Genomic DNA, 72,089 nt, shown 5'->3' with positions numbered 1-72,089 from the left:
TATGTAAAATAATTTCTTCTCAGCACACTTACGACCTTTAGTGCATTTTCTATCACAATTGTAACAAAGCCCTTTTTCTCTTTTTTCTTCCAATTGTTGTGGTGTAACCCTTGTAGGTTGTGGAAGGCTAGGAGAAACAACACGTCCATTTTTAAAGTTGTGAGGGGTAGACTTCCTTGTTGCCATAATTTTACTTTCAAATATGTCACAAAGCCCTTTTACTCTTTCCAATTGTTGTGGTGTTGCTCTAAAGAAGGTGTTGCTCTTTGTATCCTCATAATGTGCTATCATTTCCTCCGTGAGAATTGACCACGTAACAAGTTTTTTACGAGAACAAAGCCCTTTATATCATAAAAATTGATCCGTTTCTAAATATGAAGATGCAATACATACCTTTTGTAATAGTGGTACACCATGTAGATCAAAATATTGCTCCATCTGAAGTATCCAATTTACCGGATCCTTGCCATCAAACTTCCTCATCTTGCTTTTTCTTATTTTAGGACCTTGATCTTGAAACGACTGTATCTCTGTACTTGCTGATATTTATGTTCTGAAATTGCTACTTGTAGTAGCCCTCTGTGTCCTCTTTCCAATGCCACCAGTCTGATCCAAATTGGATTCTCCAAAAAGAAGTTATGCACAATCTCCCAAGATGACCTGATTATAGACCTTTCCAGAAGAGCGAACTTGTATGAAGTGCCACGTGTCAATTTTTTCGACCTTTGGCTCTGAAAAAGATATAAAAGAAACTAAAGTCCGTCCTCTTTCTATAACTTCTGATGAAATTTCAATCCAATGCTCAGATAGAAAGTTATGACTATTTTCCCCAGGCCACCTGTTTGGAATGTAATTCAAGAGTCTGCAAAAAGACCAACTTCCTCAGATCATATCTCCTCAAATATAACGCGAAAAGCTCTAAAATTCGGACCCGAGGGTCAGCACGATTTCTTCTCAAATGGGTTTTTTTTGAAACTTCTGAAATGTCGCAGAAAAAAAGTTATAGCGAAAATGCCACAATGACCTGTTTGGAGCAGCGAAACCCTAGAATCCAAAGCTCTGATAACAAATGTTATGAAACCAGCTCAAGAAAAGATAGAAAAGATAGATCAACGCCTTAGAATTCAGCCTCTTCGAGGGGGCAACCTCCTTTACATTAGATAAATGAACAATTCTTGGATGATACAAATGAAAAGACCTCATTTCTATATATAGGAGTCTAAGGGGTCATAACATAATCAGAGCCGACATAACAATAATAATGTAAGGGCACAATAATAACAATAGTGGGCTTCTATGGGGCACATTAATAACAATATGGGCACTACATGGGTACATCAATATAATAATTGGGTTTTACTAATAACAATAAGGGGTTACACTAGTAGTATAGGGGCCTAACATAATCCCACAAGTGGAGCGATGGTTGGAAGTCCACCATGAGACCCACAACCTGATGGAATGGAAACACAAACAATTTCTCATTCTGAAAAGAGCCTATTAGCATCTAAATTGCTACAAGTTCAACGCTACTTAACCACCCTACCGCAGACGCCATGAATTTCCAAGATTTTTCAACTCCCTTTCGCATAAAAGAGTGATGATGTTTCACATGCTTTGAGGTAGTGTCATTAATAAAAGAATAATGGGAGGGAAGATTACCTACCTTCGCCCACCCATGCAAAATGTCATATGTCATTCTTCACAAGGTGGTGAATTCCAGCTTTCTACCACCCCCATTGGGAAATTATATCTACCATTTTTTTGTTTAGGAAATATTTCATTTTTATTTTTAAAAACCATCCGTCAAGTTAAAGAAATTAGGTCCATAAAATATGCTTCTCACTTTTCCTTTATATATATCAAATTCATATAATTTCTTTTTTGTTTAAAATGAACCATGAAATAATTTATATAAATCAATATATATATATATATATATATATATATATATATATATATATATATATGTTGATATTCTTAGGCACATACATGGTAGCAAGAGAAGATGAAAGGTAAGCATGAGAGGGTGTTTGTTATTGGCAATGATATACATTTATAGTACATTTACATGACCTTTGGTTTCATATTCCAAGGTCTCTTGGACTTCCTTAGACTATTCAGCTTCCACACCAACCTTAGAGGATTAGGTATCCAACATTCCCCCCCTTAATCCAAAGGGTTATGTATAAGTCTAAGAAGAGAGTTGTAATAAAAAATGTGCAAAAATGCATGGCAACACTAGGCTGAATGTGCTCTCTGAAATGTTGGTAGAAAGGGAAGTGGTTTAAAGATGACCACCAACACTGGAATGCTTAGTGTAGTTCCCAGAACTCTTCTAATTTTGGCATGAAGCTGAGGTCTTCTGGGAGAGGAGGTTCTCCTAATGTTTTGCAGAGGGAAACCTTCAACAATGAAAGGGAGGTCTCACCCCGCATAAAAGGGAGAACCTAAACCTTAAAAGGGAGGTCTCGATCTGTGATGGTTTAAGGATGACCAAAAACTCTGGAATGCTTAATGCAATTCCTAGAACTCTTCCAAAACTGACAAGACACTCAAATCTTCTTCTAGAGGAAGTTTCCCCAATTCTTTGAAGAGGTATCACTGAATGAAGGCATGCTCAGGCGCATATTTGTCTCTGGTTACAACTCTGAATCTGGTGCGGCAGGTTGTGGCTTAGCCTCACTTGATGTGGCTTTGAAGCTTGTAGATGATCATCATTTCCCCCCCTGTCAGATACAAGGTGAGAAGATGAAGAGATCTCAACTACAAGACTTTTCAATGTTCAAGAACAAATCATGTTGTATGAGTAAAATATCTTCTTGACTGTTGAAGCCCATTGCCAAGAAGCGGTCCATCCAAGATGAATCTTTGTTCTTGCAGGATGTTTGTTTCTAAAGAATCTGTTTGAAGAATGACTAGTTTTATGATATTGCTTACATGGATGAAGATCAAAATAATGGTCTTTCATGTGGCCAACTCAGTCACAGTGTTGGCATTTCATAATCTATTGTTGTTGCTGTGCAAGAGGGGCAGAATTTGGAACAGCTGAAGGTGAATTGTCATGAAGTAATCCAGCACTCTCAAACTGGATGGGCTTTGAGTAATCAGGAATATGAAAGGACACATCCTTGTCATATCCAAGACAAGTTCTATTCTTGTTGTGGACAAGCTCTTCCCAAGGTCCGCTGATCGACTTGGGAAGTGCAAATTGAATTTCTTCATCTACATTTACAACTGCTGCTTCATTGGGTACTAAATCTAAATGAACTTCAACAATATGGGAGTTTATCTAAATTTTCTGAATAGAATGACGCTTACCATGTTGTAGCTCTTCTTGTTGTAGCTTTGTCTCAAGCTGCAAAAACTCAATATTCTCTTGTGCATTTTGGAGACAAATTTCAATATTGGAAATAGAGGTTTTGTTGATCTTAACCATCTTATCAACTATGGAATGTATTAAACTATTCATTAGTTTCAATACATCATCCATTCGATCCATTTCAAACCAATATAATGATGTTATCTTCAACTATAAATTGTCCTATAAAATGATAAATAGCTACAATGATTAGATGAGTAGCAGGATACTAATATCACCAAATCATTGTAGCAAATAGCGCAGTATCAATTTCAACGCAGCAAATGACTTGCTGCTGCAATGTACTTACTTCTCAAATTATTCAAACTACTCACAGTATGAAAAAGAGAGTCAATCTTTGACTTTCTTTGCAAATGAAATTTGTCAACCGTTCTAGTAGATCCTAGTTTGTATCATCAAGATACCAAAGACAATCAATTCCAAGGAAGCTACATCGAACCCTGCGAACTAATTTCTCATCACCAAATTAAAGCTTCAAAAGAATCCAGTACCTTCACCCAGTGCTAGAATTAGGAAAATTCTGAAACGATCAACGAAGTATCTTTAACGAAGTGATTTGTCAAGCCCCATTTTGGAAGGTCAAAATTCAATAACTCTTCAAATTTAACATTTTTTTACAAAGTAATGGCATCATAATGTAGTGCGTTGCCCAAATTTTAGCGCATCCAACAATGCCCAATCGTTAGCAGCATTGAATGAAAATCTCGATGGGAGCTCTTATTGGTTGCGACCAACCATACGCCAGAGGATAATGCAAATGTCCTCGCACTTTTCCTCTGACAGCTACAAATGTCCAACTTTGAGCTGTAGGGATATGGCGCAGCCTGTACAGCTGCGTATTATAGTGGAAAATTCAAAAGAGAAACCAATTAGGATGCAATATTACATCCGAAAGCCTCAGTGATGCATCTAGAGGTCTGCGAGGTTGAACGGAAAAATACCAAAGACAATGCCTGTCGAGGAGAACATGGGGCATAGGATGTAGTGAGTTTATGGACTCAGCATAGGGACACGTGTGTACGAAATGGAAATTATGATGAGGCTCTTAACTTAGAAGCTTTTGTCCTGAAGTTACCAATCGTGCATTCGAAATTTCCTTCGTCGTTTAGGAGTTTTTAGTGAGCATGAAATGCACTTATAGTTCTTGAAATGTAGAGAAGCATGGCTTGCAACTATCATTGATGATTTGGACCAAGGGAATGTATATGACTTCTTAAAACGAATGGCAGATTGCCAGAGAGTCCTCAAAGAGACGTTGAATTTCTCTGCCTCTTCTTCAAATTCCACTACCGTGGCCCTGCCAGTTGTGGTATCGAGGGAGGGGAAGTGTCGACTCTTTGTTGGAAAAGATTGATGAAGGATCTGAAGTGGATGAATGAAGATCCCCCTGAAGGTGTTAACGCAGCTCCGTGGGAGGACAATCTTATGCTCTGGGATGCTACTATTACTGGCCTCCGAATACTCCATGGGAAGGTGGCCAATCCAAGCTAACCCTGCGATACAAAGAGGATTACCCTAACTCCCCTCCAATGGTTAAATTTGTATCCAAGATATTTCCCCCCATGGTAGCAGTAATGATGGTATTTGTTTGGACATTTTCAGAGAACAGTGGAGCCCAAGCTATGGTGTAGCTAAATTTCTCCTCTCAATTCGGTCATTACTTTGTGATCCAAATCCATACTCTTGTATTAATAGAGAGGCTTCTCAATTATACATCAATGATCGCAAAGAATATGAAAGAAGGGTCTGCCACGTTATTGAAGAGAGCAAGTCAAATATATAGCAAAAATTTTACTCCCTTGAAATGATCAAAAATCCTGTTATTATGATTATTGTTTCAAATACGACTTTTTGGATTCAGATATATCCTTTTCCATCCGGATTTCCTGTTACGCACTTTTTTGCTTAAAACTGCCATCCAAAAAGCAATCTTAGCAGTGGATGTGAATAATATCTGTTTCAAAACCGGATTTCTACGCTTTTCTATTTTTTAGAAAGAGGCAGGAAGTCAGTCTCACTCCTTGGCCTGTTTCTTCTCAACTACCAGGTTAAACAACTGCTGTTGTATCGGATTCAAACAACAAGCGGCCTGTCAATTCTCTGCTTAACACTGCCATCCAAAAAGCAATCTTAGCAGTGGATGTGAATAATATCTATTTCAAAACCGGATTTCTGCACTTTTCAATTTTTTAGAAAGAGGCAGGGAGTCAGTCTCACTCCCCGGCCTGTTTCTTCTCAACTACCAAGTTAAACAAATGCTATTGCATTGGATTCAAACAACAAGTGGCCTGTCTATCGACCAAGCAATTAATCAAAATACAATAACAACTAAGCCTGCATTGTCAGAATGCACAGCACTGTTAGGTACAACCTATTTCATGATGAGAGAGCATTAGTGTAGCAAAGTCTTAGAACAATCGGAGAAGGCGTTAAATGTGAGGAAAATATGGTAGTGGCGTTTTTGCTATTTGAGATCCTGCATAGAGAACCCAAGACGAATCTTGTTGAGAGGTTAGCCTGACAGTGCGCAACATGAAATAGTCATGCATACAATTTTTTCATGTGCAAACTTATTTATAATGTAGAATACAATTTGTTATTTTTCATTAGTTAAATTATATTTTTGAATATAAAGTAGAGTATATACAGTATCAAATAAAAGTTTTAACAATAAAAACTTAATTCTTTAGTTACATATACAATATTTTTTAAAAATAATATAATTTACATTAAAATATTTTACAACACATGTAGATTGAGACATTTATCATGCAAATTAAAATAATTTATTATTATTAATATATATTGAAGCATATTTCAATATTAATTCTTAATAAAATATGTTATTGATAACTTACCTTCATTACTTTTTTATAAACAACATTAAAATGTTTTATATTAAAAATTTGTTCCTTAAATATATAAAGTTGATATCGTTAACATAGTTCTTTAAATAGTTTATTTAAATCTTTTTAAAATATTTTTGAAAAGTATAAAAATTAAACATCTTACTCATAAATTTTTTTAATTCTATTCATTATATTTTTATTATAATAGACCAGTATTTTTTTATTTAGAATATAATTTTTCTTTTTTTTCACTTTATTTTAAAACATAAAAGCTAAATGACAAACTTACACATCCTTAGAATAAATCTGTAAACTTAATAAACTAAATAAATATAATAAATACACCATCTAACTAAAAAATAAGCTCCAAACAAATTCAGAACTAATAACATATATAAATTATAGTACACTAATCCAAGGGTAGCTGGTATATAGAGATGGCGAACATACATAAATTAAAGTACACTAATTTATCCAATTTTATATACTTTACCCAAAAAAATCGAAATGAAAATATGATCACGTTGATATGTGAAAACAACTAATGGACACTGCATATTTTTATCAATCTTGAAGAATTTTAAATTATAAATAATCAAAATATAATATTAAAAACAAAATACTGTATATAAAGAAAATATGTGCAATTTTAAATTATATGTATCAAAATTAAAGTAGTGGCACACGGTTTATTTTGATGCCCGCGTAAATAATTAATAATATTACGGTCGAGTGTAATTACGCCATAGACGTGGTTTGTACTGAATATTCTAGTTAATTAAGCCATAGAGGTGGTTTATATTTGAATATGCTTTTTGTTCTTATAGGAGTGGTGGTTTATATTGAAAAGGTTTTGAAGATTTTTTTATTTTTTTAAATATGTGAAATTATGCATTAAAATATATAAAATTATGAATTAAGATTTAATAGTTTGAGAATATTATTAATTTTATACCTAATTCAATAGATACTGGTTCATACATTGAGATAACATGTGCCAAATTCCATAGCATTCTTCCACCATCACTTGGTCGTCCGCATTACTCATTCTCCATTTGGTTAGTAATTCTCCATCTTCTCAACCTTGAATAATTTCACTTGCCAGCTAAAATCATTTGGAATTTTGGCAGTTGTAATAGTAATAATATGGGTTTCAATTGGGAAAATCTAATAAAAACATTAAAAAAAATCCAACTCCCAATTATTCCATCTGTTCTACATCATGGCAAATAATTATGAAAAAATATGCTCATCTAAGTGGCAAACAACCACACTAGCAAAGTGAGCGGTGCAGGCTGCTTCAAATAAACACCATCCACCAGCTCTTTTGTAATCTATTGGTCCCCCAATATTTCTAAGTCTATAAATATTTGTCAATTTTATTGTGGTTGACATATCATTTGACTCCATACATCTTAAATTCAAGTTCCTTATCGATTATATATAATTTTCATTAAAAATTTGAGTACCTTTCTTTTTGTTTGCACGTGACCATGCTTGTTTAGGTGGGTTTCAATTTCTCACGTTCACGCGGAGCGCGCTTTGGTGCTGCTTTCCCATCAGTATATTTGTGTAAACCATACATTATCGAAGTGATTGTGGACCTATAGAGCGATATCGTATATGTACAAAGCACTCCATAATTTAAATGTATAATGTGTTATGTATAATTTAAATGTATATCATTTGATTCTATACATCATACTTGTAAATTCAAATTGCTTCTTCAGGGTAATTGGATGGTGCGTTATCCAAAACTTCCCTGCTGTCCATAAATTTTTTATATCTGCTTACGATTTCAATTTACAAGTTAATATAGGATTTACAAAATCATCTCATTTTTAGAAAATGACCCCATGTTAGCTGCTCACACTATGATGGTGCGTTATACCTGCTCATTATCTCAATGCTGCAGTTAGATTTTAGGTAGCTAAGTATTATGTTTTAATAGGATTATTATAATTTATTATGTTTTAGGTTTATCTAGTAGGTTTTAGGTTAAGCCAGATAAGCTAGTTTATGATTTCCTTTTAAGTTTAAAACAAAGCTTTATTTTAGGTTATATTAGTATAGTATTTAGGTTTATTATTTTTAATAAATAGCTTTTAAAGTTTATTATTTAAGTTAGTTTAGGATAAATTTTATTACATTAACATTATAATTATATTTAATTTTATGTTTTTATATTAGATTTTATAATAATAATAATAATAATATATTATAGTAAATGTAGTTTATAAAATATCTCAAATAATTTTTATGAGACTATATCGACCACGTTACTGAATCTGGTTATGCTATTCACACAACGGTGAAACAAGTCAGAATATACAACATTGAACTTTGACGACTGCAAAATCCATTCGCATAACGTTCATGTAAATTCTAAGGCCGAGTAGGATCGAGGATTGAAGCAGAATCATACAAAGATCTACCGCTGGACCACAGCGTAACTGCCATTCCATACTTCATATGTCACTAATTCCCACTTATCAGCACCGGTAACCAAACAGGAGGACTACCAATGAATCTTCGATTCCCTAGATTGTACGACAGTACGATGTATATTCATTAAATATACAGCTGATAGATAGAAAGGTTGTGGTCGTCTTCTTCAGATTGTCCAGATTTCAAGTGATCCGTCGTTGATTACAGTACTAAACGTCAAGGAATGATGTTGGTAAGGGCGGTCGTTGACAAGGCCAGATTGTACACATATCAACTGTCGCCTCGACCTTTCTCCATTCCACTGAAAAAACAGAACAGCGAAGACAAACAACATTACTGGTGATTGAAAAAGAAGGGGTTCACATTTTTTTCGCTAATTGTGTTTTATCATTATGCTGAGAGAACCATTTTACAACTCAGGACTCTGGAGAAGTGCAATTCTCTCCAATTTCTTTACATTGAAGAAAACAACAATAATGATTATATATATATATATAATTAAAAAATTAAAAAATAAGAGTTATGTAATTATAATAATTTCTTCAATATTATATTCAATTATAAATAAAATCTCATTTATGTAATACATATATAATCTTAAATAAAATAGGAAAAAAAATTAGGAAAAAAATTAATTAAAAATGTGTAATTATTCAATTTTTAATATAAATTTAATAAGTAACATTTCAAAATATTGATAACACAAATAATCTCAAAGTAAAATAATATTTGTAGTCATATTTTTAAACACCTATTAATAACAAAAAAAATATTTTAATGTGGATGGTCCATAAATAAACTATATAAACATTATATAAAATTATTGAAAATAAAAATATTTTAATGTTATCTAATCAAATTCTTATTTTTTTAGAGAGTAGCATCCTACATTCTAATTAGAGAGAGGTGTAAAACCTTCCATGGTAAATTTTGACTTACAAGTGTTTTTTTCAAAATAAAATTGAAATATTTTACAATATTAATTGTAATTTAAGACAAAAATGAATATACATATTTTTTTAGTTTTCATTAAAACATTTAGATATAAAACCTAAATAAATAATTTAATTATTATAATAAAATATTTTAATACTAAAAATAATCAAATATTTTCATATAAAAAATAAGAAGTAATTAAAAATAAACTTTTATAAGAAAAATATATATAATTCATTCTATTGTAAATATAAAATTAATATGTGATATTTAAAAGCTTCTAACAATAATAAATTAATTTAATATAGTGAATAATATATATTTAAAAATATATTAATAAAAAAAATAGTGTAGAAAATGTCATCTATAAATAAAATATTTCAATATACATTTAACATAAAAGTATTACAATGTTAACTATATATATATTATAAAACATGTGAAAAAAATAAATTATTATGGTTAAACATTTTAAGTAGCCTTACTTTTCTACATTTTAACCTTTTCTTTAATAGTAAAATTTGTCCAAAAACTTTAAACATTTATTAAAATTGTAAATTTAAATTGTATAATTTACATAATTTAAATGTTCAAGAGAAATTTGAAGGAGTTGAATCCATTTTCTCATTCAAAAATGTAATTTAAATCATGGAAATTATATAGGGCAGAAAAAAAAAACCATTATAAATACATTTTAACATAGATCTACCAAACTTTTAAAATATCAAATTTCCCTATATTCAAATATAATTATAAGTTTTACACTTTAAAAATATTTGTACTCCTCTCTCTATGTATATTAAATTTACATAAAAAAAAATTGATTAAATTTTAAAAAAATATAAATCTTTTTCCGAATTTTAAACTACAAAATAAATTTACACATTAAAATAGATGAACCCTACTTAATAAATCTATAATTAAAATTAGAAAAAGTAATATACATATATGAGCTTATCTCTTAACAAGCTTTCTAAATGCATCTAAATCGAGCAATATGATCCCACTTTAATCCATTAATAAAAAGATAAAATGTTTTTGAAAGCCAAATTTTCATTAAAGTGAATTGTAAGACGCTCAACCATGTTGTAATAGAGCTTGTAACGTGCAAATGCAAACATCGAAAATATCTCGTATTATTTCTAAAACAATTATTTCCTTGGAAAAAAAATTGAATCCCAAAGATTGCATATTATGGAACGAAAGGTCATGTAGTGTCTTATTCGCATATACTTTCAAAATCGAGTTTAGTAAATGTTTTGTTCGGTAAATTTTGTGAGGTAGCTAATGGCTTGCGCCTTTCGATAAATTCTTAGTCATTATAATTTTGGTTTTTTTTTTTTCAACTTTTTATTTAAATTATAATAATTTTAATTTTGGAAATTTTTAAATTTGTCTATTTCCTTTTTTTACACACCAAAGTTTGGTCTCAATACCCTTAACTATTTTCAATTATTGATTGAGAACTTAGTCTTTATAAATATAATTGGTTTTTAGACTATTTTTTAATGATAAAGGTATGAATAATTATTCTAAGGGTTGAAATTTATTTGTATAAAAAATCATTTATATTATTTTAAGTATTTTTAAATTATTAAATAGATAGAAGTGGTTTATATTCTATTGCAAAATTTTGAATTTTTAAAATATTATAAATTATGGACAATTTTAATCTAGCGATGTAAAAATACATAATTCAATCGATAAGATTAAGTATTTGTAAACAATTTTTCAGTTCCAAACCTCCCCTCATATCTTCACTTTAGAATTCTTAGCCTCTCCCCATCTTTCTATTCCACCCATTAGATATATGGTCTTAGATACTAATATTTATAATGTAAATAACCATATTGAAGTGTGTTACAATAATTTTTATTTGGTGACATTTCTTCTTCTTCTATCGTTTCATGCGTCCTTCTTTCCACCAGTGACACTCCTCCAATTCATTTCAATCATAGTTTTTCCTATTCAGGCACCATAGATTATTTTTAAGCACAATAACTTTTATCTGTCCCATTCAAGCACCGTATTCGATTACACAAGGTGTTGTTATCAGAACTGAAAAACAGATTGGGTAACCCCGTTGGAGCAGCATTCTTGCAGTGTTAATACCCAAGAAACTCCAGTTTCCTATAACACGCATTAATTTCTTAGAATTTGAAATGTACTATCCTTTTTCAATTTCAATGTAGTTATTCATTTTAAACATGAGCATGTTTACAGGTCTGTATGTTTCCACATGTCTTGTTTACCTTGTATATGAATATTCAAAGTAATTTATTTGACAAGTTTCATTTTAAGTTTTTAAAATATTTGGAATTCTGCAGGTAAAGCCAAATTATGTGAGATTTGATATACGGTTGGGAGGAAATGTGAATGTGTTTAATCTGTGATCAGTTTTTGGAAATAAGGTTTCTTTAGCAAATAGGTAGAATTAGAATTAGTTTGTTGTGTAAATGTATTAGAAAACCCGCACAGATGAATCTAGCTAGTAAAGGTTGAACACACAGCTTTGCAGAGTAAAAACACTAAAAGAAATCGAAAGAACAAAAAGAATTATTGATTTCGAAAATAGGTTACAATGCTCATGATATAGCATCACTGGGTGAAGATCCCAAGGTAATGCGCCATAGTGGTGATCAATGAAAAGACTTGACACCTACAGCAAGTTCCAGAGAGAACTAGCCAGTTGTGGAGTAAAAGGAGGAGCAAATTAGGGAGTAAATCATGCAGAAAGGATCTTGCATGTAGTGATCAATGAGAAGAATCGACACCTACAACAAGTTCCGAAGAGAACTAGCCAGTTGCAAAGTGAAAGGAGGAGCAAACCAGGGAGTAAATTATGTAGAAAGGATCTTGCATGTAGTCCCATGCATGCATGGATAGTCAGAGGCACCAATCTGGTGAGGATTCCAATGTTGAAGTCTTGCATGTCAGTGAATGCTTTAACTAAGTGTCTGCATGTGCCATTAATGAAGGTCCTAGGTGTGTAGTACCTCCAACACCTCCTCTGAACACCACTATGGGGAAAAATAGAAAATGGGCCCTAGCAAGTAAGGCCAAAGGTCACCAAAAATATAGTGCAACTTGTACTAAAATTGAGGAAAGAGGGAAAACCTCATCGGAAAAACCCCTCCTCAAAATACAATATAATCAAAAGAAAAGAGGAAGAAATGACAGTTGCTAAGCAACTGTGTCCTTCACTCCAAGACGATTGCGCAAAGAGTGAAACTTCTCCTTACTGAATGTCTTGGTGAAGATATTTACAGTCTGTTCTCCTGAAGGACAAAACTGGAAATCAATGACCCAATCATGTACTAAGTCTCTAATGTAGTGCATATGGATCTCTATGTGCTTCATCCGCTGCCGCTGTAATAGATCCCTGCAAAATTTGAGAGTGCTCTTGTTGTCACAGCAGATGACAGTGGGCTAGTGGAACTGGACACCCAACTCAGTGAGGAAGTTTTGTAGCCACAAAGTCTGAATGGTTATGTTGACTACTCCTCTGTACTCGGCCTGAGGTGAAGAGAGAGCAATAGCAGCCTGCTTCTTGCTCGATCAACAGATAGGGCTAGACCATAGACTCAGTGAATATCCGGAGGTGGGCTTGTGATCAATGCTGTCACCTGCCCATTTAGAATTTTTGAAGCTAAGGATATTCAATGTAGTGCATGCTGCATAGTAAATCCCAAAGGTGATGGTGCCCTACACATATCGGAGGATGTGCTTGGCATCTTTCTAGTGTAGCTCATGTGGATTTTGCATGTATCTGGAAACTCCCCCTACTGCATATGATAGATCTAGTCTGGAGTGGTTGAGGTACAGTAAGCTCCCCACTAGCTGTCGGTAGAGAATATTGTCAACTAATGGAGTGTCAGCTCCATCCGCAAGGCGAACCCCAAACAAAAAAGGAGTCAGTGTTGGCTTGTAGTTAATCACGCGAAATGTCTAAAGGAGATCCTGTGCATACTTAGCTTGAGAGAGTTTGATGCCTGTGGCATCCTGGTTGATCTCAAGACCAAGAAAGAAGTGTAATGGACCCATGTCCATCATCAAGAACCTATCATGCAAGGTCCTCTTGACTACAGCAATTGCTGAAGCCAAGCTGCGAGTGATGAGGAGATCATCAACATACAAAACTAAGATAAGAAGAGAGTCATGTGTCCTGAGCATGTAAACATCCGAATCAGACTTACATCGTTCAATGTTTTGTGATAAGAGAAAAGAATCCATCTTCGCATACCATGCTCCCGGGGCCTACTTAAGGCCATAGAGAGACTTCTTCAATTTGCAGACCAAAGATGAATTCTGAATGAAACCATATGGCTGCTACATGTAGATATCCTCAGATAGGTCCCTATGAAGAAAAGCATTCTTCACATCCATCCGATGTACTTCCCACCCCTGGGTAGCCGCAATGGCAAGTGCAAGGTGTATGGAATCCATCTTTGCTACTGGAGCAAAGGTCTCATCATAATCAATGCCATGCACTTGCTGGAAACCTTTGGCTACTAGCCTAGCTTTCTGTCTGGTGATTTTCCCATCTGTAGCACTCTTGGTCCTATAGACCCATTTGCATCGGACAAGTTTCCTTCCTAAAGGAAGGGGGACCAAATCCTAGGTTTGGTTCTCGAGGAGGGAGTTGTACTCCTCCATGGAGGACTCCCAAGAGGGATGCCTGGTAGCCTCAGCATAAGACTGTGGATCAGAAGATTGAGCTAAATGACAATGTCGGGATGGCATTGGTTCAGTTGCAGTGAGGGCAAGAGGAGGCTCAATAAACTCTGAGATAGTCCTTTGCGGATCAGAATTATCCCCCACAAGACCATTTCTAGCAGCTGGGTGGTCTTTTGCATATATCTCACTTAAGCTCCTTGTTCTCTGATTTATAATAGCGGAAGTTGATTCACTATTGGAAGCCTGATTTGGGCTTGGATGTGGATCATCATATGCATGCATTGGATTTGTATCTGAAGACTCTGTGTTTGCATTTGCAAGCTCTACCTCAGCATCTGTATGCTTTGTATCTACATCTGAGTGTACTGAGTCATCATCTTGGTCATGAGGTAGATAAAAGGTGCAATTGAGGTGCATGCGAGAGAATTTCCTCAAATTGGACACTTCGCTCAATGATGAGCTTGTTCGTAGAGGAAATCAAGAGTCGGTATCCCTTCACACCATCAGGGTATCCAACAAAGATGCACTCAATTATCTGTGGACCAAGAACTTTCCTCTTTTCACATGGGATCCTGGCCCATGGTCGGGAGCCGAAAACAAAGAAGTGGGTGACCTTCGGTTTAGTGCCACTCCAAGCCTCAAAGGGGGTCTGATCCTCGAGAGATCTATGAGGAGATATGTTCTAGATGTAGTTAGCACAATTAAGTGCTTTAGTCCATAGCTTATGAGGTAGTGACTTAGCATGCAACATGCAGGAAGCCATCTCTTTGAGAGATCAATTCTTTCTCTCAGCAACTCTGTTCTGCAGCGGAGTGTATGGAACTGTGTGTTGCAACTATATGCCAAGCTCAAGGAAAAGGTTTCGAAGTGCTGTGTTAATGTATTCACTCTCATTGTCTGTATAGATGGCTTTGATCTTTCTCTCTAACTGTGTTTCAACTAGTGCTTTGAAATCTTCAATGTGCACAAAAACTTCAGATTTGGCCCTGAGAAGATACACCCAAGTATACAGTGAGAAATCATCAATAAATGTAAGCACATACCTTTCTTTGTTGATGGAAGGATGAGGAAAAGGCCCCATGAGATCACTATGGATCAGATCTAGAGGAGAGGATGCTCTGTGAGTCTTTTCGGTGTCAAACTTTTCTCTAGGATGTTTTTCAATGACACATTCTTCACAAACTCCTTTGGAGAAACTGATATTTGGCAAGCCTTCCACCATCTCATGGTTGCTTAGCTGCTACATATACTTGTAATTTAAGTGACCAAACCTCTCGTGCCAAAGCCTACCACTATCATCAGCATGTGTAAGAAATAAGGAGGATTTAGATTCATAAATTCAGAAAATGTATACAATCTAGCTCCATTGTTTATCTCACTGGTTGCGATTTTGGAGTTGCTATGTAGGTCATATATGTTCACTACATCTCGAGTGAATTCCACTCTCTTTCCGGTGCCAGAATAAGTGATCTGATAAAATGAAAGTTGGTTTACTGAAAGTTTTGAAACATGAAGCACATCTTTAAAGCTTCCGTGTAAAAGTTCCACTCTACCTTTTCCAGTGACCTCAATAGGTGAGTCATCTCCCATGAAGATGGGAGGTCCTTTGCATGCATCCAAAGAGGAATAAACTTCCTTTGCAGCAACCATATGATGTGATGCACCAGAATCTATAATCCATGCATTAGGGGAAGAGTTAATTGCAACTAAAGCATGAAAATTGTTACCTTTCCCGTGTGGCGGATCCTCAGTTTTTTTCTTGGCGCCTTGAGGGATGTGGTCCCCAAGGTTGTGCTTCTTAAGGATTTCTGCCATTTTGTCAATTTGTTTCTTCATTCAAGAGGATTTTGGATGGAATCCTCAGTGAAAGTAGGTGCATTTATCTCCTTTTTTCTCGTTCTCATTTCTGGAGCCAGAGGAGTCTTTGAAGGGCTTGGTGTATCCTTCCTTCTTTGAATGAGAATGCACTTTTCCCTTGTCTTTTTGCTGCTGATTTTTTTGATTTGAATCAGATCTATGATTTTTATTGTGGCTGCCATCATGCACAACAAGTATATGTGCTTTTGGAGGTTTGATTTTCCCCATGCCAATGAGTTTATCTTGCTCAAAAGTGATGGATTCAATGAACTCTTTGAGAGAAGCCATAGTGTAGGATTTACCTTTGTGAGCCTTAATGAATGAAATGTGGACACAAAGATGGAGTATTCTGGTCCGAGCTTTGACATAATAGAAAGAAATTGGCGACTCTCCTCCTTGGATTTGTCAATTCCACAACCCTTGAGTTGCAGCAATAGAACATTATATTTGGTGAAGAAGTCTTGAATTCTGTATTAGTTCTGTGGATCCAATGAGAGCAGCTCCACGTCGAGCAGATGTCCTTTCATCTCATCCAGTTTCCCATAGAGTTCTTCAATCTTTTTCCAAATCTCATTGGGAGTAGTGCAGGCAGATAGATGAAACTACAACTCTGGGGAGATGCACATGCATATGGATCCGTGGGCCTCATCCATGCAGTTGAGGTACTTGGATATCTCTATGGCTGAATTGGGTTCCACTTCTATAGCCATGGTAATCTTGTACAATGCTTTCTGACGAAGGTATCAAGCCATTTGGTCATTCCATTCATGATAGTCGTACGGTGTTAGGATCGATGCTTTGGGAAACACCATTTTTCTGTCCATCTTCGATCTCCAAGTTGTAATACGTGCAAAATCAAGTACTGGTGTGCCTTTTATCTATCAACTTGTGGGCTCTGATACCATGTAAATGTGTTAGAAAACCTGCACAGATGAATCTAGCTAGTAAAGGTTGAACACACAGCTTTGCAGAGAAAAGACATTAAAAGAAATCGAAAGAAAAAAAAGAATTATTAATTCAGAAAATAGGTTACAATGGTCATGATATAGCATCATTGGGTGAAGATCCCAAGGTAATGAGCCATAGTGGTGATCAATGAGAGGACTTGACACCTACAACAAGTTCCTGAGAGAACTAGCTAGTTGCGGAGTGAAAGGAGGAGCAAATCAAGGAGTAAATCATGCAGAAAGGATCTTGCATGTAGTCATAAATGATGAGACTCAACACCTATAGCGAGTTCCGGAGAGAACTCGCCAGTTGCGGAGTGAAAGGAGGAGCAAATCAGGGAGTAAATCATGCAGAAAGGATCTTGCATGTAGTCTCATGCATGCATGGATAGTCAAAGGCACCAATCTAGTGAAGATTCCAATGTTGAAGCCTTGCATGTCAGTGAATGCTCTAACTAAGTGTCTGCATGTGCATTAATGAAGTCATAGGTGTGTAGTACCTCCAACATGTTGAGTTGTTTGGTTGTTAAGATATTTTCTCAATAACCAATCTCTCAATTTAAAAATTGTTACATATGCTAAGGAAATCTCTCAATTTAGAAGTTGTTAGATATGATAAGCACTAGAAACTGTTAGATATGCTAAGCACTATATATGTTTACTATAATAGTTATGCTAAGCACTATATATGTTTACTATAATTTTGTGATTAAGATGTAATAAAAAATTATACTATATATGTTTGCTATAATTTTGTAATTAAGATGTAATAAAAACCATATTTTTTTTGTGTTCGCATTTCAAATTTCTTTCTCTATATCAAAGCGGGTAACTCTGGATTTACTCCTCAAAGCTGGTAACTCTGGATTTACTCCTCACAGGATGGACCAGGAAAATGGGAGAAGAATGAAAAACTTGGATAGATCTCGGAGCCTCCTCTCTCGCTTTGGATGGACCGTAAATAATAAATCTAATTTTTATGATCAACCTATGGAAGCTGCCTGCCATCGAAAATTTTAAAGCACGTACGGCGCTAGCCTACCTGGATCCAGGCGATAGAAGGAGCCGAGGGCCAAGCCTTGTCAAGAGAGTTGGGGCATTGGCGTACTTTGAATATGACTGCTGCGGAGACATAAAACTCTCGAAGTGAACCAAATCCAGGTCATGTTTGCACTCCGAGGAGTCCGCTGGGCTTAGAGCGTGTCTTCCCGAGCTTGATCGCAAAAAAACCGTGCAATGCTGTGGGCTTCCTACAATTCGTAAAGAGATCGTGTTAGCCGAAATGTTATTTTCAATTTATTTTCAATTAGTTGACATGCATACCGAAATTTGGATAATACGTCTGTGACAGTCTACATCAAATTCATGCATGTACCTGTCCTTTCTTGATTCGAAACATGTACGAGTGGCCCTCTTATTTACAAGAAACAAGAATTAACGTTGCGAAGGCAGAATTATGAGAAAACCAGTTTACGAGGTAAAAATACAATTACATAGTAGCGAACAGTCGCTGAAAAATTTAATGGGTTAATCTTGTATACTAGATCAGTTAAGTTTAGTCAAGTCCATTATAGGGTTAGTGGTTTATTTTCAACATGGAGCAAATAGTCGCTGAAAAATTTAATGGGTTAATCTTGAATACTAGATCAGTTAAGTTTAATTAAGTCTATTATAGGGTTAGCTGTTTATTTTTAACATTGAGCAAATAGTAGCTGAAAAATTTAATGGGTTAATCTGGTGTACTAAATCAGTTATCCTTGTTAGATTCATAACTTCACTTTATAAACTCAGTTAGATTTATAACTTCATTTCATTTTATGGACTTAGAAAAGTATAGGGTTATTTTTGTTAGATTTATAACTTCACTTTATAGATTTGGGAAAGTTTTTTTTCACAAATATGGGAACATTTAAGCAAAATATAAATTGAAGTTATTCAAACTCAAAATGCATAATGGGGTATCATTTTCTACACATATAAATGTTCTAAAATTAGTGAGAAGGTTGCTAGAGGGAATTGAGGTAAAAATAGAAGAAAAAGATGTTAAAGGATATTTTGTTTAATAAATTATCTTCAAATTGTGATCATGCTATTTTCACTTTAAGTCATTTTACCTATCAATCATTAGATGAAATGATTTCCTATCGATCATTAGATGAAATGATTGGAACACTCTTAGCATAATAGAAGAGGATGAAATACTTCTTGGAGTTTTCCCGAGGATTCGTTGAGTTAACTCCCCATATCTAATTTTAGCTAGTTGCAATGTCTAAATTAAATGATAGGAAAACATAGAGAGAAAAACAGAGGCAAAGATCTGATATCTAATTTTGGCTAGTCATAGTGTAAAAGTTTAACTCACCACATTATGTGCACTAGCTAGTTGCAATGTCTAAATTAAATGATACGAAAACATAGAGAGAAAAACAGAGGCAAAGATCTGATATCTAATTTTGGCTAGTTATAGTGTAAAAGTTTAACTCACCACATTATGTGCAATTGTGTCTGTGAATTGAATGTAATATAATCATATTTTATCTCCAAATTTTAGTTTTATAAAATTAAATCTCTATTGAATATAATTAATCACATTGGGCATTTTCATACAAATTGTTTAAAGTTGCTGGGCTATACTACATTGTGAGCTAGCAAAGCAAAATCCCTACAAATTGTTTGAAGTTGCTGGGCATATACTACATTGTGAGCTACCAAAGCAAAAATTTTGTAGGGTCTTTGAAGAAGCAATCGGCAAAGATTAAACCTGTGAGCTAGGCAATCCAACTAGTTGTTTCAACCGGGAGCCTGGTGCCTATTGTTGTCAAGATGGAGAAGAATGGATGGTTGATTCTATCGATGATTCCAGCCATATGAAGGCATCATGATGCTTAGTTACACCGCATGATTGCTCCACCACTAGTTCAGGTTCACGTTCTGGTTAACGGTTAAGCAACTAGGAAGGAGCCTTTTCGGTAACCCTGTCCCTTCGATGCACACTATGGTCACAATCCATTAGCATGCATGCCTATCCTTCAAGACGATTTCTTTAGATAGAACCTGTCAGTGGGATCATCAATCTCTCTGCAATATTTTTTTAGGCTTACTGCAGAAGAAATTCAATGGATAAACATATATATAGCTATTTCTGTATGATCTCACAAAAACCCTCAAAGATAAATCATTTTTAATATACAACTTGCGTGTGTATTCATGTTTACCAATGGACACATCCTTATCTGCGTGGCTTCCATGCCTATTCGTGAAAAGCAATCAACACATCATCATTTGCGTGGCTTCTATGCGTCTAAGCACTCATAAATTTTTTTATATGAATATCTTGAGGTAAAAGTGAAATTTAGAGATTTCAGAATATTTTACTTTAATATACAGGTGCATATGAATGCATATTTTGGATTTCTATTTCTCTCGAGCACAATCACGCTGGATAGACCCTGTACGGTTATTTTTTTGGAAGTACATTATCTTATCTTCAAGAATTATTTGTTTAATATCTTTACATTTCCTTTTTTTGGACAATAAATGTTGAATTCATGGTTTCTCTACACATTCTATCAGATAGCCATCGTATTACTATGAACATGAATTTCTTCAAATATATATCTATATGTGTAGGCATCTTTGGTTTTTACCAGTGCGGTAGTACTGAGCTTCTTTATTTTCGTTTGGCTTTGACATTCTTATGAAATTACTGGCATTTTAGTTGTATTTTTGAATAATGTTCGTCCTCTATGGAGCCTTGCATATGGCGGTTATGTAAATTACTTTCAATAAAATAGTCTTTACCAGTTGGCTAACTAGCATCAGTGGTTGCAAAGGAAACCCCATAAGTTGATAGCATAGTATGGAACTTGTATTAAGAATAAAAATGTGTTTTACATTCAAGATAGAGTTTCACTCATCATTAATAAAATGTGGATTAAAAAAAATAACACCTCAATCATTATTATTAATCCCTCAATGATTATTATTAATGCCCTTTACATTCTCTAATAAATATTATTAATGTCTAGCATGAATGCCATGTTAATTATGGTGTTCCCATACCTATGCCTACATTATTAAATTAATTTTGTCTCTTAACTTTTATAGTCACAATAAGATTATCTGAAGCAAGCAAATGGGACTAAACAATCACAAGGAGCTCCTTGTTTGTGGTAGACTTGAAATTATGTTGAAACCCTCCAACTAAAGAAAGTACTATATGCATATGTCCATCTTTTAAATTTCTTCATAATAATATTTTCATGGATATTAATGAACTATTATACAAATTTTTGAAACCTAAAATTTTTTAAATCTAAAAAATGAAAGCTTCCATTCTTCTCAAATTCAATTATAAGACAGGTCATGGCATTAATAAAGTGTATGACAACCATTGATCCAAGACAAAAGGGACAGTCATGGATAATCTACAACATAAGAAGCTACATTCATGTCTAGAATAAAGAGGATAAATTATGGAAAGACTTTGTGATTTTTTTCAGTTATAGAGTAAGATATTTAATTGAAATGCTGAGAAAATCCCTAAAAATCAAATTTTATTCAAAATTTTGAAGGACTTAAAGCATGCAATATGATTCCCACATCTCACTCTATACTAATGAATTAATCAACTTAAAATCAACTTAGAACAAGTCCATTTGTGGGAGTTTATGATACATGAATTGATTGGTTTCAGAATTGGAATTTTTCAATTGCATAAGCTTAAGGAATTTTTCATTGATGAGGATGAAGAAAAGGTTATGAATTTCCTTACCTCTGAGCTACCTGGTGAGATACAGATAATGAGTGTTTTGATATTTATTAGAGAAAATATAAAATTATTCAACTCTTTAAGCACATAAAAACATACACAAAATTTTGAGAAAATATGTGCATAGTCATACCACATTCTGAACAGAACTGGTATCTCCACTAGTGTCAAGTCTTGGGCTACTAGATGATGACTAAGCTGCATCAAGTATTTTTGGTCCATAGAACCACTCACCAATAAGAATTTGGTGTTTATAAAAGAACTAGAGAAATATTGCCATGCACCCAATTTGCTTCTCCATTTATATCTCCATCTAGGGATCATCTGTTATCCCATGAAGAAACTTTGCAGACATTTTTTCTAATCAAATGTCAGTCGTAGATATCTTGCTTCAAACAATTACTATGAAAGATATTATAACATAGGCAGAGTGCTCAATTATAATGGTATGGATCTGTTTCTGCCATCAATGGTACTTCTAAGCACTACACTTATCCCCATGAATATTTTGCATATACTACTATCCAAATGTTAATGTTTGAAGTTATCCAACGGAAGACCGAGTTTCTATATTTTCATAAATAGTTGGAATCTTTAATCTATGACCATGAAATCTCATGCAATTAGTTTATATGGTTTGGGGAATGAAGCATTGGATTATGCATTAGAGAATGTAATGGAGACTACAAGATTGATAACTAACACGAGGCACTATGTTGGAGAAGAAAATGGTGCATTGCTACACACCACCATGAGAATTTAAGTGAAAACATAATAGCCTACAACCTTTTTTGACTTCAAAATTACTAAAATTAGTCTTTACTCCCAAGTCCCAATGTTGGATGGGTTTGGTTTCTTAACTATACAAAGCCCAAAATTTTAATCCAGTGGATCATGATCTCATGCTAGCGAGACCATCTTCATTGAGAGATCTATTACAGGGTCAATTCTCTTCCCTCTACAAACTAGAAAATATGATTTGAGGCTTTTTGGTGTATTCACATAAAATATTTGATAATCAATATCAGTGCCTTGATAGAGAAAATTATAACAGTAAAAAAATGGTTGGTACTATATCTTTTGTGCTAAGGGTGGAATGTCATTAATCTCTAGGTGATGAAGACTTTAGAAGGCCTAAGTTTTCTCTTCATGTGGTTACAAATATTTTATTGTCTCTTGCACCTCGATTGGAAGTACTTTTTGTCCTCAGAGAAGGCTCTATGGAAATTTCATCATACCATTTAGAGAGGCAAAGCTAAAGCATAAACAAAAAGACCTTATTAGCATGCTTCCTAATGAATGTCTTCTTGAAATATTCAAGTGTCTACCATGAGCTCGCGAACGCAGTGTATATGCATATGTCTCTAAGCATTGGCTTATGGTCCAGAGCACCATGCAAAGAAGTGGAATCAAGATATCCAATCCAAGCCCCAAAACTTATGGAGAAACATTAATAGAGACCAGTCAGAACAATGTAAACTATGTCAAGAGAATGCAAGTTTATATGTTTATGCCATGTATACTCCTTTTGCATATATAGCTTGTAAATGGGTTTTAGGTCAACCCCAGACTAGTGCAAAAGATTATAATCCACATATTTTCATCAGATCAAAACTCTATTTCTTTGTAAAGTTTAATCAACTTCTTTGCATGAGTTAGATTATATGTTAAAGATGTGGTTGCCTTAATTTTTTAGGAATATGTATCTGAAAGTGTTTACGATGCTACCATTACTAAATTTCATCTTCATCAAGAGTCCTCCTTGAACCAAGATTGAATCAGAAGTGCAATGCATGAGATACTAATCCAGATCGAATTTTGTTTAGTCTTAACATACATTTTTTGTAATGCATCTTATAAACAATAGAAAAACATCAAGAATGATACATCATGAAGCCAAAGGAAGGTTATAAAAAGGAATCCATTTGTTTATGGACAAACTTAATCTTTTTAATGGGTGTGTTGTTTTTCTTAGTGATTCATTGTTTGAATTAATTCGCACTTTATTTTCAAAATTTTAAAGTGAAGGGCCAAAACCCCTTTTTTTAAATATTAAAGTGAGGAGCCAGAACCCCTGCATAGGGGTTTCATGGTCAAAAATCCATTTGACATAGATGGAATTACGAATGTAAATACAAATATACATTGTCCACTCTAATCTAATGGTTTATACCATATATACTTTTAATTTATTCCATCATATTAAAAAGAATTATATAATTATAAAAGAAGTTAGTTAAAAGGTATATAAAAAAACATACAAAATCTATATATATATATATATATATATATATATATATATATAACATAAAAATTCTTTTGTATACTATTGGTTTGTTTAATTATTTGATTATCATATACATTAAATAATTGTATTTCAAATTATTTTTACAATAATTATAATATTATTCTAAATATCATTAAAGTCAATGTGAATGGCATCGCATCACAACAATTGTCATAGACATTAACATTATTGAACTTTATGGAAAAGAAAAGAATGAGCATTTGAGCCTATATAAAATGTCCAAATTCATTAATTTAGAATAAATCAATTAAATAATTTATAAAAAAATAAATAAAATATCTATTTAATGAGTAACAATAATAAATAAATATTTTTTTCTATTAATTTATAATAAAGAAGTAAAAATAGCATGTCTATTTTTTTTATAGTAACTAACAAATAAATAACATATTTATTAAATGTATAATTGGTAAATAAAATAAAGAAATAAAAATAAAAACACTTAATAAAAACATAGGAAGGAATGAGTTATTTTTAGTGTGACTTTTTGGAATGGTGTTGAATCCATATATATATACGTTAATATTTTAATATCAAATTTATTATAAATATGTATGGAGTATTAAAATATATAAATGTATTAAAATCAACAGTACGATAATTAAAAAAAAAAACAGAGACAATATAAAAAGATTAAATGTTAAAATAGTTTTAAGAATTAACTTCTCTTTCTTATCAAGCAAAATTGGTAAATGAGTAAAAACAAATTATTACTTTAATATAAATTTATTTTTTATAAATATAAATGATATAAAATCAATTTAGAAGGGTTATAACTTGAATATACAAAGATTAAATGTTAAAATAGCTTTAAGACTTAACTTCTCTTTCCTATGAAGCAAAATTGGTAAATGAGTAAAAACAAATAATTACTTTAATATAACTTTATTTATTATAAATATAAATGATATAAAATCAATTTAGAAAGATTATAACTTGAATTTAGTTTTAGATTTTAACTTTAATATAATAATCAAGTCAAATTTTATCTCTACAAAATTTTCTTTACAAATTCTATAATATAAAACACTTTTTAAATGTATTGAAATCCCATAATGAATTTAAAAAAAAAAGCATCTCAAAATAAATATGAATATAAGTTGTAGGATTGAAACTTTTGTAATCCATATCAAGTTATAACTCTTTTAACCGAACTTTGTATAAATTTGTTTGATAATAAAAAAAAAAATTTAACCAAAATCCAAAGTGGGATATAATGCATGCACCATTAAATTCAAGTTCAGTATCTATGCCTAATTTAAATCAATTATGTCTTCCATTTAAATTAAAATACAGTACAGAGAAGGAGAATGAGTTGGTGAAGAGTGGAATTGAATAAGCGGCGAAAGGAGCCCTTACGGGAGTAAGCGGCGGAGTAGGGCGGACTACCAAAGGAAGGTATGTTGCTGCAATTATTCCTTGGACGACGAGAGAGGGGGACAAAACAGGGATGCCAAATTCTGCACTCTTCTTGGGGAAGGTATGTTGCTGTAATTATTCTTTGGACGACGAGAGAGGGGCACAAAACAGGCAGTTCCTATTTCCAACTCTATTGAAACATAAATGCAGTCTGACATGCTAGAGATATAGCAGTTACCTTGCATTTATATTTCCCTCAAAGTTGACTTTGGCATTTTAACAACAAAGCAACTGTTATTCCCCTTGCATGTCAGAGGCATTTATGTTTCAATAGAGTTGGAAATAGGAACTGCCCACAAAACAGGGATACCAAATTCTGCACTTTTCTTGGATGAAGATATATCAACTTCTATGCCGTAAAATATGTAGGGCCCTTCTGAATATCATTAAAGTCAATGTGAATGGCATCAAATTTTGAACTCTTCTTGGATGAAGATATATCAGTTTTCTGAATATCATTAAAGTCAATGTGAACGGCATCACATCACAACAATTCTCATAGATATTAACATTAACAAAGAAAAGAATGAGCATTTGGGGCTATAAAAAATGTCTAAATTCATTAATTTAGAATAAATCAATTAATAATTTATAAAAAAAATTAAAGAAAAAATAAATAAAATACTTATTTAGTGAGTAATAATGATAAATAAATAAATAATTTATTAATTTATAATAAATAAGTAGCAATAGCATGTCTATTCTTTTACAATAAGTAACAAATAAATAACATATTTATTAAACTTATAATTGGTAATAAAAATAAAAAAACACTTAATAGAAACATATGAAGAAATGAGTTGTCTTTAGTGCAACTTTTTGGAATGGTGTTGAATCCATATATATAGTGGTTAATATTTTAATATCAAATTTATTATAAAAATCTATGGAGTATTAAAATATATAAATGTATTAAAATCAACGGTACTTAATTACAAAAAAACAAAGACAATATAAAAAGAGTAAATGTTAAAATAGTTTTAAGAATCAACTTCTCTTTTTTATAAAGCAAAATTGGTAAATGAGTAAAGCCAAATTATTACTTTCATATAAATTTATTTTTTATAAATATAAATAATATAAAATCAATTTAGAAGGGTTGTAACTTGAATATACAAAGATTAAATGTTAAAATAACTTTAAGACTTAACTTCTCTTTCCTATGAAGCAAAATTTGTAAATGAGTAAAAACAAATAATTACTTTAATATAACTTTATTTATTATCAATATAAATGATATAAAATCAATTTAGAAAGGTTATAACTTGAATTTAGTTTTAGATTTTAACTTTAATATAATAATCAAGTCAAATTTTATCTCTACAGAATTTTCTTTACAAATTCTATAATATAAAACCCTTTTTAAATGTATTGAAATCCAATAATGAAATTTAAGAAAAAAAACATCCAAAAATAAATATGAATATAAGTTATTCAAGTTATAACGCTTTTAACCGAGCTTTGTGTGATAGTGTTTGGTAATAAAAAAGAAATTTTAACCAAAATCCAAACTGGGATATAATGCATGTACGATTAAATTCAAGTTCAGTATCTATGCCTAATTTAGATCAACTATGTCTTCCATTTAAATTAAAATACAGTACAAAGAAAGAGAATGAGCGGGTGAAGAGTGGAATTGAATAAGTAGCCAAAGGAGTCTTGATGGGAGTAAGCGGTGGAGTTAAGGGCGGCCTACCAGAGGAAGACATTCGCAATTATTCCAGACGATGAGAGGGGGACGAAACAGGGGTGCCAAATTCTGCACTCTTCTTGGATGAAGATATATCAGCTTCGACGTCGTAAAATATGCAGGGCCCTTCTGAATCATTTGACATAAGCTTTGTGTGATAGCTTTTCTTAATAAAAAATGCATGCACGATTAAGTTCAAGTTCAGTATCTACGCCTAATTTAGATCAACTATTTCTTCCATTTAAATTAAAATACAGTATAGAGAAGGAGAATGAGTGGGTGAAGAGTGGAATTGAATAAGTGGCCAAGGAATGAGCGGGTGAGGAATGGAATTGAATAAGCGGCCAAAGGAGCCCTGATAGGAGTAAGCGATGGAGTTAAGGGCGGCCTACCAGAGGAAGACATGTTGCTGCAATTATTCCTAGAAGAAAAGAGGGGCATGAAACAGGGGTACCAAATTCTGTACTCTTCTTGGATGAAGATATATCAGCTTCGACGTCGTAAAATATGCAGGGCCCTTCTGAATCATTTGACATACTGCGCAAGTCTTCATATTCATTTCTTGAATGTGAATCTACAAGATCACACCTTCACCATGGCGAGGCCGAGCACGAAGAAAGAAACGATGAAGAAACCTAAACCATTTTTCATAGCAAGTATATACCATGCTTGCTAATTAACTGTGAGATGGTTATGGCTTCGCTAGGGCAAAGCGGTGAGACAATCACCATGGTGAGGCCAAGCACGAAGAAAGAAACGATGAAGAAACCTAAACCATGTTTCATAGCAAGTATATGCCATTCCCGTTAATTAACTGTGAGACGGTTATGGCTTTAGTCAGGGTAAAGCGGTGAGACAGTTATGACAGCATCAGACCGGTGAGACGGTTATGACAGCATCCATCAAGTCAGACTTGGGAGATGGTTATGACATCATCTGATGGCTAAGAATGGTTTAATGGTCTAACAACAGATCTTACGATGCAGAATGGTGCAAGGTGGCATTTAGGAATGTCTTTCTCATAGAGAGCACCTTAACGCATAAATATTGGTGGTGATATATTGACGAAAATTAGAAGGCCTAACAAATGGAGGAAGATATTGAGAAATATATTGAGAGGAGATGAGGATGAAAAGTGTATGACACATAGAAGTATATGTTCAGGAAGTATATGTTCATCCTGTAGATTGCCTAATGAAATTTTGTCATAGTTAAGAAGCGACCTTACAAAATTAGATGATTGTCAAGATCGTGCCCTTGTCTTTTGAGTGATTTTGGCTCACTAATCTAGAAGCTTGAGTCATGTGTGATTTGTTTAACACACTCTTTATTATCCTATCTTGTGCATGACATGTATGCATATTAATGAGGAAGTGATTTTTCTATAGGAAGTCAATGCCAGATATATCCTCTTTCGACAAAAAAAAATATTTGGGTTTAGGCTGTAAAATATAGCTTCTAATAGCCCAAACATTATCAATACCAACTATTTCACTGACAAACTTAATATGATCTTTGTTTAAGATGACATACCTTGATTAACAGCGGAAGAAGTAATGGCTGCCATCTTCTGTCTTCTGTCTTCTGTCTTCAGAATTCGGTTTCTCTCCTCTTGCCCTCACTTCCTTATGCGTTTCTTGATGGAGAAGAATACAACTCTTGTGTGGGAGAGAGAGGACCCAATCCTTTATATATTATTTAACTCTAATCTGGTACGTCCATCATATACCAATTCAACGCTTAAGATCCAATGCTTTAGATTAGAAACTGCTTTAATGCTTTAATGCTTTAATGCTTTAATGCTTCTAACTATGGAATGACTTAATTAGTTGGGTCACATTAAGATTTAGAAACTTCCATTTAATTTCTAACATTCTCCCACTTGACCCAACTATTCATAATATTAAGCGTTGAACATCATACTATGATAAATTGCTGAGAGTTATGGCAGTTGTGCACTATTAATTCAATGCATTCCCTTCCATATACTACAATACCAGCAATCCATCAATTCATACTCATAATTTATATAAAACAGCATAATGGTCCACATAATTTCTTATATCATAATGATTAAACATAATATCTTTATAAGACTCCTTCTTGTTTAAAATTACATAAAATACGTACTACTTCATTAAAACAAGAAACACATGATTTTATATCAGAAACACATAAAAGAGCTCAGAATGTCACACATCAATTATCATTAATACAACCAAGACTCATTCTTTGAACATGTTCCTTAAATTGTCTTGGTTGTAACCCTTTCGTCAAAGGGTTTGTAATCATAAGTTCTGTCCTGATGTGCATGATTGACATTCTTTGTTTCTGAACCTCATCTTTCACAACAAGGCACCTTTAGAGTACTTGTCGTTCTTTGAGAAAAATACTGCTGCAGAGTTATCACAATAAATTTTCAGCGGCTTGCTAATGGTGTCGGCAACCGCAAGTCCTGAAATAAAGTTCCGCAACCATAATGCATGAATTGTGGATCCTTATTGATTCCACTATCATAATCTGATTCTTGCATATAAACCACATAATCATCAGAAATAGCTGACCTACGATTTCTTTGAGGTCTTCTTAATACTACTTGTTGTGGTTCATGCATATCAGTATTATGTAAGTCATTTCCTTCAGGAAGTATTTCTTCATTTATATGTTGTTCATTATCATCATGTTGTTCTACAACAGCTGGAACAACATTTGGAGTAATAGTAGATGAAGGAACTATTCTAGGCAATGTAACATTTACCCTTGTTTCCTTTATTTCTACTATTTCTCTTCTAGTACTCCCACTGACTTCACCATTCTTAATGAATCTTGCATTACCGAATTTTGCAAATGGACCTGGACACTGGCCTGTCTCATCATAATATTCACCACCTCTATCAGACCTTATGATTTTCACCTTTTTATCTAATTGCCTCTCAACTTCCTTTACAAACGTCTCAAGGACATTCACAGATTGAGATTTTTCATGAAGCAAATAGACATAACCATAACGGGAAAAATCGTCAATGAAAGTGATGAAATACTTTTCTCCATTAAAGGCTGGAGTGTCTATAGGTCTGCAAATATCAGCGTGTATTATTTCAAGAAGCTGGCTGCTTCTAGTGGCTCCTTTCTTATTATGTTTGGTTTGTTTACTTTTAATACAATCCACACATAATTCTAGATCACTAAAGTCCAAATTTGACAAAATTTCATTACTTACTAATCTCATCATTCTTTCTTTGGATATATGACCTAGTCGTTTATGCCACAAGAAAGCAGAATCCACACATAATTCTAGATCACTAAAGTCCAAATTTGACAAAATTTCATTACTTACTAATCTCATCATTCTTTCTTTGGATATATGACCTAGTCGTTTATGCCACAAGAAAGCAGAATTTTCATTCAACCTGCTACGTTTACATCCAACATTATTTACTACATTCAACAAGGAATTCGCATACGTGTCATTCAGTTTCAATTTATATAAACCATCAATTATAATACCAGAATCAACATTATCAATATTCTTATATAAATCAAAACAACCAGATCCAATCATACATCTAAAACCGGAAATATCCAATTTACTTGCGGAAATAAGGTTTCTAGATAATGAAGGTACATAAAGGGTAGTGTATAAGTTTAATACATATCCACTTTCTAGAATTAGACGATAAGTCTCTTTCTACAGACACGACATTGAACACCCTTTAGTTCCTTCTTTTCCTTATCCTGCCCATTCTTAGCAGGTGCCTTTTCCTTCTTGAAATGACTTGATTTTCCTTTCTTTTCTTTACCAGCTTTATTACTCACAAAACTTACTGAGTGATTCACTTGATTTTTCAAACGTCCTTCTTCCTGAACAAGTCTACTGCCCAATTCATTACGAGTTCAGGATGAACTGGACAAGAAAAGAATCCTCTACTGTAAGTCCCAGGGAGTTTAACCTTGCTGCAAGATTAGTCATCTCTATAATGTGCTCTTGCATAGTTCGCGACCCATCAAACTTCATGGTCGTGAGTTATGCTATAAGAGTGCCAGCGAGTGACTTATCAGCTGAACGAAAACGCTCTTCCACAGACTGCATATATTCCTTAGCACTTCCTGTTTGTGGAATTGTTGACTTGATGTTGTTAGCAACAGTCATCTTAATAAACATAAGGCTCAATCTGTTACTGCGTTCCCATGCTTTATGGTGTGATTTTTCTGCCTCAGTACTATCTTTTGTAAGAGCAGCAGGTTTATCCTCAAGGAGTGCCAAGTCAAGATCCTGAGCACCTAAATGGAAATTGACTTGTTCACTCCATTCAGAAAAATTAACACCAGTGAACAATGTAACAGATGAAGCATGTGCATTCATGGAAACTCCTTGACTAACAGAAATAACTGTTAGCTCATAACTAACGCGATTCAGATGTAGGCATAATAGTATAATATAGCACTCCTTTGGGTAGATACTATCTTATACTTAACATAATTAAATACCAAACATAAGTAGGTAGTAAATATATTCAATTAAATAGAACTGACATCTTTGGATGGTCAATATTTATTTAATCAAAATATCTATTAAACCTCATCATGTCAACTAGTTATAGAACAAGACTTTCCTTTGGGTAAGTTCTCAGGTTCTATCATTAGTGACGCCAGTTCTTAATTGGTATTATTATAACTGGCAATTTCTATCAATAATCATTATGTCACTTATGCACTAAATGATTATTCTGATTTTGACCACTTTGGTGATTAACAAAATCATAAATCTCATGTGCATAAACATATACCTTATGCAAAACAACATTCTGATTTTGACCACTTTGGTGATTAACAAAATCATAAATCTCATGTGCATAAATAATTTATAACACATACCTTATGCAAAACAATCAGTCATAGAGCAATTACTTTTATGCCCAAATTTCAAACGATTATTTTGTACCAGTAAACTTTAATCGTGCAAAGCCAAAACAGTAAATGATGCACGAAACTTAACCCAATTGAAACCCCTTTATTTCATACTTCAAATATTCAGATCATGCATTTCAAAAAACTTACGCTTACCATTAATTCTTTTGGCATTGAAACCATGCATGCACAGACAATTAAAGAATGCACACTTTCAAATATTTGTCCCTGCTACGCGTCACATTATTTTTCCCTTCATTAATTTGTAAACACTGCAAAACTATAATGCAAGCATACACTTTCGTGTAAAGTCAACGTTTCATCATCAAAACTCTTCAAATATTTAATCCTTCATGATCAAAATAAATGTGTCAATAATTTCAATCTGGATTGAAGGGAAGACGCCCATATGAATAGTAACAAGGAATTCAAAACAAATATCTCTGTCCATAGTTACGTGGTCTCCGAGGATCATACATTTTATTTTCATTTTACTACGGACCCTTCTAATTTCAATTATATTGAATATAAGTAATTAGGGTTCATATTTCCAACCAGTTAATGTGACCCTTGGAATCTAATACCCAAATTACACAATGTCATAAATCCCAAAAGAATTATACTCTGCAAATTACAATAATACCACATGCCTCACTGCCTGAGAAATGCTTCCATTTGGCCAGAAGAAGTCATTTCCGCCTAAGGAACCAGAATACCAAAGAAAATAGCTATCTAGCGTCAATAGTCAAGAAACGGAGATTTAAAGATCTAAATCCATCGCCAAAGACAAAAGTCCAACCAAGAACAAGAAGTCGTAAGGTCACGAGTTCGAATCGTCATAAGTGTCGAAACCCCAAAACCAGTGGCGAAGAGGCGAAAGAATTAAGTGGCTCATTTGACTTTCTTGGTTATAATTACTATATAACACAGTTTGCGGTGAATAATCCAGTTCCACCAAATGCCCTGCAGACAGACTATATTCTGGATACCCGCGCTAATGTGACATTTGAAGTAAATGGACATTTCATTGGAGAAGAGGAAGAGCTGAACACTTTCAGATCTTATCCGGAGGAATAAAGTATGCAATAAATTATACGAAGCATCGCTATAACAACCCTCCTGTTTACATCACACAGAATGGATATGGGGTTTTTGACAACGGCACAACCCCACTGGAAACGACATTAAATGATTCGAATCGAGTGAAGTACCATTATGAACATCTATCATCCTTACAGGAGGCCATAAGGGACGGCGCTGATGTCCAAGGTTATTTTCTCTGGGCTCTTACGGACAATTTCGAATGGACCAGTGGATCTAGTGGCCGATTTGGTTTACATTATGTGGATTACAGGCACAATTTAAAGCGATATGCGAGGGCATCTGCATATTGGTTTAAAGACTTTCTCAAGATTTAAAATACTTGTGCTTTAAATTTCGAGGTAATAAATGAATAAGTAATTAAGCTGAGACTGTCTCTTAAGGACTCATGAATGTGTGATTATTTCATGAAACCCCCACAGTTTCCCAAAGGCTCAATCACATGAGTAAAGCACAGAACAGATCAATTGCAATCATAGGAAATATTCAGTTATTGATATGGCTCTGATACCAAATGTAAAATATAGCTTCTAATAGCCCAAAGATTATCAATACCAAATATTTCACTGACAAACTTAATATGATCTTTGTTTAAGATGACATACCTTGATTAACAGCGGAAGAAGTAATGGCTGCCATCTTCTGTCTTCTGTCTTCTGTCTTCAGAATTCGGTTTCTCTCCTCTTGCCCTCACTTCCTTATGCGTTTCTTGATGGAGAAGAATACAACTCTTGTGTGGGAGAGAGAGGACCCAATCCTTTATATATTATTTAACTCTAATCTGGTACGTCCATCATATACCAATTCAACGCTTAAGATCCAATGCTTTAGATTAGAAACTGCTTTAATGCTTTAATGCTTCTAACTATGGAATGACTTAATTAGTTGGGTCACATTAAGATTTAGAAACTTCCATTTAATTTCTAACATAGGCTTTATTTCTTGTGGAACAGTTGCAAGCAGGGTGAGTTTAGACACGTCGCTCCCAATGAAGGGATAGGGATAGGGAGGGAATTGTTTTAAAAGTGAAATTAGAGTCTTGATAATATTTTATTTTAATATACATGGATAGATGAATGTATATTGTCGTTTTATTTCTATTAGCATTATTTTCTATATATAGTTATTAATTTATAATTTGTATTTACTGTATTAGTATTATTTTTGATATATATATTTGAATATAAAATTTATTTAAAGGGGCCTCTACAATTTATTTATTGTATTAGGGTTATTTTTGATATATATTTAAGAATATACAATTTTTTGATATATACATTTGAATATACAACTTGTTTAAAGGGGAGCCTTTACAATTTATTTATTGTATTAGGGTTATTTTGATATATAGTTAAGAATATACAATTTATTTACTATGGAAGTCTCTACAACATTGCTTTTCTATGATATTTTGTATATAAAATAATTTTTGTAAATACAGTTAGGTGAAGGTTTTTAGTAAACCTAGTATGATGTGCATCTATAGTGATAGCATATTGGTAAAAAAAATGTGGTGTTGTTTATTTATTTATATATGTATGATAGGTTTTTTTTGGATTAAATAAAGTCAGGTGCAAATAATAAAAAAAATAAAAAATCATATAATGCATCATCTAAAGTGGGTAAGTTTTAATTTTAATAATATATAAATGATATATATATAGATTATGAATTTTAAATAAAGTAATCTAATGTGAAAATTTAAAAAAAAAAAAGAAGAAGAAGAAATAAATAATAAAATTTTGTATCTTAAAAGCCCCAAGAGGTAGCTCAATCGCTCAAATCAGTGTCTCGCCAATCGGGAGGTCACAAGGTGAATTCCCTAAAGCTCTTGTCAATTCCCAAGGCGGATTACAGGATGTAGCAGATACCCAGTAACCATGGGTATCCGTGAAACACACATGAAAAAAAAAAAATCTTATATCTTAATAGAATTTTATATATTATTTTTAAATTAATCTTATATATCATTTTTAAATTTAAAAATTAAGAAAAAAAATTATGAAATGAAAATTATTATTATTAATTATATTTTATTGTTATCTAAAATCAATTAGTGTAAAGCTATAAATATTTTTAAAATAAAAAAATATAATTAAAATTTTAAATATATAAATTTTCAATAAAAAAAATTATTTCAAATAATTTTGTGTCTAGACATAATATATTAAAAACACACAATTTATTTATGTAAATAATCAATGCCATGCCACCAAATTAATCTTGTTAATAATTTTTATGGTACATATAACAAAAATTTGAAAACAGAATAAAAATTTGATGGGACATAACATTACATATTTAAGTACGAAGGAACTTAATGAACTTGAAGTACGTCCTTCTGTCAGTGGAAAATCTCACACAATATAGAATATTTGTAAAACGAAGCCAAGCTTTAAACAAAAGTGTAAGTTACAACTTAAATCTAATATTTTTGTTACTTCTGTGAATTATTTTAATGTTTTTAAAATTTTTATAGTTAGGAACGGAGTTGGAAAGTATTAAATGCTGAAATCTTTAATTCTTGCATTTTTCATAATAAAGAATATTCATAATCTAAACAAGGGCAGCTGCGACGCAGCGAGTCCCTGCATCAAGTTGACTTAGCGTGGCGCACGAATGCAGAGATCATTTGCAGCGTCTCAAGGCATCGTTAACAGTGTGAATGGCCAAGGAAACTTGAAAGATGATTAACTGCACTGCGCTTGTAAATAGTATGATGGATAGGTTAGTAAAAATACCCTAAAGAACTAAGGAAACAGAATTGCATATAAGAACAACATTTAGTGCTTACCTCTGGAGAACAACTGATAAAAAAACCCAACGTCACTGGCCATAAAACACACCCTAGATCCAAATCTTTTAAATTCAACGATTTCTTCTTGACAATGAAGAACTATGGAAAATACAAGGAGGAATACTTCAAATTTATGAACGCTGAAAAATGACAAATTGAACTTTTAATAGAAATATTAAAGGCATACCTAGCGATTCCAAGCAACAAATAAAACCTTGCTTGCTACATGCATTAGTTGAAGTTGTAAGGCTGAGAAATAGGCCGCAAACTTATGATACTAGAAAAATAACAGTGGCCCTATGGTTGTGTGTAATGGGATCAATGTGAACCAAATGAGGTGTGGGAGGTAGGTTTAGTCATTTATATCAACCCTAACCATTCCCTACAATTAGATCTAAATAGAAAATCTTAACCGTAGAAACTGAACCTGCCAAAGCAGGCACGTTACATCACGTTGATCGATCTCGCCTGGCAGAAGGCAGTAGCAAAAAAGTAATCTATAAAGTCCGTTTTGGTGATTTTTTTTTATATCGCATGTAAACGAATTGAATACATAGGTTGAACTGTAAATAAAAGAGAACGAAGTAGTTCATAATACAAATAGATATTATATCCATGAGCCAAGGTTGTTATGGAGAGAGTATGGGTATAGTAATGATATTCAATACATTATAAGGAAATAACATATAAAGATCATTGTTAAGAACTAACTATGTTGAACTTAGGAGGGGTAATGATGATAATATATATGTAAGGATAAAGGTTGGTTTCTGACAAGCTAACTAGAGTTTACGGCACGTAAGGTGAAGAAATGACAGTCAAACTAGGCTAACTAGAGTTTTAGCATTCAGATTATATTACTTTTAGTTGTTTTCGTTTTCCTTTATGTAATTATTTTTTAAATAATTATGATTTTGCATTTTTTAAAATTGAAATAGTACATATTTCAATATCCTAACTTGAACTCGGTCATAAACTTACCCACTGCAAACTGTGCCTCTTTCAGGTTATTAATGAGCGAGCTTGGAAAATAAACACCAAAGCTGTAGAGATTGCTCAGTGATTTGGATAGGACAGAGTTCTAATCGCATTGAACTCTATAAAAATATCATTATAATTACATCCACTTAGAACGAAAAAATAAAAATTCAACGCAAATGCCGACTCGTTGTTTCTTTTAGATATATCAACAGAAGGCAGGAAGCACATCCCATAGAGAAAATATTTTTTTTATTGAATTAAAGTAAAATCACCAAAGGTGATAACTTATTAAAGAAACTATGACACAACTGCACGCATTAAATATAACAAGGCGACATATCGTTAAAATTACGAAACAACTATACGAATCATGAAGGGGAACTATGAAACTACAAATTGATGTGAATTAATACAAGAGCATAGTTTAAAGGGTCAATATTTTAGCTATATTTTAAAAGCGACAGCGACAAATGTTACTCGAGGCTTGCATGCAAACCACGTGCCCATCAAATCTAGAACCCTCGGCGACATATCGTTAAAATTACGAAACTATGAAACTACAAATTGATGTGAATTAATACAAGAGCATAGTTTAAAGGGTCAATATTTTAGCTATATTTTAAAAGCGACAGCGACAAATGTTACTCGAGGCTTGCATGCAAACCACGTGCCCATCAAATCTAGAACCCTCTACTTCGTGCACGCAGGATCTTCCAAGCTGCAACAGCAGATGAATGCCGTTGGTCCAATGGGCCAACCGGTGCCGGGAAGCAGAGGTTATTATAACCCCTCGCAGAGGATGACTCGACCCGTGCAGGTTTGCAGTCTTGAAGTGGCGGGGCCGTTATCAAATACCATGGCCATCATTGAGAAAGGTTCAGACGCCACAGAGCCACAGAGGACGAGGACTAAAATTCCTGCCTTTAAGAAAGGTTCAGACCCCACAGAACCACAGAGGACGAGGGTTAAAATTCCTGCTCCTGTTTCCAAGGTGCCATGGGAGCCCATAGCCATCGATAAAAGAATTGTTTACAAACCCACTGCGCCCGTTCCTGTTGCAGATACAGAGCCATACTCGTATCAGAATTACCACACGGCATTTGCTTCAAAGCTCTGAGGTAAGAGAACATCACGTTGAATCATAAATTATATTTTGATTTGGATCTTCGAAAATAACCAGTACTGTAGTTTTTACAGTGCAATTTTGATGAAAGAGACCCTAAATTTCGTACACAAACCATTACAGACCTCCCTTCGTGCACTTTTGTAAAATTCCAGCGCCATTCGTGACCTCCCCACAGTGGGTCGTCTGGATCTGCAGAGACGTAGCCATCCCGGTGGAAGTATAGCCGCATAGGATGAAGCCCGCGCCAATATGCCGTCTCCACTGATCTTCACGCACGACCCTGCAGCAGTTTAGAGATAAGGCTCAAAAGGATGGACAGAAGAAAACTGAGCAGATAATCAAAGGGTAACACAAAGTGTACTTCGGCAAATTTCCTTACTATATTGGCAAATTTTGATTTCCGAGAATTTTTATTATTAGTTCTTTTACTGAAAAAACGTCTAATTTGAAAGCAGTAGTAAAAACGTCTAATTTGAACGCACAGAGTGTAGTTTATCCTCACCTTTACATATCAATGGTTTTTTCAGCTCTTCTTGATAAGCTGACTCCCCTTGCCGTCTCCACTGATCTTCACGCACGACCCTGCAGCAGTTTAGAGATAAGGCTCAAAAGGATGGACAGAAGAAAACTGAGCAGATAATCAAAGGGTAACACAAAGTGAAGGCGGATATGGGTAAACAAGCGTTGCCCTGGACGCTTGCGGGCTTCGCCTCTTCTTTTGGATTGCGCTGCTATTGCGCAGATGCCGCTGCTGCCAGAGAATTACGTTTCTGCAATCTGGTATTATGCAGGGAATGCTCCTTCAAATAGGAATGAGGCGGTGAAGGCCACCGAACACACGAAATCTGCATGGCATGACAGCTGCCTCCATGCAAACCTTCAGCATACGGCCGACACCTGCAAAAGAACAAGCAACTTAGCATATGTATCCCATTCGCACTTAACATTAAACATTAAGGAATTAATGTCAGCATTAAAACGAAACCGCACACGGTCAGGGCCACTTGATTGTGGGTAAGTACCAGTTTAAGCTATGGTCCGGCCTCTTCCGCCTCGGGAAGAGGCCAAATAAGATGGCCAACAGAAGTTCAACTGCAAACTTTAGAATATAACTAATAATACCACTAAAAAACCCTGCAAACTAATGTTATCTGCCCTCCGAACGGTTACTATAGTCCCTGCCGGATGCCAGATGGCAGGGACTAATAAGAAGTGCAAGGGGAAGAAACTGAGATAAAATTCTTAATTAGTCTACATAAAGAATTTCATATTTCACAGTAATCTCAATGTAATTGATGGACCTCACATCATTGGCATAGTAAAGAATTTTCATAACATGTTTGACTAACAAGCCAATGTTGAAGGGTTCAATTCCTGCGATGTAGTTCAAATCACATTCATAACAAAGAATGTTCATAATCAGAATAACAAGTCTAACCAACCAGCACCAGAAAACGATAGAATTGAGCTAAATTGCTGGCTTTAGCTACTGCTGCTAATTAAATATGTGGTAATATTAACGTGCAAACAGTATGGGGCAATTTTGATAGACGAAGGTATATTAAAATTCAACTTAAAATGAAAGAGAAAGAGTAGTTCCTATATAACTTCCCCGTGCTTTTAATATCATTTAATATCTAACGATAGAATTGAGCTAAATTGCTGGCTTTAGCTACTGCTGCTAATCAAATATGTGGTAATATTAACGTGCAAACAGTATGGGGTAATTTTGATAGACGAAGGTATATTAAAATTCAACTTAAAATGAAAGAGAAAGACTAGTTCCTATATAACTTCCCCGTGCTTTTAATATCATTTAATATCTAGGTGAGATAATACACTCAATGATCTGGATATTTTCTTGTTGCATATAGTATTGACCATCTAAAAGTTAATTCATGATTGAATTCTAAGTAATGGAAGTAATATGTGACAACTCTCGTTAATATAAAATTTATTTTTTTACGGAACCAAACAAATTATTATTTTTTTGAAAACATAAACGGTTTTGAATTATGTTAGAGAACAAACTTTGTAGTTACTAGTGAAAAGGATGTTTCTTTAATTAATTAATTAAAAGAAGTAGTTACTTATTCCAAGAAAAGAAACTAAATCTTGGAAAGTATTTGAAGGAAAAAGATCAAGAGGATAGGGGTATGATCAAGGGAAAGAGGAAGAGAACTATGCTCAGAAGTGAGGAAGTTGTGTTAGCGATGTCTAGTTTAGACCATGTAGCTAGATATACATTTAGTTCGAATGAGAAAGAATTCCCTGGAGCAGGGATAACACAGGGGAGATCTATTGATATAGTAAATCTCATGGTAGGGGGGTAATTAGACCATGTAGCTAGATATACATTTAGTTCGAATGAGAAAGAATTCCCTGGAGCAGGGATAACACAGGGGAGATCTATTGATATAGTAAATCTCATGGTAGGGGGGTAAACACAGTGCAGGTCTATGTATAGACCAAAACAAGGAACAACCAAAGTAGATAAGTTGAAAAATGTGTTGGAAGTCATAACATCAGATAAGTGATACTCTTTGTTTGAAGCTTATGACTTACGTAGATTAATAAGTCCTATCCTGTGATATCGAATGAGTATTAGTCAGTGAGTCTAATTCATGTTGGTTATCCTAGAGATTATATTAGTAAAGAGTCTTTTAACAGAGGTAATGAATTCTTTGCGTAGCAATTAAATAGAAATTACATGAATAAGTATTAGAGAAAATAACACCTTTATTACTCATAATGAAGATTGCAGTAAATATCTAAGAAGACAACACATATAACTCTGTGAAAGACAAGCTAGTAATATCATATTTTCAGTATTAAATTCAAATAGTTATATACTGACTTACATACTATAACTCTGTGAAAGACAAGTTAGTAACATCATATTTTCAGTAGTAAATTCAAATAGTTATATACTTACTTACATACTATAGATAGATAAGTTCAGTTGAAAGAATTTACAAGATTTCAATCCATAGGGGAAATCTTAAGTTTAAAGGAAAGCCAAAGAAAATTACATAGGAAAGTAAAGATTATTTTTTTTTTAAGAGAAAAACCCTTATAGGGTTTAGTACTTGTTACAAAAATAAACAAACAGGAACAACATCGGAAAATATCTAAATAACTTCTTGCAATAAATAGAAATTTCGAATGCAAACCCTAGCTACATTCGTAGACTCCAATAGAACTGGAGTCAGAGGAAATAGCAGGTATATCGAAACAATCCGACACTCCCAGAGGAATTCCATGTAGATTGAATACCTTGCAAAAGATTTGTAGGATTAGTACTTAAACTCTAAAGTAGAAAATGAAAGTTATAAATGGAAAAAATTCCAAGAATTTTGAACCATCGCCATAATTCGACATGGCTTAGCTATGAGACATTATTACGCTAGTCAAAAACTGAGGAATTTATCTATTCCTTCACCATATCAAAATAAATAGAGATCTTTCCTTTAAAGAGAAAAATAGAACATTCTCGACATTACCATAAGATCCATAAGTTATCAAGATACATATAAATCCCACTGTAAAATTATAAAATTGTATCGTTAGGGTAGTTATGAAACAGAGACATGACAGAGCAACTGAGAATGAATTAAACCAGAACCATTCATTATATGAGCTCTCGATGAGCGAAACAGTATGTATTAGAGGCACAACCGAGATTACAAACAATGGTCAGAGCCATTTAAATATTAAAGCATGAAACCAATATTACAGTGGTAATTAGAACTACCAACATAATGACCAAAACTATATAGCAAGGTCGGCCCTCTAGGCACAGAGACCCTGTTAACAAAATAACTTAATAACTGAAATACCCGATACGTGATGGATTCTTCCTCCTAGATGACGAAGCCGGAGATGGGATTTCGACCTCAGTACCCTCTAAAGGTTGTAGTACCTGCGAAGGGTTTCCATGTAGACATAACCAATGATAGGGATCAACATTATTCATTTATATAACCACTATAATATGGAAAATTTAGGTAGAACAAAAAAGAAATATTTACCATCGTATAACTTCCTAGAAACCCTAATGCAGTAGTTGAACTTCAGCACGCCCAAGTGTTCAAGGCAAATGGCCAACAAACCTAGAAGAAAACTAGGAGCCGAGCAACAAAACCGATGGATAGGTAGGTTCTTACATCAGGTAAAGTAACCCATTGCACCAAGTTCCAAATCATCGGACCAGAGCAGAGCTGAAGCCCATCGGGGTTCCAAAGAAGTACTATGCTGAATAGGACCAAAATCATCGAAGGGTAAATGTCAAAACCCTCGAGAACCAAACGATCATCCAAAATGACGAGGGTCATCGATGAGGGAAGCCGATCCCAAGAAATGTGTTGCAGGTAGCCCGCGTGGTGTATAACAGTATGCCACCTAGGTCAAGATAGCCAGGGCCATTAATGGATCTTAAACAGATGGTGATCCTTAAGGAAATGAAATCTAATGTATAATCAACAAGTACTGAAAGCTAGTTAAGTTGAAAATGATTGCCATTATATGTCAATTAATATCGTATGCATATGATACCGCCTTGGGGTATGAGAGAACCATATAGAATAGGTTAATAAGATTTAATTCATTCTTTTTCTAATGGTATTTTCTTGAATGTTGTAAATAGAAAAGAGATTATCATGTCAAGTTTTGTTAAAGTAAGTGTTGTCGTAATTTAGTAAATAAATCTAAGTTTTATTTGCCTTTATATATATGTATATATATATATATATATATATATATATATATATATATGTGTGTTTTTATATATATGAATAGATGTGTTACATATGGTATCAGAGTGATTCAAGTTTCCAAAACACAGACCTTTCGAGTGAGAAATAACAATCTTGATGATGTGGACGTAGGAGGCATCAAAGGTCAGTATGAGGCGAATTGGGAATCCACTACACAGTTCTGTATTGGGAACAGGACCAACACCATTTCAGGAATGAAATCCTGAGGTTTGGGTGCAGCGAGGGGATGAGTCGCAAAATTCGAATACAGACATTCACACGACTATACAAGAATTAAAAGGTGAAATGGCCTGACTCCGAGTACACAATGAAAGATTGATGCAGGAACAAGAAAAGATGTTGAGAAGCCTACCGGATAGACAGAATCACCGACCCTTAGTCCCCAGCCTAGAGCGCGGCCATACAACCAAGGAACAAGAATTATGAATTGAAAATGTTGAAACAGAGGGAGGTGAAGGAAACCAAGAAGAAGAATTAGGTAATTTGTCTGATCATAAAGCTCAAAAAAAGTAGAAAGTTGAACTCCAAGGAGAGTCTCAGAAAATCAAGCCTCCTCTCTTCGACAGAGAGTAGGAAGAGGCGACAGAAGCGTGTTTAATTAACATGAATAAGTACTTCCAGCTGTACGAGTATCATTTCAATTTGAAGGTCCGTCTGGCCATTTTATAACTTCAAGGGAAAACCATGTTAGGGTGGGAGGAGGTAAAAACTGTCCATAGGGTCAATGACCAAAATATATCATGGGAGAAATTCCAATTTTTTTTAAAGAAAAATATCTAACCGAAAGGTTTTACGATGAGAAAGCAAAAGAATTCCATGATCTCTGCCTGGGCCAAATGACCATGGATGAGTTTATAACAAAATTTACACCATTATTGCAGTATGTACCTTATATTCACAAAGAAAAGGCCAACTTATAGTGGTTTATCAGCAGTCTTCCATTGTTCATGAAGGAAAGGCTAGAATTCAACAACCCAAAGACTATTAACGAAGTCATTCAGAAAGAAAGAATCTGCTATTAGCAAAATAAACCAAAAGGTGATTCAAATAAAAAGTGGGTTTATAAAAAGGGAATTAAATTTATTCCGAGCCACAAGGGAAATAAGGGCATCAACAACAAAGGCTCATATAAATGAAAAAATAACCAAAATATGAATAAACCCAGATTTAGAGTATCAGGGAAGATCAAGACAAATGAATAGGCCGATAGGGATGAAGTTGAATTTATTAGCAGACCACTTGTGCAGTGTTGGGGTTGTGGAGGCCCACATTGCATCAAAAATTGTTTCCACTGCAAGGGAGCAGATCAAATATCTCAAATTTGAGAGGAATCTATGGTTGAAGGAATGGCTAGGAGTCTTCCAAAAATTAATGCAGTGTTAGAGGATCATTAGACAAAATTTTAGCCAACTATGGTTGAATTTGAAGGTACTATTTTTAACTAGACCTATTTTATTTTAATAGATCCCAGGGCCACTTTAAGTTACATAAGTCCCACGATAGTGGAACGATGTAAATTACAAGTTGTTAAATTTAAAAGCCCATGGTTAAGACAGCTAGCCATAGGAGCAAAAAGAAGAGTTTTGTCTAAAGTAAGCAACTGTCCTTTAAAAATAGCTAGTCAACCTATTATAGCTGATATGAATGTGTTACCCCTGGGGTCATATGACATTCTTATAGGTATGGACTAGTTGGAGAAACATTGGTCCCTCATAAATTGTAAGACAAAAACTGTTAGTTTCCGGGATGAGGTAGGGGTGAGACAGGAAATTCAAGGTGTACAAAAACCTCTACAGTTAAGGCCTATAACAGCCTCCTAGTTAGCCAAATGCATCAGAAATGGTTGTCAAGTATATGCCATCCAAGTTGGCTATGCCGACTCAAAGGATAAATCTATATACCTTTAGAACATACATGTGATACAAAATTTTCCAGATGTATTTCCTGAAATAAATACCAGGTCTACCCCCAAAAAGAGACATAGACTTTACCATTGAGATAATTCTAGGAGCTGCCCCAGTTTCTCAAGCACCATACCAAATCAGTATACCGGAACTAACGGAATTAAAAATGTAACTCTAGGAGTTACTTGATAAGAACTATATTCATCCCAATGTGTCCCCTTGGGGAGCTCTGGTATTATTTGTTAAAAAGAAAGACGAAATCCTGGGGATGTGCATGGATTATCACCAGCTAAACAAGCTGACTGTTAAAATCAAATAACCCCTTCCCCGTATAGACGAGTTATTTGACCAAGTGAAGGGTGAAATCATCTTCTCAAAGATTGATCTCCATTCTAGGTATCATCATATCAGGATCAAGGAGGAGGATATTGAAAAAATTGCTATCAGGACACGTTACGGTAATTATGAGTTTGAGGTTTTACCTTTTGGGATAACTAACACCCCAGCTACCTTCATGTGTCTCATGAATAACATTTTCCATCAGTTCTTAGATAAATTTGTATTGATCTTCATTGATGACACACTGATCTACTCTCAGAATATGGAGGAGCATAAGGAGCATCTTCGCATTGTGTTGCAGGTGCTAAGAGAATATAAATTGTATGCTAAGTACAATAAATGTGACTTCTTTAAGGAGAATATCCAATACTTGGGACACGTCATCACCAAGGACGGGATTACTGTCGATCTCGAAAAGATAAGAACCATTATGGAGTGGTCAGTGCCAAAGGATGTGGCCAATATAAGATCATTTATGGGCCTAGATGGTTACTACCAAAGGCTTGTGGAGGGATTCTCTAGAGTGGCATATCCTATTACCTCACGAAAGAAAGGAAAAGCTTTCAGGTGGACCTCTGATTGTCAAAGGAGCATTGATTAGCTCAAACATCTTCTTACCACTGCACTATTGGGTTGTGACTTGACCCATTTTTGGCCATGTTTTTGAATCACATTCCCTCCACTTTTGAACCTATTTTCTATCCTACCTATCTATTTTCTACTCATTTTCCTATGTTTTGCCTAAAGTTTTCCATTAGATTAAAGGTATGTGGATTTATTATTAAAAACCTCATTTTGTCTTTAATATTTAATTATTCTCTACCCAAAATATTAGTTCACTTAATTACTCTATAATTAGCTCCAAGATTAAGTGCAGGATCATTCCACTCGGCAACAGGATTAGTTCTGCACCAAAACGTCAAGTTCCGGATTTCCCGCAGCAACTGGATTTCTTGTAGAAGCCTAGATTTCCTGCGGAAACTGCGACTAAACGCAACTGCCAAGAATTCCTACAGGGAAATCTGAGATTTGGCATGATGCATGCACGTTCCGGCTAAACCAAGACATGGGTTGAAAATGGATTTCGATTCACATGGTTTCTATCCTATCAACATTTTTTGATTTTCCCTTTTGACCATGTCTAAAGCTCCGATCTACTTGGCTGCAACCACTCTAGATGGACGCACCCTTGAAACAATATGTTGTTGAATATATGCTTCCAGTCATAGATTGTACCTGTCCCAGTTTAGATCAGTTGATGTTGTTCTTTCTATTTGGCTACGGCCTTATTTAGCATATTCTTGTTACTGCAAGCCACTTTTGGGCTTGGTCCTTTGTATAAAAACAGTAAAAATATGGGAGGGACAGCTAGCAAGGTTTGTGTTGAGATTTATACTATTGTGTGGCTTCAAACTTATTCTGTAACTTAACATTTTTAGATATTAATACAAATTGCATGTTATAACCACTGTTCTGAGCAACCTCTCTTATGTTCAAAGGGGTTGTGAGCAAGGGAGGGGCCCCCCTTCGCTCACAACACCCATGTATAATTAGTTTATGATTTATTTATGCTTCAGGTTTATTTTATCATTCTTTAATTCTGATTACAACAATAGGATCATCACATAGCCAATGTGTCATTTTTAATTTAGCAACATCTAGATGAATTGTTAAATTTTTGTTTATGGTGGCCATCTTAGATTGAATTTTGATTGTTTCCATTTCTGAGATTGCTAAAGCATGGTTTTCCTATATTATTTCAAAATCACCAACAACAAGATCATCAGTTGTAGAGGGAGTGAATCCACTCTATAACCTTTAATTCAAATTGGTCAATCAAGAGAGACTTGCACTAGTTTATGTGATTTAGTAGTTAGAGATTTGACACTTCTAAGTATTTCGCCTGCATATACTTTGCTTGCAATTGATTAGTTTACCTTCTCGAGTTGATAATTCATGTTTCTCCAATTATGCAATATAATTTGACTAAACACTTTGACATCGTTGTCAAGGAGGTTGTAAAGGGGTAATACTAAAGTGTTTTTGTGTTTTACGCATTGTTTGAAATTTTCAGGGCTGGGGGAGTCAAAGTGATAAGACGTAGGGCAAATCCCACACATCGAAAGAGTTCAAATTATTCACCAAATCCGTGCCCTGATTGTATGTAAGTAGTTTTTTTGTTTTGTGAATTTTTTTTTTTCAGTAGATGCTAGGATCCAACATCTACCAGTGCCTTTTGTGGTCATGTGAGCACCACTTTATTACTAATACATTGGTCAAGAAAAAGAAGTCTGTAAAATCAAAGGTAGTAAAAGTAGAAGAGCCTAGTTTGGAAGTCTATGGTCCTCAAAAGAGCCTAGAACCTACTCCTGGATGGAAGCCCTCTAATATTGTCCATTTTGGGTCTCCGGGTTCAATAGGATCTGCAAATCGTCTAGCCCATAATCCCATTTGGACCAGAATGGCTCATGAAGAGGGGACTGGTCACACAGAGGGATATGATGAGAAGGAAGATGAATTGGTTACATTTGAATTCCCTATCATGGAGGCTGTTAGAGCTACTCAAATGAAGAACATTCCTCCTTCATCCTTGCCTACTTTCAGAGGGGTTTCTAGTGAAGATCCTGATACCTTTTTATTTGAGTTCAATGTGTTTTGCACGATCTATGACTATTCTTCCAATGCTAAAAAACTGAAGTTGTTTCCTACAACACTGAAGGATGCAGCTCTCAAGTGGTTTATGGGGTTGGCTTCAAACTCCATTACAACTTGGGATGAAATGAAGAGGGTTTTCTTGAAGAAATATCAAGACTATTGTAAGACTAGGGATCTCAGGGAAGAAATCTTTAGCATGACTCAGAAGGAGGGGGAGAATCTCGAGGACTTGGTGGAAGGATTTCAATACAATTTGCAGAATCTAAAATGAAATAGCTGAGTAAGGACACCAAAAGAACAATTTTGTTGAGAACCATCAGTCCAGAATATCTTGAGATCTTGAATCTGATGGAGGGAGGTGATATCTTTAAGTTGGGATATGATGATGTATGTGAACTTTGTCAATGATATTCAAGAGGAAATTATAAAGTTGGAGGTGGGACTAGAAGTACTACTTCTAGACTTGTCAAGCTAGTTGCTGGAGCTGGAGTAACCAGGGCAGAAATTGGTAACTTATTTGAAAATTTTAAAACTGATATTCTTAGCACATTATCTTCTCATTTGGATATATTGCAGGTTAAGAAGAAACAGGAGAAAGAAGAGCTGGAAAAATCCTTGGCCATGTTCTGTCCAAAATGCTGGAAGAAACATGCTTCAAGGGAGTGTCCGGAGGAACTATGCTTAATCTGTGAAGCATAACATTCCATTGAGAAATGTCCTTCACATCCTAAAATTAAAGCATCATATATGTTAGATCAAGGGGCTATCAATGCGCTCTATGCTATGGCACCTCAAAGAAAATGGCAACCACGTGCTGCAGGTATGGATCAATCACATTTTCAAGTTCCTTTTAATCAACATCAGTGACATTTTCAAAAATTTTATAACCCAAATCAAATGTGGAATATTCCAATGCCTTGGCAAAACTGGCCTCCACAATAGTCTTGGTAGGGAATTTTTTTTCACCTTGCCAATTAGAATTTTCCTCCACAAAATTTATGCCCTCCACAACCCACGCAACAACCATTAGTCCAACCTCAACAACAACAACTTCAATTTCCCGCCCCACCAAATCAACCTCGTCCCATGCAACTTCATGCCTAGCCAGTGTCTAACCCCAATAGTAAAACCATCCAATCCTCTCAAAACATTGGATTAGTCCCTTATCCCACTGTTCCTACCTACTGCATTGCTCTACAGTTGCTGCAGCAAATTTCTATTCTTGTTCTACAGGAATTTGTTTTGTCGCTGTAGGAAATCCAGTTAAGGTCAGGAAACATGGTAAATCAACTCAGAAGAATTGAAGAGATTATAGAGGAAGATCCTCTAGAGATGCCTGAAGTTGAAACCACACCTGAACCAGTAGTACAACCTACTTCAAGGCCACAAGAACCTTCCTCATCCAAAGATATCCAACCTCCTTTTCCGGAGAGATTGGAAATAAGACCAAAACAACCTGAATGTGATTTTCATTTTGTGTCTGAATTGAGAAATGTGTGCATCAAGATCCCATTGCTACAAGCAATTAAATACATCCCAATTTATGCCAAAATAGTAAGGGAGCTATGTACTAAGAAACCCGGAAGACAAAAGAGAGAACTCTCCACAATCCAAGTAGGTGGAAAGCTAGCAAGCTTGATGTCTACTAGATGTGTTGTTGAAAAATATGCAGACCCTGGAATTCCTGTGGTTACCACCTTTATCAATGGACAACCTATAAGAAACACTTCGATTGATTTAGGTGCTGCCATAAATGTGATGACCATGGAAACCTTAGCCAAAATAGGAACCTTTGATTTGTTACCCACCCCTACCATGCTTGAATTGGCTGATAGGTCTAAGGTAAAACTAGAGGGAGTTTTAAAGGACATTGTCGTCTCATTAGATTCTTGGGCATACCCTGCAGATTTCTATGTTCTTCAACCCAAAATCAACTTAGGAGGTCATTCGTTGCTCTTGAGGAGACCGTGGTTAGCCATGACAGATGCTTACATAGGGTGTAGGTCTGGGAATATGACCATCACCCATGGGACTGAAATAAAGCATATCAATTTGTATCCCCATACTAAGCCTCTCCTTAGATTAGAAAACACACATTGGGTTGAAGAATAAGAAGAAGAACATGATTCCAAATGTGCCTAACCATTGTTGACCATTGCCCAAGCCATGAGCCTTAAAGAAAATTCAGAAGAGAATATGATATATTGTTGTATTTATAATCCTAATTTTTTGCAACAAGAAGATGGGTAGCCTAATCATATTTTAGATTTCATTTCTAATCTATAGGATTTTCATGAAAATAGTACAACAAACGAGTTACATTTAGCCTTATTATTTGCATTTCTTGCATACTCTATGTCTGAATGGGGGAGTAAGGTGGTTGAAATTTTGCCTAAAAAAGCTTTGAATATCAATTCTTCCTTAACCCCTGAACAAGAGAGACAGTTAATCCAATCTTTGAAAAAAAGATCAGATAGATTTGCATGAGAATATACAGATATGAGAGGCATTCACCCAGACATATGCATTCATCATATTTACATAGAAGAAAAAGCCAGGCCTATGAGACAGCCACAAAGGAGGATGAACCCCGCTTTAAGAGAAATTGTGAAAGATGAATTGCGAAAATTATTGAATGTTGGGTTCATCTATCCTATCTCGGATAGCTAGTGGGTATATCCATTGGTTATTATGCCTAAGAAGAATGGTAAGCGGCGAGTGTGTGTTGATTATAGAGAGTCAAATAAGGCTACTTTAAAAAAATATTTTCCTTTTCCCTTCATAGACCAAGTGCTGGACACCTTGGCTAGAAAAAAGTATCTTTCCTTCCTAGATGGGTTCAGCAGGTACAATCAGATTAGGATAGCCACTAACGACCAAGAGAAGACCACTTTCGCATGTCCTTGGGGTACCTATGCATACAGGGTACTACCATTTGGTTTATGCAACGCACTAACCACATTCCAGTGAGCGGTCCTTGGTATTTTTTCTGATATTTTTCATGATTGCGTAGAAGTTTATATGGAGAACTTTACAGTTATGGGTGATACTTTTGAGGAAGCTTTACATCATATTGATAAAGTTTTGCAGATATGTAGGGACACTAACCTTTCATTGAGTAATGAAAAATGTTTTATGATTATGAACGAAGGTATTATTTTGGGACATCGTGTTTCTGCTGCAGGAAATAAAGTTGATCCAACAAAGATTGAAGTCATATTGAAGCTACCTCCACCAACCAATCAGAAAGGAGTTCGAAGATTCCTTGGACATGTAGGTTACTACAGAAGGTTTTCTGAAAATTTTACGAAAGTAGCCTCTCCATTATTTAAATTATTAACTAGAGAAGTTGAATTTCATTGGAATGATGAGTGTCAAGTTGCAGTTGATACACTCAAGGAAAAACATTCTTCGGCACAAGTTTTGAGAGGCCCGGATTGGAAATTTCCTTTCCACATTTCCATGGATGCCTCTGATATAGCCATAGGAGGAGTATTGGGACAGAAATAAGATCCTATAGCCCATGCCATTTATTACGTTAGCAAAAATATAACTACTGCAGAGCTGAATTATACGGTAACTATGAAAGAATTCCTTGTTGTGATTTATGCTATTAATAACTTTAGACATCAAATCACGGGTTATGAAGTTTTTGTACACACAGATCACTCTGCCATTCAATATCTCATGAATAAACCAGTCACTAATGGCAGGGTTACTAGGTGGCTTTTGTTGCTACACGAATTCGACATCACAGTGTTGAACCGACCTAGAAACAAAAATAAGGTAGTTGATTTCTTATCTAGAATCAACCACGCAGGTGAGAATGTTCTTGTTAATGATAGCTTTCCTGATGAAAATTTGTTTTCCATTTCTCTTAAATCACCTTGGTTTGTAGACATGGCCAACTACCTTGCTACAAGAAAGTTACCTAAATTTTAATCTAATCAGAAAAAGAGAATTGTTAGAAAGAGTGATGATTATTCTTGGATTAGGGGAGATCTGTTTTTCACTGGACCTGATTCATAGGTGTGTCTGGGAGGACAAGATCTATGATATTCTAAGATCTTGTCATGATGAACCATGTGGAGGGAACTTTGAAGACAAGCAGACATCTTACAAGATCCTTTGCTCAAGTTACTATTGGCCGAATCTTTTCAAAGATGCAAGGGAATATGTTTGGAAGTGTGACAGCTACCAGGGAATGGGATGGCCTATACAATTAGATGAGATGCCTTTGCAGCCATAGGTTCTTATAGAACCTTTTGAGAGGTGGGCTCTTGATTTTGTAGGTCCCATTAACCCCATGTCCAAAGGTAAGAAATACATTTTAGTTTGCACTGATTATGTTATGAAATGGGTGGAGGAAAAATCACTACCTAGAGAAATGAAGAAAACAGTGGTAGACTTTCTTTTTTCTGATATTTTTGTAAGATTTTGGGTACCTCGTGAGATAGTCACTGATCAAGGTATTCATTTTGTGTCAAAGCTATTACAGGGGATTGTGCAAAAATATCAGATTACGCATTGGGAGTCTAGTTCTTATCATCCACATGCCAATGGGCAGGTGGAATCAACAAACAAAGTGCTAGAAACAATCCTTACAAAGCTAATGCAATTACATAAGAAGGATTGGGTCGACCAACTTCCTGAAGCATTGTGGGCCTACCGTATTACTTGGAAAAACACCACCGGTTTCTCTCCTTATGAACTAGTGTAAGGAAAATAAGTTCTATTGCCCATTATCAGAACTTTTAAAATGGTAGCAGATTTGGGTATGAATCTTAACAAATCTCAGCAGCAAAGAATCCTGCAGCTCAATGAGTTGGATGAGATCAGGCAGGATGCTTTTCACCATACTAACTTGATTCATCAATAACGGGTTAAATGGCATGAAAGATTCATTAAGAAGAAGCAGTTTAAAGAGGGAGACTACACATTGTTGTATGATTTGAAATTCAAGAACTTTAAAAGGAAATTTAATACACATTGGTTGGGTCCCTATGAGATTGAGAAAGTTTTTTATAATGGATATGTTAGAGTTAAAACCATTGATGACGGGAGTGTTACCTTCTTGGTGAATGGGCACAGACTCAAGTTATATTAGAAACCCTAATCTAAGGAGGAATTTGTGCAAGAAATTATAAAGAAAAGAGAACTGGAGATGGTGAAGGAGGGGGTCATTCCTTCCACTATCTCTTCTTGATTCCCGCTGACACAATGAGCTTACTCTCTTCCTCCTGATGGTCGGTAAAATGTGAGAGGAATATCTATTAGGAATAGGTTTATTCCTTTTTTCAGGCCCAATGGACTAATTACGGAAAGGTACCCCTTGGAGTCTTCTTTCCAGGTATTTCAAACATGAATCCTGGCGAGCATGGACTACCTTGGCCTCGTTAAAATTACAGGTCAGTATGTTCCTTTAAATAAAATTTTGTTTTTAGATTAAATTTGGTTTTTTTGTGTTGGATTGATGTGGGATTTCTTAAGGCCCTCCTTCCAACAATCTTGGCCCATCGACATCAGCAAATTATCTGGGTCTAAGATCAAAGATTTATGATGCCTTGAGGTATGTATGCATTAATGATATATCATCTCAACAGCAGAAATGGAGAATCACCATGGCTTCTTGACTGTTAGATCGTGTAGGGGGGTTCGACATCAACACATTTTCACACCCGACAAGATGCATCATAGTACCTTGGCCCTCATTTTCATCAATGGTGATGGGCCTCACATTGGTTAACAAATGACCTTAAGGGCTGGTAATCCAACGATTTCGTTGCACATTCAACATCAACACCGATATTCATGTGCACTGAATTGTACACAGATGGAGGAGAACACAAAGATGGTTTGAAGAATTGTCAGCCTGGTTTCCTTCAGAACAGTAACATTCAAATTTCTGGAAAAAATGAAAAGAAGGTGATAATATCTAAGAGTGTGAATGAAGCACGAGTGATGTATTCATGGAATCTAACATTGAAAGAATGTGGGTCATCATTGCAAATCAAGTGCATGACAGTCGAGGTACAAACCCGTTAGAGGTAAAAAGAGGTAACGTATAGAATGGCGATGAGATGATGAAGGTGAAAAGGTAAATGATGTTTCATTTTTATAATTTGCATGTCTTTTACTAATGGCTTACCTTGTGGCTGCCGCCACCATATTCCAATGCACGATCATTCAACTTTCCCTTACCATTAGCCATCCCTATACCACCATGTCACGATTACACTATATTTTTCAATGGTCAGATCATGACGGAGTCATGATCATGACCGTTGTTTTTATAGTTCTCGTGTCTTGATATTTCTTATATCATTTCCTCACTCACTCCCTATATCCGCACCTTATTATTGTGTAAGTTTGTCACCAAACTATGTGATATTTCCAAAGACTGTGTAACTCTCGTCTCCTTCTTCTCAACTTCTAGTTATGGCCAAACTCAGAGCCCCTGTGCATTTTGAGCTGCAAGGGCCAGAGTTGCTTGAGGCTTACCCATGCACTAAACATCGATTGGAAAAGGCATGGTGGCTCCTATTTTTCATGAAATTTAGTGGCCATAACCCTGAAGTGACCAAGTCATTTACCCTGAACTTGGATGGGGATCGCGTTCAAGTGGGGGATGTGGAGTTCAGACTGACTAAAAAATTGGTGGCATGGGCTTGTGGAATTCCACAGATAGGAGATTGCTAGTTCAACAACTAGTGTTTTAATAAGAATTTATGGAAATCATTCCTTCTCCTGGAGCACGCAAATCCAGATTGGAGTAAAGGCATCCTCCAAACATGTTGGCATTATGATTCAAGTGTTGTCCTTGATGGCAACTCACTCAGAGGTTGGTACAGATGCTCAGAAGTTGGTACAGGAGATGGCAACTTAATCAGAAGACAGATCCTAGTACAGTTTGCCAAGGAAGTTCATACACGCAGGTTTGTTAAGACCAAGTCGCGTGTACACGCAGGTTGGATTCAGAAAAAGCGCGTGTATGTGGAAAAGTACCTTTGGTCCATGGCGGTTAGTCCTTGGAAGTTGTGCCTATGGTTTCGGACCATTATGTCTCGACGGACGTGTTGATCCCTAGTTTCGAGGTTGATGGTATTGTGTTTCTATGGTTTTGGCTCTTGGTATTGAACAAGGCCTAAGGCTATATAAGGAGAAGATCACTAGGCAAAGGTGTATGGATTGTGGGTGTCTGACGCAGTGAGAGGATCTGGTATTGCTGGTTATCTGTTCGGGACGCTTGGCAAGGGTCGGATCTGACAGCAAAGGCAGAAGTAATCATTTCTAGATCTGCACGCGGGTTGCCTTTGGAGAAAGCGCGTATACACGCGGTTTTGGTACAGTGAAGTAGCGTATGCATGATAAGGGTTGATATTTCAGGTTGTTGCTGATTCTGGTGGTTGTTGCAGAGTTCTAGATTCTGGTTTGGGTTCTGTGTTCTTGATGACAGGGTTTCAGTGATTCGGTATTGGGTTGTTTAATGAATTATGATGCAAGTATAAGTTCATGATTGTATTGCGGTAATGTTTGCTTTGTACTCTTGGATCCAGTCTGAAAATTGATGAAACGTGGTCCCTGAAGGTTGTAGGGTCAGCACCTACGTACTAGTAAATGGATCAGCTAGTACAAGAGCTGAGGGGGTTGTAGCTCCCTTCCAGAAGTAGTTGGAAAACGAAAGAGAGGGTTGTAGCCCTCTGCAGGTTGTAGCCTGCATACTGGTAAAGGACTGCACCAGTATATTGTAAAAGAAGTTTCTCATTAAAGAAGAAAGAGACGAATTGCAGCAGGTGGTTTTCACCCACATTGGGTTTCCACCTTATATCATGGTGTTCATGTGTGTGGCTCTTGTGTGATGTTCTGTTCTGTTATACTGCACCTGTTTACTGTTAAATTGCTTAATAATGTTCTGATGCATTTACTGAAGATAAGATTAACTGAATCATAAGATATCTGCATATACGCTAGTTTCTTTAGACACAGTCGCGTGTACACGCGGATTCACTTAACTGAAGTCGCGTATATGTTTCTGAGTATGAAATTGAAAAGGTTTTATTGATCTGATAATACTGATTCACCCCCCCTCTCAGTATTATTTCCAACAAAACATTCCTGTGGGGCAAGTATTAGGACCTCGTCTATTTCCTGTAGAAGTACATCACATGCGAGGGTCATTTCGGCCTCACCTTCTTATCTCATGTCTTCCTTTTGGCCCATTTCTATGACAAACCCTTGAATTTTCCCTTCTATCTATGAATTTCTTTGATTAAGATGTCTACAACTGCAAAAGATAGGGCAACTACTGTAGAGGAGAATCTTTACCACCATGGGTTGGTAAAGATTATCATGACAAAGGTTCTGAAGGGGAAAGGAAGTACATGGACTGAGTTCTTGATAGAGAACTATTTTGTAGACACGGAGGAAGACTCAGAATCCTCTGATTCTAGGAGGATAATACTTGTGATCAAACCTAAAACAATGCTGCATACACGTCAACAGACATTGAAGGAAAAGAGAAAGAAGGAGGGTTCGGGCTCTGCCATAGCTGCACAAATAGAGGAACCTAGGAGGCAGCAGCCATAGGGCCTAGAAATATTAGAGAAAGAAAAACAGGAGGGCGGCCCGAGTGCTGTGAAACCCATGAGACCAAAGGTTGGGGGAAAACCTCCACGAAAGCCGACTGGGATAAAAATTGCACAAATAGAAGATGACCAGGATGTCATGGTGATAGGGGCGATAGAGGGCAAGAAGACTGAACTGAAATCCACCACTCCTGTTCTTGCCAGATGGTTCACGAGAAGCCAAATTAAGCAGTCATCAATGCAAGCGGTGAGAAGAATCTTAGAAGCAGAAATCTTGCCCGACACACCCGAGAAAGGGAAGGAGAAATGTTGTGTTTCTCCTAAGGATGAGGTTTGAATAGAGTCTGCTACATTCATTGAGGAGGAGGAGCTCCAATATGAAGGGGGTGATGATGAAGAGGCAAAGCTTTCAGAAGGAGAAGACCTGGAGTCTCCCCACGCAGATGAAGAACCACAGATAAAGGATGAAAGAAAAAGGTGGTCACTCCAGGAGCTGGAAGAGATAATCACTGAGTTGACCATTTCTGAAAGAGCCCTATGGAAAGAAAACAAAGCATTGAAGGAAAACAACCTAAGGATGCAAAGGGAGCATGAAGACTGGATTCAGAGAATGGACCAGATATTAAAGAAGAAACAGAGCAGGATTGATCGTTTGAAATAGAAGAACCAGGCATATAAAAATCAATTTCCTGTAGAGCCCAACATGCATCAGCTAGACCAGTTAGCTGAAGTGGTGGATCAGTTAGCTGTAGCTTCTGCAGCTAAGGGCAAGGACTGAAACTTTTTGGGAGAAATGACAGTTTTGTTGCATAGGGGACATGCAAAATCTCAGGTGTGGGGGAGATGTTGGGTTGTGACTTGACCCATTTTTGGCCATGTTTTTGAATCACATTCCCTCCACTTTTGAACCTATTTTCTATCCTACCTATCTATTTTCTACTCATTTTCCTATGTTTTGCCTAAAGTTTTCCATTAGATTAAAGGTATGTGGATTTATTATTAAAAACATCATTTTGTCTTTAATCTTTAATTATTCTCTAGCCAAACTATTAGTTCACTTAATTACTCTCTAACTAGCTCCAAGCCCATGTGCAAGATCATTCCACTCGGCAACAGGATCAGTTTTGCACCAAAATGCCAAGTTTTGGATTTCCTGCAGTAGCCAGATTTCCTGTAGAAACTGTGACTGCATGTAACTGCCTAGAATTCCTGCAGCGAAATCCAAGATTTGGCATGATGCACGGATGTTCTAACTAAACCAAGACATGGGTTGAAAAGGGTTTTTATCCACATGGTTTCTATCATATCAACATTTTTTGATTTGCCCTTTTGACCATGTCTAAAGCTCCGATCTACTTGGCTGCAACCGCTCTATATGGACGCACTCCTGAAATGATATGTTGTCTAATATATGCTTCCAGTCATAGATTGTACCTGTTCCACCTTAGATCAGTTGATGTTTCTCTTTTTGTTTGGCTATGGCCTTATTTAGCATATTCTTGTTACTACCAGTCACTTTTGGGCTTGGTCCTTTTTATAAAAGCAATGGGAATATGGGAGCAAGAGCTAGCGAGGGTTGTGTTGAGATTTATACTGCTGTGTGGCTTCAAGCCTGTGTTGTAACTTAACATTTTCAAATATTAATACAAATTGCATGTTCTGCCCATTGTTCTGAGCAACTTCTCTTGTGTTTAGAGGGGTTGTGAGCAAGGGAAGGGCCCCCCTTCGCTCACAACACCCATGTATAATTAGTTTCTGATTTATTTATGTTTCAGGTTTATTTTATCATGATTTAATTTTGATTACAACAATAAGATCATTACATAACCAATGTGTCATTTATAAATTAGCAACATATAGATGAATGGTTAAATTTTTGTTTATGGTGGCCATCTTAGATTGAATTCTGATTGTTTCCATTTCTGAGATTGCTGAAGCATGGTTTGCCTATATTCTTTCAAAATCACCAACAACAAGATCATGAGTTGTAGAGGGAGTGAATGCACTCTATAACCTTTGCTACAAATTGGTCGATCAAGAGAGACTTGCATTGGTTTATGTGATTCAGTAGTTAGAGGTTTGATAGTTCTAAGTATCTCACCTGCATATACTTTGCTTGCATCTCATCAGTTTACCTTCCCAAGTTGATAATTTATGTTTCTCAAATTATGGAATATAATTTGACTCAACACACACCTATTCTGAGAATTGTTGATCCCAACAAGGAATATGTGGTTTGTACAGATGCTAGTAAGGAAGGTGTGGGTGGCGTACTTATGCAAGAAGGCATATTGGTGGCTTATGAATCTAGAAAACTGAAAGAATATGAAAAAAAATATTCAGCATATGATTTGGAATTGATAGCGGTCATTCACAGTTTAAAAATGTGGTGATATTACCTATTAGGTAAGAGATTTTTCTTGATGACTGACCACCATAGTCTGATTAATTATTTCAGATAGCCAACTTTAAATGTCCGGCAAGCTCCATAGGCAGACTTCTTGAGTGAATTCGATTTCGAAATCAAACACATAAAAGGAAAGGAAAATCGAGTGGCAGATGCTTTAAGTCGAAAGGTAAGTTGCTTATATGAAATTTCTTTTAGTGAATCATGAACTGCCTTTTTTGGGTAGATTCAATAATTAGCCATGTAGGATTCAACATATAGTCATTTATGGCAATAAGAAAAAATTTCTAACAGCCATGAACATCAATTGGGTTGTGAAACAAATGCAGAAAATTTACTAATTTATAGGAAAAGAATATATGTGCCCAACCAACAACATCTCAAAAATTTAATTTTGGATGAATACCATAAGATTCTTTATGCAGGTCATCCCGGTACCAAAAGATGATTTCTGCCCTACGGAAGGAATTGTTCTGGCTTGGTATGAAGAAGGAAGTGGCATAATACTTAGCCAAATGCTTGGAGTGCCAGCAAGTGAAAGCTGAGCACCAACATCCAACAGTGTTACTTCACCCTCTGCCCATTCCGGAATGGAAATGGGAAACAATATCTATTGATTTTATTCCCAGACTACCTAAGTCAAGAAAACAAAATGACTCCATCATGGTGGTGGTAGAAAAATTGAGCAAATAAAGGGTAGCATGTATCCTTAAGAATGAGCCCGCTCGAGGTATTATACGAGCGCAAGTGCAGGACACCCTTGAGTTGGAGTGGACCGAAAGATAAGTTGTCGCTAGGACGAAACATGTTAGAAGAGATGGAAGACATGGTGATAAAGGTAAGAATCAATTTAAGAGCTGCTCAGGATCGAAAAAAGAATTTTTTCGATCAGAAGAGAAGAATCCGAGAATTCCAAGTAGAGGATCATGTCCACATTCGAGTTCGAGCCAAGAAAAGTACCTTATAATGGGCCAGGTGTGCTAAATTAGCACCCTGATTTTGTGGTCCCTTTCAAATCCCGGCTCGAATTAGGCCAGTTGCCTACCAACTTACCTTACCCAATCACATTCGTGTACACAATGTCTTCCATGTCTCTCTACTTAAGAAATATTAATGCTAATCACATAATTAAATGGAAAGACATTCAGGTAATATATATATATATATATATATATATATATATATATATATATATATATATATATATAGATATATATGTATATATATATATATGTGTGTGTGTATGTATGTATGTTTATATATGGTTTCCCTTTAGGGATATATATCAAACAAACTAGTTAAGACTTAACATTTTTTTTTGTTATATTCAGGTTGAACTGGAAGGAAAGTTGCTGGTCAAACCTCTGGTTATACTAGATTGGAGAGAAGTAACGCTACAAAAACGAGTTATCACCCAGGTTAAAGTCTAGTGGCAGCACTATGGGCTAGAAGAGGCCACCTGGGAAGATGAGCAGGTTATGAATGAAACATTTCTTGGGTTATTTGCAGGAGATGAACATTGGGATGATGTTCCATCTTGGGGGGGGGGGGGGGGATTTAACAACCCTTGTTAATGTAATTATTCTTTCTTTTACTGCAACCAAAAAAACGATTATTTTTCTAAAAACATAAACTGTTTTGAATTAATTTATGAGAAGGAGTTTTGTAGCTATTAGTGAAAAGGATGTTTCTTTAATTAATTAGTTAAAAGAAGCTAATACCTATTCCAAGAAAAGAAACTAAATCTTGGAAAGTATTTGAAGGAAAAAGATTGAGAGGATAGGGGTATCTGAGATGAAGGGAAAGAGGAAGATAACTATGCAAAGAAGTCAGGAAGTTGTGTTAGCTATGTCTGGTTAATACCAGATAGCTGGATACGCACTAATATAGTAAATCTCATGGTAGGGAGGTAAACACAGTGCAGGTCTATGTATAGACCAAAATAGGGAACAACGAAAGTAGATAAGTTGAAAAATATATTGGAAGTCATAACATCAAATAAGTGATACTCTTTGTTTGAAGCTTATGTGATGCAGGAGCATCTAGCTCGCCATGACTGGGTGAAGTCTCTACCAGGTTGGAAGGTTGTTTGAGTATTTGGATTGTTTTTTTTATGATTAGTTTATCAGGTCATGAGATAGGATTTTATTATATTTTACATTTAGTTGCTATGTTAGTCAAAGTTAAATGGTCGATTAGGGTTATTATGGTCCAAACAGTAATAAATAGTAGTTTAAAAATTGATCTGTCAACTTAAGAGGAAAAGACAATAATTATCTAAATAAAGATCTTGTAATGTCAATCGAACTGTAGTTACACAACCATATCATTTCTGTTCAACTGAAAGCAATGTCAATTTCAATTAACTGTAACCAAAAATGTACAAAAGCAACAATGTAAGACAAGAGAAAGGTTCAGCAATTTCATAATAAATAAATGAAACAAAGATAGATCTTATTTTTAACTGTCCATCTATATCATTGCCTATTTACTGTACTACTGTATTTTTTTTCATTTATCGAATTGTTAAGAACAATGCTAACAGACAGTGAATGACCCCTGTAAGGTCATGTTTTCCTTGTGTTCTCATCGAACAAACAAACCACATCAAATTCATGCATATGTCCAAATACAGAGAAAAGGACCAACGGGTTGAGCCACAGTCAGAACAATGAAATACAACAAGACGACCAAGAGGATAAAGAACCAGAAACAGAGTGTCGGAGGAACCAAACAATAGTAGAGGTACTTTCGAACAATTCTTCATAATTTTCATAAGTAAAAACGGATATAACAAAACTATGTTCTCATTGCTATTGACCAAGATATAGATGTGTTACACTCATTTATAAATAAAAAACAAGTACCGTGTCTAGAGTGGACAAACCCTAGCCTAGGGTTTGGTAACAGTGACCCCCATAATCGAAACGAACAAGTTAACCAGAACAGGAATTACAATGAGATTGAAGCTCCATCTTCGAAAGGGATATAGACTACACATGAAAAGCAAAAAATGGCCAGCTACAAACCCTATAGAAAAACTCAAGACCCTAACAGTGCATTGACGGATTTAAGCGCTAGAGCCTACCAGCAAAGAATTGCTACATTTGGGAGACTGAACCCGGCAGGAACCTGCTTAAACAGGTCAAGCCATTGACCTGCACATGAAAACAAAGCACAAGCAATACAATTGTATAGTGATGACCTGAGGTTGAAGCAAAACTAGAAACGGGAGCGTTCTATAAATTACCGGAGTAAGTTGGACCAAGGGCTTGTGAAGTAGAGCCGTTGACAAATCGACAAAGCTGAGACAAAAAGAGCATTTCTGGTCAGTGTCAACACCAGAAGAAAGCCGAATTGAATAAGGGAAATGACCATTTACCTATTTAGAACCGCGGAAGTCCATTAATTTGTTACTTAAATCTAAAGGCGTCAGAAGTTAAACCATTTCACACACAGAACAGAGACCAGGGGCAACAATAATAATAACAGAGGCAACAATAATAATAGCAGAGGTGATAAAATAATAGCAAGGAATGATTATCGGACGAGAGACCAGATTCTAAACCCAAACCATAGAAGAACGATGGGACGAGACCAAGGAGCTTACCATGTGAAAAGAGCTCGACCGAGCGCACCTCCAGAGCCGGAACAGTTTCGAGCCACAGGAGAAAACCATGGGCAAACACATAACCAATTTTGGAAGGCCGGAATTCACCCACAGCTGCACCTAGAGGAAAACCAGATATTACCATATTCGCCAGAGTAAGTACCATACAGTGTAACCAAAAAACCCTCGCAGAAACCTCACAGTAGAATAGAACAATCGCGAATGACCAGGAAGCCAAAGTGTTTTGGCCAAAGATCAAACGGAGGGAACTAGGCCTAAGGTTCGTAGGTGAAAATTGAATCCATCATTAACTCACTCCCAGTTACCAAACAAATATCTACTAACCACATCGCATGCAACTACTGAAACCAATAACTGGACATTTCACATCATAAAGCCCATAACAGGTGTAAAGGCAAGGCTAACCGGGCACATGGGCTGGGTCACATCAGAGTGGTATCAGAGCAGTTGTTTATGTTAGTAGGAGGAATGGAGAGAGGAAGGCGGGGTCCTGGCAGAGGTGCTCGATGATTGGTAGAGGAAGGATTGAGAGAGGAGATAAGAATTCTTAGTGCCCGTTTGGAGGCAAGAGAGGCAGGAAGACGAAGAGATTCGGAAATAAGCGATGACAGTGAAGAGGAAGTTGAAGTAGCAGTAGATGGACCAGAAGGTGAGTCTACAGAAGTGAGATTGTTGAGATCTGTTTTGGTAGCAAGCAGTAAACCCAAGCCAGAACTCCAAACTTATGACGGCAACCTGTCTATTGAAGTTTTATTAGATTGGATCATAGAGATGGATAAGTACTTTGAGTGTGAGGAAGTCAGCGAAGACCACAGAGTTGAGTTCGTTGCGACGAAATTGAAGGGACATGCAGCCCTATGGTGGGATAGTGTCTAGAGTGAGAGGAAGAGATTGAAAAAGGCGTCGATTAAAACCTGGTCAAGGATGGTGGCCAAGTTAAAGGGCAGATTTCTGCCAAGGGACTATCAGATTGCATTACACAGGAAGGTGCAGAATCTGAAACATAAAGGATTGACGGTGAGGGAGTACACAGAGGAGATCTATCGACTGAATTTTCGAGCCGGATATATAGAGGATACAACGGAAAGAACAACTAGGTATGTTAATAGGTTAAGGTTAGATATTTTGGATAAAATTAACATTTTGTCTCTGAACAACACTGAGGAAGCATATCAGAGTGCGATGAAGGCTGAAGAGAAAATCACCAGAAGGCAGAATGCCCGGAGAGGACAAGGAGCCAGCAGGGGGAAAGGCCAGTCATATGGTAGAGTCCGGACTGCTAATAGCAATGAGGAAGGTAGCAGTTCCAAAGCTTCCAGATCAGCTAACAAAGGTGACAACACAAGAGGTGGTAGGTCATCCCAGCGAGGCAGGGGAAATGGCTGAGGGAGAGGGGCTGGTTATCAGTGTTATATGTGTTATAAATGGGGAAACCGATCGTTTGAATGTCCAGAAGAAGATCTAGCTAGACAACGGGTTGTGTATGTGGCTCAACCAGAGGAAGCAGTGGCACCTCCCCAAGAAGCAGAAAATGCTCAAGAGACAGGGGAAGCTCTAGTGTTGTACAAGGTGTTGTTAAAACCAATCAAGGAGGTCACTGAACAGACGCAGCGGAAGGCTTTATTTAGAACAATTTGTAAGTCGCGAGGTAAGTGTTGTAAGTTAACTATTGATAGCAGTAGTACTGATAATTTAGTGTCCACAGAGATGGTGGAAAAATTGGAGTTGAAACTCTTGAAGCATCCCAATCCTTATAGAGTTTCATGGATGCAAAAAGGCCATCAGTTGCTGGTGGATGAATAGAGTGAGGTAGAGTTTCAAATAGGTAGATATAAGGACAAAGTTGTTTGTGACATCCTGTTGATGGATGTATATCACATACTCCTTGGCAGGCCTTGGCAGTATAACCAAAAAGTGGGACATGATGGAGTGACAAACTGTTATAAATTTGTTCAGGATGGAACAAAGCACATGCTTATGCCCATCAAGGAAGAAGGGACAACAGAGACTAGTGAATCAAGAATGTTTTTGGTCAATGGAAAACGGTTTCTAAAATAGGTTGAGGATAGTGAGATAGGTTATGCAGTTGTAAAGAGAGCAAGGACAGTATTTTTGCATACAGAGGTATCAGGTTTACCTATGGAAATGCATCAAATGTTGTAGGAATTTACGGACATAGTTGTACATGACTTGCCAGACAAATTACCCCCCAAACGGAGCATAAGTCATCATATTGACTTTATACCCAGAGCTAGTTTGCCGAACAAAGTGGCATACCGAATGAGCCCCAAGGACAATGAAGAAATTAGGAAGCAGGTGCAAGAGTTGTTGGACAAGGGATTGATAAGGGAAAGCTTAAGCCCTTATGCTATTCCGATGGTCCTCGCTCCCAAGAAAGGAGGAGAGTGGCAGATGTGCACCGACTCAAGGGCCATCAATAAAATCACCATCCGATACAGGTTTCCACTGCCACGGATGGATGATATGATGGATTGTTTAAGAGGGGCAACTTATTTCTCTAAGATAGACTTAAAGAGCAGGTACCATTAGATTCGGATATGATAGGGGGACGAATGGAAGACATCCTTCAAGACGAATGAGGGGCTGTACGAATGGCTGGTCATGCCATTTGGGCTAAGTAATGTGCCCAGTACATTCATGAGGTTAATGAATGAGATGCTGAAGGAGTACATTGGAAAGTTTGTGATAGTATACTTGGATGATATATTTATTTTCAGTCGAACAAGGGAAGAACACCTTCAACATGTGCGTAAGGTGCTGGAGAAATTATAGCAGAATAAACTACTAATAAATTTGAAGAAGTGTACTTTTTTGCTATATTTATTATCGACCAGGATGCGTATACTTAGAGGCATGCGTCTAAAATATATAGACATAAAGGATTATTAGCTAAGTGATTATGAGGGTAGGTCACAGGGCTTCTTTACGGAAGACTGAGGTATGTTACCTATCACCCAAACACCTAGGTCACTCAGTTAATCTACCTAATTACCACACTGTCACTCAATTCATTTATCAAATTAAAACACTGTGTATCACTTCAAACCAAGATTCCAGTGTCCTTACAGAGACACCATGCACGAAACCCCTGTTTAACAAATACTCAGCATTCACTAATATTCATGCAAACTAAAGACATCTAGAAATTATAAACATACTTCAAAATGAAAGTAGAGTTCATAACATTGCTTTAGAGGACAACAGAGGATCGAATCCCTTACAGGATACGATTCACGATCCCAGTGATGAACTGTTCAAGCGATCTCATAAACATAAAACGCATTTGATTGAAATCAATAACCATAAACATAAACCATATGCATTTGATTGAAATCAATACCCAATTCTAACTACTGTGCATGTCATGTAATACTTCTAAGTTGCGAATGAAAAGGAAATAATAGTATACCAGTTTAACGCAGGGCCCGTCCGCGTTCCAGAGGTATACTGGACTATGTTCAACCGATTATCAAATCAAATCAACGCAAACAAAGATCGTAACTGTAGCTGTGTTATTGATATTAAATTCAAACTCTGTTTCAAAAACGATACAACGATTACCAAAACATTGATTATACAGGACTGTATTTACATATGTTTTTACAACCCTTACATTTCGAAAATGAATGTACATTCATGATATGGCTGTTGCCACTTTTACCATGTTGAGATTTTCAAAATGTTTCTATCCTAAATTGATTTCAAAAAGAAACAAAACTAAATCAATTTAGAATGCTTTGCTGTTGCTGCCTTTGTCGCCAACATGGTATACTTTGACCACTGTTGACCGCGCATGTAGGAAGGTCGATTCTACTGTAGGATAGGTATTCGTCCATGCTTGGACATTCTACTTTTCATCCATACCCTTCGTTCTAGCCCAGCTGTCATGCCACATGTCAAACAATGAAGCAATTACAGGATGTTGGAACTTCCTGTAGCCATTTTACCAAAAATCCCTAATTTTCTAACATAAAACTCCTAAATCAATTCCAATGCATTTTAATAACTATAGGACTATTAACTAATCAATTTCCAAGGGTTCTAAGGGATATATGATGGAAAGAAGTAGGCAAATGATATGATTTTAGGAGGAAAAAGGAGGTCATAGGATGGTACCAACATCTCTCCCCGACTTAAGGAATTAGCATGTCCTCATGCTAACCCCGAAGTGCTTCCCTTGAACTATGTCCCTATCTGGATCTCTGCTGCCTTTAACAATGTGTCCACATTCTTTTTCACCTGGGCTTCTTTCTGACCATGGAGCTCCTGCTTTAATCTTTTGTATTTTTCTTTGAGGGTCTTCTTCTGGTTGTACCACTTGGTGGCCCATTTACAAATATCCGTTTGCTCAGCCTCAAGTTCACTGATTCTCTCCTTTAACTTTTCATTCTTTTGCTGAGTTTCTTTACTCTGCGCTCGGAGCATCTCATTTTCTTTCTTGATAACCTTTTCTAACATATTAGCCTCCATGAGTTCTTCCTTCAATTTCTCAATTTGTTTTTCCAATTTCTTCTGCTTCGTAATGGGAGGTGGTGAACCCTTTTCCTGCCTGTTATGGCTTTCAACCTCTATATCAGCTCCTGGTCCTGGTGGTGAGTAGTCACTACCCTCAATATCCATTGCTATAGGTGCATTGGATTCAAGCTGGTCTTCTTGTAACTGGGCTTTTGGTGCTCTCCTTGTTCTTCTTGAATAAGTGGTGAAAATTTTATCTTGCTTAGCCTTCTGAGCATCGTCCTTTCTCATTTTCCTAGTCCTTATGCTGCTCATAGGTGGAGGTACCTTGCTGGCTTTGGATACTGGGATCTCTTCATCGATATCCTTCATGAAACCTGAGTTCTCCTGTAGTTCTTCTTTGTCTTCCTCATCTTTAATTTGATTAGCAGCTAAGAACTCTTTCTATGGTTTCCCTCTTCTCTGCAATTCATGCTCAATAAGAATTTTAATTAAGCCAAAGTGGTATAGGCTCTTGTCTTCATTTCTCTTCTGCTTCTGGATGGTCTTGGACATCTTGGTTAAGCTTTGTAATAGAAAATATGGTAGGTTGATAACGCATTGTCTCTTCAAGTGTAGCAGTAACTTAATATGGTATCGGTAGACAATACTATAACGGCCTTCGCAGGTTACGAATTTTTGAAGAATATAGACCATCTCATCCCAGGGATGCACCAACCAACTCCTTGGGATGCCTTTCTTCCAGTTAACTGATGAGACTCTAGATCTAGACATAAATTGAGTCCATGCCTTCTCCTTAAATTGCTTTGTCTTAAAGTACTTCTCCCCTTCTGGGTTGATCCCTATTGACTGGGCTATTGTGTCCTCAGAAACCCTGAATGAGAAGTTACCTATCAAGGCTTTTTCTCCATTGAATGTGAAGGCGAATTGTTTGGTAACCTCTTCATTACTTCCATGAAATTTCTCTAAAAATGGTAACCAATGTATCTCTCTAAGAATTGAGATGCAATCTTTATGATATTGAGAACTGTCGAACACACTCGGCTCGACCCTATTAGTCATAGTGGCAGAGGGTCGTGCTCTAACCCTTCTCTGTTTATGTTTTGCAATTTGAACAAAGAAATTTCAATTCGTTACCTGGTGTGTCGCTCCCTTAATCTTCAGTATGATGCTCGGTCGGTCGACTGTCTTGTGACTTTGGTAGAAGTCGAAACCGAATGGTTATATTCCCTGTTGTGGCACTCACTGCTTTCGATTCTTGTCAAAACCAAATGGAAATATTTCCTTCGGCGCCCACTGCTTCTTACTGTGGAAGCCACGGGAGTCAAATTCCAGCGTGAATAACTGAAAATGATGGTGAAATAACCACTATACTTATTTCATAGCGCATTCATTCTTTGGAACATAGGAATGGTTGTACCGCCTGCATAGATGTCATTATAGGAGCGCTGGGAGCTTATATGCAATACTGGGGTATGATTACAGGGAGTCCTTTGCTTTGAATCATTTGGCTACGTCGTGTGGTGGAATCATAATTCGGCCGTGTGAAATACAATGATCCCGCTTTAACATTTGTTTCCTTCCCTTTTAAAAAAAAAAAAAAACACTATCCACCACGTGTCCTGTTTCTATTGGTACTTGTCCAAATGGAAAATGTTGGTATGACTGTAGGGTGCGGTTAGCATAACACGGTTAATATGAAAAAGGGTAATGGATTTAGGAGTATGAAATAGATTGGGGTATGGCAGATGATAATAATTATCAGTGAGATAAGGAATAATGAAAAATGTAGTGCCCTTGGAACCGATCATAACAGCCACAGTCATTAAAATTAACATTAAAAATCAATCTAAGAAATTAAATGTTAGGAATAAGGAACATATTACACTTTTGTTGGTTCTTGTTGCATTGGCATGCTGAGTAGGATTGGCATTGGCATTGGCATTGCTGACTATTCTTTGTTGTTCATCACAGGTCCCCTGAATAGATTTGAATGCAACAGGTCCCTCTAAAATCTTGGAAGATGTTCATGCAGCTCCTTATATGTATACAGGTTCATTGAGCTTGGGCATTTGATGGAGTCTTGGTGCCCAAATCCTTGTAGAACTTGATGAAACTTTGTTGAAGTAGCCCTGAAGTATCAATCTCTTTAACAGGTCCCTTCTAGGTGTCTTAAACAGGTCCCATACTGCTGGTGTTGGTAGCATAGTCTTCCGGATAGAACAGGTCCCCCTGCATAATGTTTATAACCAGGTCCCTCTGAGATAAAACAATGACAAAACAACTTATTTATTGAAATCTGAATGCTGGAACAAACTGCTGTGGGAATTTACAGTGAGGAGATGAGATAGGAAATCTTTAAGAATTTACAATGGAGAGATAAAAGAACAAAATGCTGATGCCTCTCTCCCCGACTAAAATTTTGACTTGTCCTCAAGTCATGATTCAGTTGATACATGAAACAATGAACAAAAGAAAGAGAATTCTTACCCGCCAACGAATTGGTTTTCAAGTAGGAATTCAAGGTTAGAGTGTGCCAAAGGCTAGTTTTCACATCTAACCCATTGTTATTAATTTTTTTTTTATCTTTTTTTATTTTTTATTTTTTTTAGTTTTTGTTTTGTGTGTTTTTTTTTTTTTCTTTTAATTTCTTTTTGATTTTCTAAATTGAAAGGAAATGAACTAAGGCAGGGATACTGTAGCTAAGGGCTGCAATATCTCAACCTCTCTTTGCTGAGATACTGTATGGAGAAAATCTTGCTTGCTGATGGGCTTGGTGTATAGTTTCAGGCGATGACCATTGACAGTAAAGGAATGACCTTCTCCATCAATAGTTTTGAGCTTGAATGGACCATTGTCGTAAGCCTGAATAATTTCGTATGGGCCCATCCAATGGGTGGTGAACTTGGCTTTATGATCTCTGAATTTAGAGTCAAAAAGTAAAGCCCAGTCACCTTCCTTGAACTGCTTCTTCTTGATATGTGCATCATGCCACTGCTTCCTTTTTTTTTGCATGAGGATTGTGGTTTCCTCTGCTTGCTGCCTCATTTCATCCAGCTGGTTTAACTGCTAAATTCTCTCTTTTTGTGCTTGGTCCAAGTCAATTTGCAAATCTGCAACCAGTTTAAAAGTATGTATTTGAAACTAAATAGGAAGCATTACCTCTTTGCCATACACCAACTGATATGGTGTAAATCCTGTAGTATCCTTCCACGTAATTCTGTAAGCCCAGAGTGCATCTTTGAGCTTCTCTTCCCAATTCTTCCTGTTCATTGCCACAGTTTTAGTAATGATCCCTTCCAAAGTTTTGTTTGTGGATTCCACCTGCCCATTGGCCTGTGGATGGTAAGGGGTACTTTTCCTATGCTTGATTTGGTATTTGTTGGTAATTTCCTTCACTAGCTTTGAGGTGAATTGGGTACCTTGATCAGTCACAATTTCCCTTGGTACTCCATACCTCATAAAAATATCTTCAAATAGGAAATTCACCACTATGTGTTCGGTGGCTCTCACCAGTGCTTTTGCTTCAGCCCACTTTGTGACGTAATCAGTACATACTAAGATGTACTTCTTACCATTGGAGGTTGGGTTAATGGGTCCTATAAAGTCCAGAGCCCATTTGTCAAATGGCTCTAGGTGAACTTGGGGCTGAAGGGGCATCTCATCTGTAGCTGTTGGCCTGCCCATTCTTTGGCAGCTGTCACAACTCTTCACATACTTCTTGGCATCCTTGAAAATGGATGGCCGGTAGTATCCAAGAGTAAGAACTTTGAATGTTGTCCGCTTAGCTGCAAAATGCCCACCACACGGTTCATCATGGCAAGATTTTAAAATATCAATTACCTCATCATTTCTTACACATCTTCTAATGATCATATCATAACCAGTGTAAAATAAATCGCCATTAAGCCATGAATATCTAGCACTTTGTTTGACTAGTCTTTTATTTTCCTTTGCAGTAAAGTGTGGAGATGTCCTTCCTGTAGACAAATAATTGGCCAAATCAGCATACCATGGATTTACTATGGAAATTGCAAATAAATTTTCATCTGGAAAAGAATCTTCAACCGGAACAACCTCACCTGGATTTTGCAGTCTAGAAAGAAAATCTGCCACCTGGTTCTCTTTGCCTGGTCTGTCTAACACTGTGATGTTAAATTCCTGTAACAATAATAACCATCTGGTAACTCTACCACTAGTTATTGGTTTATTCATTAAATGTCTAATGGCAGAATGATCAGTATGTACAAAGACTTCATAACCAGTTATATAATGTTGGAATTTATTCACAGCATATATGATGGCAAGTGTTTCCTTTTCTGTGACTGTGTAGTTTAACTCTGCAGGTGTTAGATTTTTGCTAATGAAATAAATTGCATAAGTACAAGATTCCTCTTTTTGGCCTAATGAGGCACCCACTGCAGTGTCAGATGCATCTGTAAAGATATGAAATGGTAGGCTCCAATTAGGCCCTCTCAAGACTGGTGCGGTTGATAACTTCTTTTTGAGTAGTTCGAATGCTTGTTGGCAGTTTCCATTCCAGTTGAAAAGTACATCTTTGGTTAGAAGTTTAAACAAAGGTAAAGCTATTTTACTAAAATGTTCAATAAATATTCTGTAATAGCTTGCATACCCAAGGAAACTTCTTACCTCTCTTTGATTCTGTGGAATTGGCAAATCAACAATGATCTGGATCTTTGCTGGGTCAACTTTGATGCCTTGAAAAGAAATATAGTGGCCTAATACTATCCCTTCGTTTAACATCATGAAGCACTTTTCGTTGCTGAGGGACAAATTAGCTTCTATACATCTTTTCAAAACTCTCTCAAGGTTTTCTAATGCATGTTCAAATGAATTGCCATATACTGAAAAATCATCCATGTAAACTTCAACACAATCATGAATTAGATCAGCGAAAATAGCTAACACAACTCTCTGAAATGTAGCTGGAGCGTTGCAAAGTCCAAATGGCAAAACATTGTAAGCATAAGTGCCCCAAGGACATGTGAATGTGGTTTTGTCCTGGTCTTCTGAGGCTATCCTGATCTGGTTGTAGCCACTGAAACCATCAAGAAAAGAAAATGATGATTTCCCAGCTAGGGTGTCTAACACTTGGTCAA

At 35.8% G+C, this 72,089-nt stretch overlaps 1 long non-coding RNA gene across 3 annotated transcripts; it reads right to left on the bottom strand.

The window, feature by feature from the left end:
• Window positions 1-37,790: 37,790 nt before the first annotated feature.
• LOC149209210 (uncharacterized) lies at window positions 37,791-39,030 on the bottom strand. 3 transcript variants are annotated; one of them, XR_016252840.1, is made up of 4 exons: window positions 38,886-39,030; window positions 38,700-38,779; window positions 38,320-38,477; window positions 37,791-38,184 (listed from the first exon to the last, which is right to left on the bottom strand). It is a non-coding gene; the product is annotated as an uncharacterized LOC149209210 (long non-coding RNA). The 3 variants fall into 3 exon arrangements; XR_016252839.1 differs by having other exon boundaries at window positions 38,700-39,022; XR_016252841.1 differs by having other exon boundaries at window positions 37,791-38,123; window positions 38,700-38,990.
• Between the last annotated feature and the right edge of the window lie 33,059 nt (window positions 39,031-72,089).

This window comes from Pinus tabuliformis, chromosome 1_2, assembly GCF_031772625.1.
Source record: "Pinus tabuliformis cultivar Carrire ecotype Pingquan chromosome 1_2, CPIR1, whole genome shotgun sequence".
NCBI classification, from domain to species: domain Eukaryota; kingdom Viridiplantae; phylum Streptophyta; class Pinopsida; order Pinales; family Pinaceae; genus Pinus; species Pinus tabuliformis.
Note: the sequence above shows the minus strand (reverse complement) of the source record. Positions and strands in the feature narration are given on the sequence as shown.